The sequence below is a fragment of the Oncorhynchus kisutch genome, linkage group LG23 (assembly GCF_002021735.2).
Source record: "Oncorhynchus kisutch isolate 150728-3 linkage group LG23, Okis_V2, whole genome shotgun sequence".
Lineage (NCBI taxonomy): Eukaryota > Metazoa > Chordata > Actinopteri > Salmoniformes > Salmonidae > Oncorhynchus > Oncorhynchus kisutch.
Genome location: NC_034196.2, coordinates 9,025,456 through 9,094,148, shown reverse-complemented (window position 1 = coordinate 9,094,148; position 68,693 = coordinate 9,025,456). Strand labels below are relative to the sequence as shown.

General features: G+C 43.1%; 8 protein-coding genes across 15 annotated transcripts in view; 3 read left to right on the top strand and 5 right to left on the bottom strand.

Moving 5' to 3' along the window:
• Positions 1-2,392: 2,392 nt before the first annotated feature.
• LOC109877929 (hydroxycarboxylic acid receptor 2-like) lies at positions 2,393-4,917 on the bottom strand. The gene has a single exon (XM_031802340.1). The coding sequence runs from the start codon at positions 4,717-4,719 to the stop codon at positions 3,637-3,639; it is 1,083 nt and encodes a 360-aa protein (XP_031658200.1). The 5' UTR covers positions 4,720-4,917; the 3' UTR covers positions 2,393-3,636.
• A 1,351-nt stretch (positions 4,918-6,268) lies between these two features.
• On the bottom strand, positions 6,269-10,023 carry LOC109877928 (density-regulated protein-like). Its single transcript, XM_020470162.2, has 5 exons — positions 9,906-10,023; positions 9,540-9,644; positions 9,289-9,369; positions 6,511-6,627; positions 6,269-6,444 (listed from the first exon to the last, which is right to left on the bottom strand). Exons 1-5 carry the CDS (start codon positions 10,012-10,014, stop codon positions 6,269-6,271), a joined length of 588 nt encoding a protein of 195 aa, XP_020325751.1. The 5' UTR covers positions 10,015-10,023.
• A 2,949-nt stretch (positions 10,024-12,972) lies between these two features.
• Positions 12,973-15,394, bottom strand: LOC116356647 (hydroxycarboxylic acid receptor 2-like). The gene has a single exon (XM_031803311.1). It carries the CDS (start codon positions 15,334-15,336, stop codon positions 14,254-14,256), a length of 1,083 nt encoding a protein of 360 aa, XP_031659171.1. The 5' UTR covers positions 15,337-15,394; the 3' UTR covers positions 12,973-14,253.
• A 1,458-nt stretch (positions 15,395-16,852) lies between these two features.
• Positions 16,853-22,048, bottom strand: LOC109868193 (density-regulated protein-like). Its single transcript, XM_031802229.1, has 4 exons — positions 21,979-22,048; positions 17,374-17,490; positions 17,126-17,265; positions 16,853-16,989 (listed from the first exon to the last, which is right to left on the bottom strand). Exons 1-4 carry the CDS (start codon positions 22,046-22,048, stop codon positions 16,945-16,947), a joined length of 372 nt encoding a protein of 123 aa, XP_031658089.1. The 3' UTR covers positions 16,853-16,944.
• Positions 22,049-23,376: 1,328 nt separating this feature from the next.
• LOC109868305 (density-regulated protein-like) lies at positions 23,377-34,122 on the bottom strand. Of its 4 annotated transcripts, none has more exons than XM_020457763.2 (7): positions 34,088-34,122; positions 31,166-31,284; positions 30,928-31,032; positions 30,726-30,815; positions 27,554-27,670; positions 27,308-27,447; positions 26,851-27,171 (listed from the first exon to the last, which is right to left on the bottom strand). In XM_020457763.2, the coding sequence occupies exons 2-7, from the start codon at positions 31,272-31,274 to the stop codon at positions 27,127-27,129; spliced, it is 606 nt and encodes a 201-aa protein (XP_020313352.1). In that variant the 5' UTR covers positions 31,275-31,284; positions 34,088-34,122; the 3' UTR covers positions 26,851-27,126. The 4 variants fall into 4 exon arrangements, with proteins under 4 accessions (XP_031658877.1, XP_020313352.1, XP_020313353.1 ...); XM_020457764.2 differs by having other exon boundaries at positions 30,726-30,806; positions 33,983-34,121; XM_020457762.2 differs by having other exon boundaries at positions 33,983-34,120.
• A 181-nt stretch (positions 34,123-34,303) lies between these two features.
• Positions 34,304-43,382, top strand: ccdc62 (coiled-coil domain containing 62). The gene is made up of 13 exons (XM_031803016.1): positions 34,304-34,731; positions 35,032-35,072; positions 35,233-35,403; positions 35,789-35,978; positions 36,261-36,427; positions 36,573-36,674; positions 38,752-38,923; positions 39,028-39,129; positions 39,557-39,645; positions 40,017-40,117; positions 41,735-41,894; positions 42,030-42,308; positions 42,501-43,382. The coding sequence occupies exons 1-13, from the start codon at positions 34,659-34,661 to the stop codon at positions 42,567-42,569; spliced, it is 1,716 nt and encodes a 571-aa protein (XP_031658876.1). The 5' UTR covers positions 34,304-34,658; the 3' UTR covers positions 42,570-43,382.
• Positions 43,383-43,490: 108 nt separating this feature from the next.
• Positions 43,491-60,406, top strand: LOC109868194 (huntingtin-interacting protein 1-related protein). The gene is made up of 32 exons (XM_020457631.2): positions 43,491-43,858; positions 48,956-49,019; positions 49,281-49,423; positions 49,613-49,669; positions 49,965-50,045; positions 50,242-50,318; positions 50,494-50,555; positions 50,643-50,783; positions 50,891-50,948; positions 51,037-51,112; positions 51,230-51,358; positions 51,476-51,531; positions 51,649-51,739; positions 51,853-52,036; positions 52,131-52,219; positions 52,291-52,407; positions 52,583-52,684; positions 52,822-53,016; positions 53,204-53,314; positions 53,421-53,615; positions 53,734-53,968; positions 54,057-54,164; positions 54,241-54,377; positions 54,525-54,635; positions 54,789-54,847; positions 55,177-55,270; positions 55,408-55,508; positions 55,692-55,797; positions 55,894-56,017; positions 58,837-58,898; positions 59,054-59,779; positions 59,963-60,406. The coding sequence occupies exons 1-32, from the start codon at positions 43,772-43,774 to the stop codon at positions 60,029-60,031; spliced, it is 4,047 nt and encodes a 1,348-aa protein (XP_020313220.2). The 5' UTR covers positions 43,491-43,771; the 3' UTR covers positions 60,032-60,406.
• A 7,331-nt stretch (positions 60,407-67,737) lies between these two features.
• The window catches only part of LOC109868031 (RILP-like protein 1), a 22,222-nt gene continuing 21,266 nt past the window's right edge, over positions 67,738-68,693 (top strand). For 4 of the 5 annotated variants that reach the window (XM_031802762.1, XM_031802761.1, XM_031802759.1 and 1 more), the window contains exon 1: positions 68,021-68,332. In XM_031802762.1, the coding sequence (XP_031658622.1) occupies positions 68,045-68,332 (288 nt within the window). In that variant the 5' untranslated portion in view covers positions 68,021-68,044. Of the gene's footprint in view, positions 68,333-68,693 lie in introns of all 5 variants that reach the window. The other variant, XM_031802763.1, reaches the window with a different exon arrangement.

Here is a 68,693-nt window from a genome sequence, read left to right as displayed (position 1 = left end):
ATCTATATCCACAGTAAAATGTGTCCTATATAGACTTAACCTAAAAGGCCGCACAGCAAGGAAGAAGCCACTGCTCCAAAACCGCCATAAAAAGCCAGACTACTGTTTGCAACTGCACATGGGGACAAAGATTGTACTTTTTGGAGATATGTCCTGTGGTCTGATGAAACAAAAATAGAACTGTTTGGCCATAATGTCCATCGTTATGTTTGGAAGAAAAAGGGGGAGGCCTGCAAGCTGAAGAACACCATCCCAACCGTGAAGCACGTGGGTGGCAGCATCATGTTGATGGGGTGCTTTGCTGCAGGAGGGACTGCTGCACTCCACAACATAGATGGTATCATGAGGGAGGAAACTTATGTGGATATATTGAAGTAACATCTCCAGACATCAGTCAGGAAGTTAAAGCTTGGTCACAAATGGGTCTTCCAAATGGACCATGACACCAATTATACTTCCAAAGTTCTGGCAAAATTGCCTAAGGACAACAAAGTCAAGGTATGTGCAAGCAAGGAGGCCTACAAACCTGACTCAGTGACACCAGCTCTGTCAGGAGGAATGGGCCATAATTCACCCAACTTATTGTGGGAAGCTTGTGGAAGGCTACCCAAAACGTTTGACCCAAGTTAAACAATTTAAAGGCAATGTTACCAAAGACTAATTGAGTGTATGTAAACGTCTGACCCACTGGGAATGTGATGAAAGAAATAAAAGCTGAAATAAATAATTCTCTCTACTATTATTCTGACATTTCACATTCTTAAAATAAAGTTGTGATCCTAACTGGCTAAAGACAAGGACTTTTAACTAGGATTAAATGTCAGTAATTGTGAAAAACTGAGTTTAAATGTATTTGGCTAAGGTGTATGTAAACTGCTGACTTTAACTGTGGATTAAAGAGTAGAGTAGGAAACCGCTGTATAGGGCTGTAATGTAGGCCTATATTGAATATGTCAATTTTCATCAGCGGTGACAGTAGATTTCTGCAGAAAAAAGTATCTCATGCGGCCACTCTCTATGGTATGACACTGGAACTTATTAGTAAAGGGTCAGAGGTTTCTGAAATGCCCCCCTTTTATGGTGACAACTTTTTTGGTTTAAATAATACAGTAGAAATTATATGTGTAGAGTTATAATAATAAATCGATAATAAAACAGCATATCCGGGACAAGTTGGCACATCTGTGAGTCAGGTCAGGGGTTCACATCTGCATGTAGAACACGATCATTCCTACTTTGCAGTGCCTTTGGGACCTCATAACTTCAGAAAAAGGACATTTGACTTTCAGAAAAACATATTGGTCAAAGTCAGGCACTTAAATCCATTTTAGGTGCATAATCCCATACAGTTATTAGATAATACTAACAGGTTGGAACCAAACAGGGTGAAAATGTGGAGCCTAAATTAGCCATAGCTTAGTGGGTGATTGAGATTCAAACTAGAATAATTGTACACACCTAAGAAGATTTTAACTTAAATATGAAATGGATTTTATACATAAATATTTTTTCATTATTCTATTTTTACAGGGGGTGCTGCAGTACCCTTACTTACCGAGACTATGACCTCAATACTAGGCGGTGTCAGAGAAAGGTCCCAAGCCAGCTTCTACCCCCAAGCCATAAATAGTTGGTTAACACAAACTTGTTTTACTCATCACACACGCTGCTGCTACTGTCTACTATCTGCCACTTTATTCCTAGCTATATGTACATATCTACCTCAATTACCTCATACCCCCGCACATCCACTCGGTACTGGTACCCCTTTGTATAGCCATCATTCCTCATTACTCATTGTGTTTTTATTATTACGTGTTTTACTTTTCTAATATTGCTCTATTTTCTTTCTCTCTGCATTGTTGGGAAGGGCCCATTAGTAAGCATTTCACTGTTAGTCCACACCTGTTGTTTACAAAGCATGTAACAAATACAATTTGATTTGCTAGCTGCTCAACCAAAATATACTGTGCAGTATTGTGTTCAAGTAAACTGAATACTTTTATTTTGAAACGTTTTTAGACCTGTTAATGCCGCTTAATGCCGCTAAGACGCTGATTTCACAGAGCTACCCTGCCCAGTTAGTTTTCTCGAGCAGCCTGCCCTTCCCAGCGCCAGACTGTGACGTCACCTGCGAAGCATCCTCTCTTTCTCTGGTCTATCTGAACGTTCTCCATCCACCCACCAACTGCGGTATAGGCATAACTAAACAATGTTGTTTCCACTTCTGTTGAGAAGTCTGTTTTTTCTGTCAGTTGCTGGTTTCAAAGAGTACAAAAAATGTCAAAAACCATTGACCTTTTAGCAATTTAACCTCCACAGAAACCATCTTAATATGCATTACCATTTCTACCGATAGTGGAAGAACTGCTCTCTAAAACTTTTATCAAAAATAATTCATTTTTAATTTGCATAAATTTGCATGAACTGCAATGTTTTCAAAGTCAAACAACAACACAGTGGTAGACATTTTAAATGCTACTGCTCTTTTACCATTTCAGCTACAAACATTGAAACAACTAACATTTTTTTACTTTATACATTATACCTATTTAAATCATTTTTCATTATCATAAAATAACCCACTAACAGTAATATTTACTCTTGAACTGTTAAAGCTAGAGACACTAAATTAACTTTCTCATGTTCAGGCTATCCTATCAATCAAATCAATCGTTCCACCTATCTGTACTTTTTGAACTATAACAATAAAAAATATGCATAAATTAACATGGTTTTGAATGAGAAACATAGTAATACAGTGGTAGCTATTCAAAACGGTCCTGCTTCTAAACCAATGAAGCTACAACAGCTTTAAAACATTCAGGCTATAAAACATGCAGGCTATCCTAACATCAAATTTCCTATAACCCTTTGATAACCCTTTGATTTGCATAAATTAGCATAACACTTCATGGATTCAATGCCAACCATAAGAACACAGTAGACAATTTAAAAGCTACTGCTTTTTAACAATTTCAGCTACAAACATTAAAACAACTAACATTAGTATAAAATAACCACCAACACTAATAGTAACTCTTGAACTGTTCAAGCTAGAGACACCGAACCAACTTCACATGTTCAGGCTATCCTATTCTATCTATTCTATTCTATCTATCTATTTTCAACTATAAGCAGTCACTATCATTGCTACTGCAGTCACTAAAACTACGTTAACTCATTTCCCAACCATAAATACTTTAAGACAAGCTAGCAAGCACACATATTTTCTTTAGGAAATGTACTTTTCTAGTTCACAAGGAATTTACTTGAATCACCAGCAAATACATAAAACCCAAAGACAAAGGATTGTAAATATGAAATATTACATTAAAGATTCCACTGTTATACTGCAAACAAAATCTTAATTGAGCGAACCAATTAATGAATTTCTACTTTTAGCTATGGAACATCAACATAACATAAAAATGTTCAAATTCGTATCTAACAGACAACTATCTCCACCTTCCTTGACTTCCTTCACATCTGGTTAATATTCTTTAGAACACACCATATTCCACTAGAGTAGAAGAAGAAAAATCAAAGTCAGATATTTTGTTCTCCTTGTATACCTTTTCATAAAAGCGTCTCAGAGTAAGCCTAGGAGTGCTGATCTAGGATCAGTTTTGTATTTTACATCACAATGAATAAGTCTGAGACGCTTTGCGAGTATAGGCCCTCACCCTGGACCAGTGATTGGAAGTTACTACTCCTCCCTGACACTGTATTTGCACTGCTGATCTCGGTCCCAGTCTCAGGCGAGGCTGGCCGTACCTCCTCCTCTTTCCTCCCCAGCAGTCTGTTGAACAGCTTCTGGAAGTTCCCACTGAAGGCAGAGCTGGAGAAGTAGTACACGATGGGGTTCAGCACGCTGTTGAAGTAGGTGAAACACACAGAGGTGTAGAACGCCAAACTGGCCTCTTTGAAATAATGGCACTCGCTGTACCAGGCCTTGAGGATCCACACAGCGATCCGAGACACTGTACTGGGGAAGAAGCAAATTATGAAGATGAGTGCCACGGCCATGACAAACTGCACCGCACGTTTGATCTTCCCCCCGGTGTCGATCGTCTTGTTCTTCAGCTGCCAGGTGATGCAGACCGTGCAGAAGGTGACAATGGCAGTGGGCAAGAAGAATTGGGTCACGTATAAGGTGTTGTGCCACGTAGACAGCGGGCTGAAGCCCATGCAGATGTTGAAGCTCTCGCACTGTGTCTGGTTGTTGCGGTAGAAGAAGTGTTTGTTGGTCAGCAGGTACCCGGTTGCAGCGATGATCAGCCCCCACAGGCCCAGAGACACCCACAGAGCATAATTCAGGCCCATCCGGTTGATCTTGTTCATGGGGTGAACGATCTTGAGGTAACGGTCGACAGCCACTGCAGTGAGGAAGAAGATGCCAGCGCCGCGGTTGACCGTCAACATGAACAGCATAATCCGGCACATGGCATCACCATGGATCCAGTGCTTGCCGCGTCGGTAGTAGTCGGCTCTGAATGGAAGACAGAACAGGACGATGGAGTCGGCAACGGCCAGCTGTGTGAGGTAGACAGAGTTGGGCTTCCAGGTGTCCATGTGGAAAATAAACATCCACAGAGCTACAACATTCCCGATCAGCCCAAACATGAACTCTAGCACCAGGATGGGAGGCAGGACATGGTCCAGGATGGGAGACTCAAAGGCACAGCAGTCATCTTCTGTAGTAGTGAAGTTTGCCATGGGTCAAACGATACGCTTTTAACAGGAGAGACCGTCTGTGTGCTGCTTTGCTCCTCTCTGAAAATAGTCAATATTGATAGTGTTGTCTAGGCACCTCCTGCATTTAACCAGGGATTTTATTGTGTGTGGTCATGCAAACGATCTTCCGGTGCCAACAATGTGGAGAGAGTGTGTGGGTGTGCAGTGTGTTATCTCTTATGGAGCTCTGTAGGCAGATGGCTCTGAGTGAGTACACCAACAGCCCAGGGATTATGGGGTGTTGGGTCCCAAAGACCCTCCCCCTTAAGATTCATATGCTTGTCTCACTACTGTGCTGTTGCTATGTGTCTGATCTCTGACAATATACTTTACACAAGCTATCTACTTTCATCTTTGCGGTTAAGGCCTAGCAAGTGTGCCTGCATGCTGGGTGTGAGTCAGACCGAAACTAGATAAAGAGAAGTAACAAGTGTCTGGTTTTGACATTTTGATCTTGTGAAAAGTGGTCAATGCTAATGAATTCAGAGAAGCTACTGTCCTAGGTTACCTCAGCTTATTGCAGCACATATACACTGAAGTAGATGATCCCACCATCAGGGAAGTGATCAAAGTATATAATCAGCTGCGCCCTTTGGTTGGTTGCAGAACTTACTGTGAAACATGCATGCTGTGCTTCCATTGTTAACTTCTCTCTGCAATTGCATTAATAAAGGTTTGGTTTATTTAAAGAAGATAGTCTGACTGCAGATTTCACCAATAAGCCAATGATTGACAAGGAACAAGGAACCTACCCCGACAGGGGTCATTATAAAACTATTATGCTGGTGGAAAGATCATACTCGTGGGTATATAAGGGAGCCCAAGGGTTCCAAGAATACAGTTAACTTAAAGGTCACAACACCTGGTCTGGTTCAGTAGGCACAAATTGGAAGAAAATGTGCCTAACGAAGCAGTTTTAAAGGGAGGTCATCTCGGACTCTTATCTATTCTTTATCATTGTGCCAGGAGATTTGCTTGTTTGAGGGAAACACCATCCATATTTTGCATCCTGAGATGCCAGTGAGCCTTATCCAATAGTTAGACATATAGATCCTGTTAGATGTGATTTAAAATCCTTTCAGAAAATGTTAACTACCTGATTATGTGCAGCCCAATTTCCTATAATAATATCACCATAATGCATATTTCCAAGCATGTCACTGGGTTCCATTGGCCCCGTCCCTTTCCCAGAGAATATAAGAACTGAGAACTGAAAATAAAAGCAAAAGGTGGCGCTACAAAGTATTAACTTAAGGGGGCTGAATAATTTAGCACGGCCAATTTTTCAGTTTTTGATTTGTTAAAAAAGTTTGAAATATCCAATAAATGTCGTTCCACTTCATGATTGTGCCCACTTGTTGTTGATTCTTCACAAAAAAATACAGTTTTATATCTTTATGTTTGAAGCCTGAAATGTGGCAAAAGGTCGCAAAGTTCAAGGGGGCCGAATACTTTCGCAAGGCACTGTATATCTCATTCAGGTACACACAGACTACTCATCTATTTCCTGTAACTAACTTTTTTCAGCCAGCTATGTGGCGTTGGAGAGTAAACACAGCCGTCTTACCTCAGGCCACTTTTCCTGAATGACATCGACGATGTCATCTGTAAAATCTCCCTGAATGATGAATTCACCCTCCGCCGTCAACGAGGCGCCGCAGGAGAACTTCTGGGCAAAGAATCTCTGAGCCTCTTTAAGGTCAGGTTAGGTTAGGGTCTGTCCATGTCTTTAACAAGGTGTTTACAGTAACAGTATGTGACAGTCAGTCTTACCAAAGGTGTTCATTCCACAGACTCGGGTGACATATTTCTTCTTGGAGCGGGGGATTTTAGCTATCGGTATTTTCTGAGGGACAGTCTTCTTTTTCTGTTTGATCTGTCCACTGCCACCTAGAGAGAGTCAGCACAGATGGGTTAGAACAGGGTTCTCCTAGTATATAGGTCCTGGATGGCAGGAAGCTTGGCCCCAGTGATGTATTGGACCGTACACACTACCCTCTGTAGCACCATACAGTCAGATGCCGAGCAGTTGCCATACCAGGCAGTGATGCTTTCAATGGTGCAGCTGTAGAACTTTGAGGATCTGGGGACTCATGCCAAATCTATTCAGTCTCCTGAGGGGGAAAAGGTGTTGTCGTACCCTCGTCATGATTGTCTTGGTGTGTTTGGACCATGAGTTTGTTGGTGATGTGGACACCAAAGAACTTGAAGCTCTCAACCTGCTCCTCTACAGTCCCGTTGATGTGAATGTGGCGTGTTCGGCCCTCCTTTTCCTGTAGTCCATGATAAGCTCCTTTGTCTTGCTCATGTTGAGGGAGAGGTTGTTGTCCTGGCACGCCATTGCCAGGTCTCTGACCTCCTCCCTATAGGCTGTATCATCGTTGGCGGTTATCAGGCCTACCACTGTTGTGTCGTCAGCAAACTTAATGATGGTGTTGGAGTCGTGCTTGAACTAGGAGTACAGGATGGGACTAAGCACGCACCCCTGATGGGATCCCGTGTTGAGGATCAGCGTGACATGTGTTGTTGCCTACCCTTACCACCTGGGGGCGGCCCGTCAGGAAGTCCAGGATCCAGTTGCAGAGGGAGGATTTTAGTCCCATGGTCCTTTCTTAGTGATGAGCTTTGTGGGCACTGTGGTGTTGAACATTGAGCTGTAGTCAATGAACAGCATTATCACATAGGTGTACATTTTGTCCAGGTGGGAGTGTGGAGTGCGATTGCGTCATCTGTGGATCTGTTAGGGCGGTATACGAATTGGGTCTAGGGTTTCCGGGATGTTGTTGATGTGAGCCATGACCAGCATTTCAAAGCACTACCGACATGAGTGGTACGGCGGTAGTCATTTAGTTAGGTGACCTTCGCATTCTTGGGCACAAGGACTATGGTGGTCTGCTAGAAACATGTAGGTATTACAGATTCACTCAGGGAGAGCTTGAAAATGTCAGTGAAGACACTTGCCAGATGGTCCGCGCATGCTCTGAGTACATGTCCTGGTAATCTGTCTGGATTACCCCGCGGCCTTGTGAATGTTGACCTGTTTAAAAGGTCTTGCTCACATCGGCTATGGAAAGCGTAATCACACAGTTGTCCGGAACAGCTGGTACTTTCATGCATGATTCAGTGTTACTTGCTGGAAAACGAGAATAAAAAGGCATTTCGCTCATCTGGTAAACTCACGTTGCTGGGAAGCTCATAGCTGGGTTTCCCTTTGTAGACCGTGATAGTTTACAAACCCTGCCACATCTGACAAGCATCAGAGCCAGTGTAGTAAGATTCAATCTTAGTCCTGAATTGACACTCTGCCTGTTTGATGTTTCACCTGAGGGCATAATGGGATTTCTTAATAGGGATACGTACGTACGGTCACTGTGTAGACAACATCGTCACTGCACTTATTGATAAAGCCGGTGACTGAGGTGGTATACCCCTCAATGCCACTGGACTAATCTCGGGAACATATTCCAGTCTGTGTTAGCAAAACAGTTCTGTCGCGTAGCATCCGCATCATCTGACCACTTCCATATTGTGAGTGTCACTGATACTTCCTGATTTAGTTTTTGCTTGTAAGCAGGAATCAGGAGAATATAATTATGATCAGATTTGCCAAATGGAGGGAGAGCTTTGTACGCGTCTCTGTGTCTGCAGTAAAGGTACCTAGTTTTTCCCCCCTCTGGTTCCACATGTAACATGCTGGTAGAAATGAGGTAAAACGGATTTAAGTTTCCCTGCATTAAAGTTCCTGGCCACTAGGAGCACTGGATGAGCATTTTCTTGTTTGCTTATGGCCTTATACAGCTCGTTGAGTGCGGTCTTAGTGCCAGCATCAGTTTGTGGAGGTAAATAGATGGCTACGAAAAATATGAAAACTCTCTGTAGATAGAGTGGTCTACAGCTTATCATGAGGTATTCTACCTCTAGCGAGCAATAGACATCGCGCACCAGCTGTTATTGACAAAATAGACACACCCCACCCCTTGTCTTACCAGATGTAGCTGTTCTGTCCTGCCGATACACAGAAAACCCAGCCAATTGTATATGATCCGTGTTGTCGTTCAGCCACGACTCGGTGAAACATAAGATATTACAGTTTCATGTCCCATTGCTCGGATAGTCTCGAACGAAGATCATCCTGTTTATTCTCCAGTAATTTCACGTTGGATAATAGAACGAATGGTAGAGGTCGGCAAGACCCACTCTCCGACAAATTCTCACAAGGCACCCCAATCTCAGCTCCCTGTATTTCCGTATATTCTACACGCGAATGACGGGGATTTGTGCCTGGTCTCAAAGTAGTAGTAGTAGTCAGACTCATTAAAGAAAACTTATTTGTCCAGTTCAAATTGAGTAATCGGGATTCTGATATCCAGAAGCTCTTTTTGGTCACAAGACACAGTAGCAGCAACATCATGTACAAAATAAGTTAAACAATGCGACAAACACCCAAATTAGCACAAAGGCTGGGGGGTCCCTGAAGGTTGTGCTGGGATACACTGGTTTAGGATTTGAGGAAGGATGCATTCAAGAAATCAAATGAAGAGGAACTCAGACCTCTCTTCTGCTTCTTCTTTTCATCCTCCTCTCCAACAAGGGGCACCTCTACACCGCCAGTGTCCTGCTTGGAAGCATTTCCTACCGGACCAGTAAGGCATAAGGCATAAGGCATAAGTAAGGCATAAGAAAAAAAATGTTTTTAATAAGACATCATTCATTATTGCCCACCTCCAGAGTATTATTGCCCATCTTCCTGATAGGAAACAGAGAGAGAAAGAAAGACCGAGAAACTGTCTGATGAAACTCACCTACACTCATCTTGGCAAACACATCTGGGAAGTTCTTCTCCAGCCACTGCCTGCATTTGGATGGCTCAGGCATGTACTCACAGTACTCTGTGGGCAAGGAGCACACTGGAAAACCAACAACAGAGGTGTTAGACCTTGACAATCATGTGATACCGCAAATCAATGTTTTAGGAATTGGCCATGAGCATGTATAGATCACTAGAATAGGGTGCCATTGGGCCTCCCGGGTGGGGCAGTGGTTAAGGGCGCTGTACTGCGAGAGACTCTGGGTTCGCGCCCAGGCTCTGTCGCAACCGGCCGCGACCGGGAGGTCCGTGAAGAATAGGGAATAGGGTGCCATTTTGGAAAATGCCCAGTAGTTTTTACCGCCACAATACTGGACTTTCTTTGGGCACTGTGTGTCTGGGTCAGCACTCCCATGATGGCCTGCTTTGTTTTCTGGTGAACACGTCTCTGCATTCTCAGAAGTAGCCATTACAGATTATCTGAACACAGAGGGAAAAAAGGTTAATTGGATAAAGTATACCTTCAAATCGAACAAAAAGTGACAATCAGCCTTTCACCAGACAACTTGGATCCTGGACCCTCGACAATGGATTGGTCTGAGGACAGCAAACTCGCATTGTCAAAACACTAAAAACAGATCCTTGTCGTGGCCTGCCATGTCACAGTGAACATGGACTGCCACTTTAATCAATGCATAACACCTAACTCACCATGAAAACTGTTGCAATATATTTGACTGATGATGCTACTCCTGCTGCTATTGTAGTTACTTTGCACTCAATACATTTGTATTTATATTACCTTTATTTAACTAGGCAAGTCAGTTAAGAACAAATTCTTATTTTCAATGACAGCCTAGGAACAGTAGGTTAACAGCCTTGTTCAGGGGCAGAAGGCCAGTAAGTTATTATAATGCTCATAGTAAATACTTGAATTTAGGGGGGTAAATACCCAACCGATGTGCAGTACGAAAAACTAGGCAGCCATTTCCTAAGTTGCGTCACCGGAAGCCCTTTCCAACAGTCTTGAAGAAGTTCCCACATATGTTGAGCACATGTTGGCTGGTTAGTTTGCTTTGGGTCATTGTCCTGTTGAAAAACAAATGATAGTCCCACTAAGCACAACCAGATGGGATTGCGTATCGCTGTAGAATGCTGTGGTATCCATGCTGGTTAAGTGTGCCTTGAATTCTAAATAAATCATAGACAGTGTCACCAGCAAAGCACCCCCACACCATCACAACTCCTCCTCCATGCTTTACTGTGGGAACCACACATGCAGAGATCATCCGTTCACCTACTCTGCGTCTCACAAAGACACGCCGGTTGGAACCAAAAGTCTCCAATTTGGACTAATCAAACTAAACAACAGAATTCCACAGGTCTAATGTCCATTGCTCATATTTCTTGGCCAAGCAAGTCTCTTCTTCTCATTGGTGTCCTTTATAGGTGGTTTTGAAGTTTGCAATTCGACCATGAAGGCCTGATTCACGCAGTCTCCTCTCAACAGTTGATGTTGAGATGTGTCTGTTACTTGAACTCTGTGAAGCATTTATTTGGGCTGCAATCTGAGGTGCAGTTAATTGTCGATTTCTGAGGCTGGTAACACTAATGAACTTATTGTCTGCAAGGTTCTTCCTTTCCTGTAGCGGTCCTCATGAGAGCCAGTGTCATCATGGCGCTTCATGGTTTTTGCGACTTCACTTGAAGAAACATTCAAAGTTCTATAGATTTTCCGTATTGACTGACATTCATGTCTTAAAGAAATGGTGGACTGTCATTATTCTTAGCTTATTTGAGCTGTTCTTGCCGTAATATGGACATGGTCTTTTACCAGATAGGGCTATCTTCTGTGTACTCCTCCCTCCTACCTTGTCACAACTGATTGGCTGAAATGCATTAAGAAGGAAAGAAATTCCACAAATAAATTTTTAACAAGGAACACCTGTTATTTGAAATGCATTCCAGGTGATTACCTCCTGAAGCTGGTTGAGAGAATGCCAAGAGTCTGCGAAGCTGTATCCTCATACCCCCGCACACCTCATACCCCCGCACATCCACTCGGTACTGGTACCCCTTTGTATAGCCATCATTCCTCATTACTCATTGTGTTTTTATTATTACGTGTTTTACTTTTCTAATATTGCTCTATTTTCTTTCTCTCTGCATTGTTGGGAAGGGCCCATTAGTAAGCATTTCACTGTTAGTCCACACCTGTTGTTTACAAAGCATGTAACAAATACAATTTGATTTGCTAGCTGCTCAACCAAAATATACTGTGCGGTATTGTGTTCAAGTAAACTGAATACTTTTATTTTGAAACGTTTTTAGACCTGTTAATGCTGCTTAATGTCGCTAAAAGACGCTGATTTCACAGAGCTACCCTGCCCAGCTAGTTTTCTCGAGCAGCCTGCCCTTCCCAGCGCCAGACTGTGACGTCACCTGCGAAGCATCCTCTCTTTCTCTCATCTGTCTGAACGTTCTCCATCCACCCACCAACTGCGGTATAGGCATAACTAAACACTGGCCAAATATAATAAAACGTTTATATATTATATATATATATATATACAGTGATAATTAAAATCATATTGTACATGTTATAGAACAACATGTATTCACATTTGCTATTATGAAAACACATTGCCAGTGTACTTACTAAACCATAGACAACCTCACAAAACACATTTGTCTCACTTGGAAAGTCAGTGTATTTGACATCTTTCAATGAAAATAATCTCTCTGGAAATAATCTACTTGAATCATTGGTTTGTGGAAATCACAATGAATTAGTGTGCTTGCTGAAGGAAAGACCACTCTAGATTTATTATGCACAGTTCAGACACAGAACTTATGGCAAGTCAAACTGAATAAAATTAAGAGCGGGCTGGCAAGGTTGAGAGTTATTCTTGACATGGGATTGGTTTCAACCAACCGCTCCTCAACACCCAAGGCTTCCTAGTTGGATTTGGGTCGAATTCAGGCATAGCAGTGAAATAACGAAAAAAGCCAATAAAGACGATTCACACACCTGTTCAGTGATGAAGTTAATGTTTTAAACAGTGAATATGATTGCTGTAATGTGTCTTGGCTAATGTAACGTGTCTTCAGATTTCATGACTCCCTTATACTAAGGAATCGTAGTCTCCTCATCCCTTAAATAAACCATGAGATATGTGAGAGAGCAATATTACTGTGCAATGCAGACATTCTATTTTCTCCCGCAAAACTATTTGTTTATTGATGTAGTGCCAATTGGCTATGAATGTTTCCACTTCTTTTGAGAAGTCTGTTTTTACCGTCAGTTGCTGGTTTCAAAGAGCACAAAAAATGTCAAAAACCATGAGCCTTTTAGCAATTCAACCTCCACAGAAACCATCTTAATATGCATTACCATTTCTCCCGACACTGCTCTCGAAAACTTTTATCAAATATAATTTATTTTAATTAGCATACATTTGCATAAACTGTAATGTTTTTAAAGTCAAACAACAACACAGTGGTAGACATTTTAAATGCTACTGCTCTTTCACCATTTCAGCTACAAACATTGAAACAAAAACAAAAACATTACTTTATACATTATAACTATTTAGATCATTATTCATTATCATAAATAACCCACCAACAGTAATATTTACTCTTGAACTGTTAAAGCTAGAGACACTAAATTAACTTTCTGTTAAAGGTAGAGACACTAATTTAACTTTCTCATGTTATCAATCAAAACAATCTTTCCACCTATCTGTAATTTTTGAACTATAACAATAAAAAATATGCATAAATTAACATGGTTTTGAATGAGAAACATAGTAATACAGTGGTAGCTATTCAAAACGGTCCTGCTTCTAAACCAATGAAGCTACAACAGCTTTAAAACATTCAGGCTATAAAACATGCAGGCTATCCTAACATCAAATTTCCTATAACCCTTTATGAACTATTTTGATTTGCATAAATTAGCATAACACTTCATGGATTCAATGCCAACCATAAGAACACAGTGGTAGACAATTTAAAAGCTACTGCTTTTTAACAATTTCAGCTACAAACATTAAAACAACTAACATTAGTATAAAATAACCACCAACACCAATAGTAACTCTTGAACTGTTCAAGCTAGAGACACCGAACCAACTTCACATGTTCAGGCTATCCTATTCTATCAAATAATCAAATCAAATCTGCCTACTTTTTCAACTATAACCAGTCACTATCATTGCTACTGCAGTCACTATCACTACTATAACTTATTTCACAACCAAAAATACTTTAAGACAAGCTAGCAAGCACACACATTTTCTTTAGGAAATGTACTTTTCTAGTTCACAAGGAATTTACTTGAATCACCAGCAAATAGACAAAACTCAAAGACAAAGGATTGTAAAATATGAAATATTACATTAAAGATTCCACTGTTATACTGCAAACAAAATCTTAATTGAGCGAACCAATTAATGAATTTCTACTTTTAGCTACAGAACATCAACATAACATAAAAATGTTAAGATTTGCATCTAACAGACAACTATCTCCACCTTCCTTGACTTCCTTCACATCTGGTTAATATTCTTTAGAACACACCATATTCCACTAGAGTAGAAGAAGAAAAATCACACAAAGTCAGATATTTTGCTCTCCTGGGTACCTTTTCATAAAAGCGTCTCAGAGTAAGCCTAGGACTGCTGATCTAGGATCAGTTTTGTATTTTACATCACAATGAATAAGTCTGAGACGCTTTGCGAGTATAGGCCCTCACCCTGGACCTGTGATTGGAAGTTACTACTCCTCCCTGACACTGTATTTGCACTGCTGATCTCGGTCCCAGTCTCAGGCAAGGCTGGCGGTACCTCCTCCTCTTTCCTCCCCAGCAGTCTGTTGAACAGCTTCTGGAAGTTCCCACTGAAGGCAGAGCTGGAGAAGTAGTACACAATGGGGTTCAGCACGCTGTTGAAGTAGGTGAAACACACAGAAGTGTAGAACGCCAAACTGGCCTCTTTGAAATAATGGCACTCGTTATACCAGGCCTTGAGGATCCACACAGCGATCCGAGACACTGTACTGGGGAAGAAGCAAATTATGAAGATGAGTGCCACGGCCATGACAAACTGCACCGCACGTTTGATCTTCCCCCCGGTGTCGATCGTCTTGTTCTTCAGCTGCCAGGTGATGCAGACCGTGCAGAAGGTGACAATGGCAGTGGGCAAAAAGAACTGGGTCACGTATAAGGTGTTGTGCCACGTAGACAGCGGGCTGAAGCCCATGCAGATGTTGAAGCTCTCGCACTGTGTCTGGTTGTTGCGGTAGAATAAGTGTTCGTTGGTCAGCAGGTACCCGGTTGCAGCGATGATCATCCCCCACAGGCCCAGAGACACCCACAGAGCATAATTCAGGCCCATCCGGTTGATCTTGTTCATGGGGTGAACGATCTTGAGGTAACGGTCGACAGCCACTGCAGTGAGGAAGAAGATGCCAGCGCCGCGGTTGGCCGTCAACATGAACAGCATAATCCGGCACATGGCATCACCATGGATCCAGTGCTCCCCGCGTCGGTAGTAGTCGGCTCTGAATGGAAGCCAGAACAGGACGATGGAGTCGGCAACGGCCAGCTGTGTGAGGTAGACAGAGTTGGGCTTCCAGGTGTCCATGTGGAAAATAAACATCCACAGAGCCATAACATTCCCCATCAGCCCAAACATGAACTCCAGCACCAGGATGGGAGGCAGGACATGGTCCAGGATGGGAGACTCAAAGGCGCAGCAGTCATCTTCTGTAGAAGTGAAGTTTGCCATGGGTCAAACGATACACTTTTAACAGGAGAGACTGTCTGTGTGCTGCTTTGCTCCTCTCTGAAAATAGTCAATATTGATAGTGTTGTCTAGGCATCTCCTACATTTGACCGGGGATTTTGTTTGCAGTCATGCAAACGATCTTCCGGTGCCAACAATGTGGAGAGAGTGTGTGGGTGTGCAGTGTGTTCTCTTATGGAGCTCTGTAGGCAGATGGCTCTGAGTGAGGACACCAACAGCCCAGGGACTATGGGGTTTAGGGTCCCAAAGACCCTCCCCATTATTAAGGGGACCTTAAGATTCATATGCTTGTCTCACTATTGTACTGTTGCTATGTGTCTGACACTATACCTTGCACAAGCTATCTATTTTCATCTTTGCGGTTAAGCCCTTAACCTGCAGGCTGGGTGTGAGTCAGACCGAAACTAGATAGAAGTAACAAGCGTCTCATTTTGACATTTTGATCTTGTGTAAAGTGGTCAATGCTAATGAATTAAGAAAATGTACTGTACTAGGTTACCTCAGCTTATTGCAGCACATATACCCTGAAGTAGATGATCACACCATCAGGGAAGTGATCAAAGTATATAATCAGCTGCGCCCTTTGGTTGGTTGCAGAACTTACTGTGAAACATGCATGCTGTGCTTCCATTGTTAAAGTCTCTCTGCAATTGCATTAATGAAGGTTTGATTTATTTAAAGAAGAGTCTGACTGCTGATTTCACCAATAATCCAATGATTGACAAGGAACAAGGAACCTACCCCGACAGGGGTCATTATAAAACTATTATGCTGGTGGAAAGATCAGACTCGTGGGTATGTAAGGGAGCGCAAGGGTTCCCAGAATACAGTTAACTTAAAGGTCACGACACCTGGTCTGGTTCAGTAGGCACAAATTGGGAGAAAATGTGCCTAAGGAAGCAGTTTTAAAGGGAGGTCATCTCGGACTCTTATCTATTCTTTATCATTGTGCTAGGAGAGTCGCTGGTTTGAGGGAAACACCATCCATCTTTTGCATCCTGAGATGCCAGTGAGCCTTATCCAAAAGTTAGACAAATAGATCCTGTTAGATGTGATTTCAAATCCTTTCAGAAAATATTAACTACCCGATTATGTGCAGCCCAATTTCCTATAACAATATCACCATAATGCATATTTCCAAGCATGTCACTGTGTTCCATTGGCCCCGTCCCTTTCCCACAGAATATAAATACCCTAAAATGGGTCTCATTAAATGAAATAATACAATGGCAGTATGAACATATATTACAGACAGTGAGATGTACTTACAGAGTGGGATGATGAAGAGAGAGGTCTGAAAGAAGGACTAAAGAATGAGCAAGTGAATGAGCGACATTTATTACCCTAACATTTTGCTGAGTGAAAAGCGTTTGTGAAGAAATCACATCAGACCAGACCTTTGGCGACTGAGAGAGACAGGCAACAGCTATCAAGAACTGAAAAATGCCAAAAGGGAGTGGCCAAGTCCACAGTTTCTATACAGTAAATAAAATAGATATAAAACGACTCCTTTTTAATGTTAATGTGTACATTTGGCCAGGTTGTTGTTACATGTTGCATCCATTTTCAGTAAAAGTGCACGTCGGGTCTTCACTTCTTGACTTCTCCAAGATCTTCAATGCTGTCGTCATCAACCTACAATGGAAAGACAGATGGTTAGTGTGTGTAATATATATCTCATTCAGGTACACACAGACTACTCGTCTATTTCCTGTAACTAACTTTTTTCAGCCATCTATGTGGCGTTGGAGAGTAAACACAGCCGTCTTACCTCAGGCCACTTTTCCTGAATGACATCGATGATGTCATCTGTAAAATCTCCCTGAATGATGATTTCATCCTCCGCCGTCACCGAGGCGCCGCAGGAGAACTTCTGGGCAAAGAATCTCTGAGCCTCTTTAAGGTCAATGTTTGCAGGGAGGAAGTCCACAGTCACAAGCAAGAAAAACAACAAGGTTAGGGTCTGTCCATGTCTTTAACAAGGTGTTTACAGTAACAGGATGTGACAGTCAGTCTTACCAAAGGTGTTCATTCCACAGACTCGGGTGACATATTTCTTCTTGGCGCGGGGGATTTTAGCTATCGTTATTTTCTGAGGGACAGTCTTCTTTTTCTGTTTGATTTGTCCTCTGCCACCTAGAGAGAGTCAGCACAGATGGGTTAGAACAGGGTTCTCCAGTGCCAGTCTTCAGACACCACCTAGCAGTTGCAAGTGCTTGTTCTACTTCAGCACTAAGACCTGATTCAACCAATGAACCCCAGTGATTTAGTCTGGAATAGAGCAAATCATATAACAAATGTTATTTGTCACAGGTGCCGAATACAAGAGGTGTAGACCTTAACGTGAAATACTAAGCAACAATGCAGTTCAAGAAATGGAGTTATGAAAATATTTGGTAAATAAACTGAAGTAAAAAACACAAAGAGTAACAATAAAATAACGAGGCTATATAAAGGGGGTACCGGTATCAAGTCAATGTGCCGGGGTACAGGTTAGTTGAGGTCATTTGTATATGTAGGTAGGGATTGTGACTATGCATAGATAATACATGCGAGTAGCAGTAGTGTAATAACACTGGGTAAAAAAAAAACACTGTAAATAGCCCGGGTGGCCATTTGATTAATTGTTCAGCAGTCTTACGGCATGGGGGTAGAAGCTGTTGAGAAGCCTTTTGGACCTAGACTTGGCGCTCCGGTACCGCATACCGTGCGGTATAGCAGAGAGAACAGTCTATGACCTGGGTGACTGGTTCTTCCTCTGACTGCCTAGTATATAGGTCCTGGATGGCAGGAGGCATGGCCCCAGTGATGTATTGGACATTACACACTACCCTCTGTAGCATTTTACAGTCAGATGCCTAGCAGTTGCCATACCTATGAACGTCATTTCCGGTCACAACTTGCAGACTTGTTTTCGAGTTGCTGTGCGTTTTGTTGCCAACCTATTTTGCTACCTGACAACTTTACGGTTTTTACTTTTAATTACCGTTTATATATATATATATATATATTTTTTTTTTTCCCTCAACTTTTTCACTCCGGACGCTTTATCTGGACACGATTCGTCAGGACCTCCAACAGCCGAAGCTAAGTAGTAACATTAACATGATGCCTTCTAATTGCAGTCGCTGTACTCGCCTTACGGCGAGGATAGCTGTGCTGCAAGCCCAGCTTCAGACGCAATCGTTAGGCAAGGGTAATTTCAGTGTAGGAAAGGATGAAACAGCGTCTGTGCCACCAGTAAGTACAGATAGTAGTATAAATCCCCTGGCACAGTCCCCGCAGCCGGACAACTTTCTCACGGTTTCTGGAAGGAAATGCTGTAGGAACGCTCAACCGGTGTCGCTCATTCAGCCGACAGAAACTTTCAACCGGTTTTCCCCATTAAGCAGCGAGTCGGAGTCAGAGGCCGAGTCTTCTCTGGTCTCTACTCCTCTCGTTACGGGGTCTGAGACGCCGAAGCTTCCCACCATTAGCTCTGACAAATTGAAAACTCTAGTCATTGGCGACTCCATTACCCGCAGTATTAGACTTAAAACGAATCATCCAGCGATCATACACTGTGAGCCCGGGGGGCAGGGCTACCGACGTTAAGGCTAATCTGAAGATGGTGCTGGCTAAAGCTAAAACTGGCGAGTGTAGAGAGTATAGAGATATTGTTATCCACGTCGGCACCAACGATGTTAGGATGAAACAGTCAGAGATCACCAAGCGCAACATAGCTTCTGCGTGTAAATCAGCTAGAAAGATGTGTCGGCATCGAGTAATTGTCTCTGGCCCCCTCCCAGTTAGGGGGAGTGATGAGCTCTACAGCAGAGTCTCACAACTCAATCGCTGGTTGAAAACTGTTTTCTGCCCCTCCCAAAAGATAGAATTTGTAGATAATTGGCCCTCTTTCTGGGACTCACCCACAAACAGGACCAAGCCTGACCTGCTGAGGAGTGACGGACTCCATCCTAGTTGGAGGGGTGCTCTCATCTTATCTACCAACATAGACAGGGCTCTAACTCCTCTAGCTCCACAATGAAATAGGGTGCAGGCCAGGCAGCAGGCTGTTAGCCAGCCTGCCAGCATAGCGGAGTCTGCCACTAGCATAGTCAGTGTAGTCAGCTCAGCTATCACCATTGAGACCGTGTCTGTGCCTCGACCTGGGTTGGGCAAAACTAAACATGGCAGTGTTCGCCTTAGCAATCTCACTAGGATAATGATGATACCTCACATCTCAAAATAGGGCTACTTAATGTTAGATCCCTTACTTCAAAGGCAATTATAGTCAATGAACTAATCACTGATCATAATCTTGATGTGATTGGCCTGACTGAAACATGGCTTAAACCTGATGAATTTACTGTGTTAAATGAGGCCTCACCTCCTGGCTACACTAGTGACCATATCCCCCGTGCATCCCGCAAAGGCGGAGGTGTTGCTAACATTTACGATAGCAAATTTAAATTTACAAAAAAAAAATGGCGTTTTCGTCTTTTGAGCTTCTAGTCATGAAATCTATGCAGCCTACTCAATCACTTTTTATAGCTACTGTTTACAGGCCTCCTGGGCCATATACAGCGTTCCTCACTGAATTCCCTGAATTCCTATCGGACCTTGTAGTCATAGCAGATAATATTCTAATCTTTGGTGACTTTAATATTCACATGGAAAAGTCCACAGACCCACTCCAAAAGGCTTTCGGAGCCATCATCGACTCGGTTTTGTCCAACAACAGAGGTGTTAGACCTTGACAATCATGTGATACCGCAAATCAATGTTTTAGGAATTGGCCATGAGCATGTATAGATCACTAGAATAGGGTGCCATTGGGCCTCCCGGGTGGGGCAGTGGTTAAGGGCGCTGTACTGCGAGAGACTCTGGGTTCGCGCCCAGGCTCTGTCGCGACCGGGAGGTCCGTGAAGAATAGGGAATAGGGTGCCATTTTGGAAAATGCCCAGTAGTTTTTACCGCCACAATACTGGACTTTCTTTGGGCACTGTGTGTCTGGGTCAGCACTCCCATGATGGCCTGCTTTGTTTTCTGGTGAACACGTCTCTGCATTCTCAGAAGTAGCCATTACAGATTATCTGAACACAGAGGGAAAAAAGGTTAATTGGATAAAGTATACCTTCAAATCGAACAAAAAGTGAGAATCAGCCTTTCACCAGACAACTTGGATCCTGGACCCTCGACAATGGATTGGTCTGAGGACAGCAAACCCGCATTGTCAAAGCACTAAAAACAGATCCTTGTCGTGGCCTGCCATGTCACAGTGAACATGGACTGCCACTTTAATCAATGCATAACACCTAACTCACCATGAAAACTGTTGCAATATATTTGACTGATGATGCTACTCCTGCTGCTATTGTAGTTACTTTGCACTCAATACATTTGTATTTATATTACCTTTATTTAACTAGGCAAGTCAGTTAAGAACAAATTCTTATTTTCAATGACAGCCTAGGAACAGTAGGTTAACAGCCTTGTTCAGGGGCAGAAGGCCAGTAAGTTATTATAATGCTCATAGTAAATACTTGAATTTAGGGGGGTAAATACCCAACCGATGTGCAGTACGAAAAACTAGGCAGCCATTTCCTAAGTTGCGTCACCGGAAGCCCTTTCCAACAGTCTTGAAGAAGTTCCCACATATGTTGAGCACATGTTGGCTGGTTAGTTTGCTTTGGGTCATTGTCCTGTTGAAAAACAAATGATAGTCCCACTAAGCACAACCAGATGGGATTGCGTATCGCTGTAGAATGCTGTGGTATCCATGCTGGTTAAGTGTGCCTTGAATTCTAAATAAATCATAGACAGTGTCACCAGCAAAGCACCCCCACACCATCACAACTCCTCCTCCATGCTTTACTGTGGGAACCACACATGCAGAGATCATCCGTTCACCTACTCTGCGTCTCACAAAGACACGCCGGTTGGAACCAAAAGTCTCCAATTTGGACTAATCAAACTAAACAACAGAATTCCACAGGTCTAATGTCCATTGCTCATATTTCTTGGCCAAGCAAGTCTCTTCTTCTCATTGGTGTCCTTTAGAGGTGGTTTTGAAGTTTGCAATTCGACCATGAAGGCCTGATTCACGCAGTCTCCTCTCAACAGTTGATGTTGAGATGTGTCTGTTACTTGAACTCTGTGAAGCATTTATTTGGGCTGCAATCTGAGGTGCAGTTAATTGTCGATTTCTGAGGCTGGTAACACTAATGAACTTATTGTCTGCAAGGTTCTTCCTTTCCTGTAGCGGTCCTCATGAGAGCCAGTGTCATCATGGCGCTTCATGGTTTTTGCGACTTCACTTGAAGAAACATTCAAAGTTCTATAGATTTTCCGTATTGACTGACATTCATGTCTTAAAGTAATGGTGGACTGTCATTATTCTTAGCTTATTTGAGCTGTTCTTGCCGTAATATGGACATGGTCTTTTACCAGATAGGGCTATCTTCTGTGTACTCCTCCCTCCTACCTTGTCACAACTGATTGGCTGAAATGCATTAAGAAGGAAAGAAATTCCCCAAAAAATTTTTAACAAGGAACACCTGTTATTTGAAATGCATTCCAGGTGATTACCTCCTGAAGCTGGTTGAGAGAATGCCAAGAGTCTGCGAAGCTGTATCCTCATACCCCCGCACACCTCATACCCCCGCACATCCACTCGGTACTGGTACCCCTTTGTATAGCCATCATTCCTCATTACTCATTGTGTTTTTATTATTACGTGTTTTACTTTTCTAATATTGCTCTATTTTCTTTCTCTCTGCATTGTTGGGAAGGGCCCATTAGTAAGCATTTCACTGTTAGTCCACACCTGTTGTTTACAAAGCATGTAACAAATACAATTTGATTTGCTAGCTGCTCAACCAAAATATACTGTGCAGTATTGTGTTCAAGTAAACGGAATACTTTTATTTTGAAACGTTTTTAGACCTGTTAATGCTGCTTAATGTCGCTAAAAGACGCTGATTTCACAGAGCTACCCTGCCCAGTTAGTTTTCTCGAGCAGCCTGCCCTTCCCAGCGCCAGACTGTGACGTCACCTGCGAAGCATCCTCTCTTTCTCTCATCTGTCTGAACGTTCTCCATCCACCCACCAACTGCGGTATAGGCATAACTAAACACTGGCCAAATATAATAAAACGTTTATATATTATATATATATATATATACAGTGATAATTAAAATCATATTGTACATGTTATAGAACAACATGTATTCACATTTGCTATTATGAAAACACATTGCCAGTGTACTTACTAAACCATAGACAACCTCACAAAACACATTTGTCTCACTTGGAAAGTCAGTGTATTTGACATCTTTCAATGAAAATAATCTCTCTGGAAATAATCTACTTGAATCATTGGTTTGTGGAAATCACAATGAATTAGTGTGCTTGCTGAAGGAAAGACCACTCTAGATTTATTATGCACAGTTCAGACACAGAACTTATGGCAAGTCAAACTGAATAAAATTAAGAGCGGGCTGGCAAGGTTGAGAGTTATTCTTGACATGGGATTGGTTTCAACCAACCGCTCCTCAACACCCAAGGCTTCCTAGTTGGATTTGGGTCGAATTCAGGCATAGCAGTGAAATAACGAAAAAAGCCAATAAAGACGATTCACACACCTGTTCAGTGATGAAGTTAATGTTTTAAACAGTGAATATGATTGCTGTAATGTGTCTTGGCTAATGTAACGTGTCTTCAGATTTCATGACTCCCTTATACTAAGGAATCGTAGTCTCCTCATCCCTTAAATAAACCATGAGATATGTGAGAGAGCAATATTACTGTGCAATGCAGACATTCTATTTTCTCCCGCAAAACTATTTGTTTATTGATGTAGTGCCAATTGGCTATGAATGTTTCCACTTCTTTTGAGAAGTCTGTTTTTACCGTCAGTTGCTGGTTTCAAAGAGCACAAAAAATGTCAAAAACCATGAGCCTTTTAGCAATTCAACCTCCACAGAAACCATCTTAATATGCATTACCATTTCTCCCGACACTGCTCTCGAAAACTTTTATCAAATATAATTTATTTTAATTAGCATACATTTGCATAAACTGTAATGTTTTTAAAGTCAAACAACAACACAGTGGTAGACATTTTAAATGCTACTGCTCTTTCACCATTTCAGCTACAAACATTGAAACAAAAACAAAAACATTACTTTATACATTATAACTATTTAGATCATTATTCATTATCATAAATAACCCACCAACAGTAATATTTACTCTTGAACTGTTAAAGCTAGAGACACTAAATTAACTTTCTGTTAAAGGTAGAGACACTAATTTAACTTTCTCATGTTATCAATCAAAACAATCTTTCCACCTATCTGTAATTTTTGAACTATAACAATAAAAAATATGCATAAATTAACATGGTTTTGAATGAGAAACATAGTAATACAGTGGTAGCTATTCAAAACGGTCCTGCTTCTAAACCAATGAAGCTACAACAGCTTTAAAACATTCAGGCTATAAAACATGCAGGCTATCCTAACATCAAATTTCCTATAACCCTTTATGAACTATTTTGATTTGCATAAATTAGCATAACACTTCATGGATTCAATGCCAACCATAAGAACACAGTGGTAGACAATTTAAAAGCTACTGCTTTTTAACAATTTCAGCTACAAACATTAAAACAACTAACATTAGTATAAAATAACCACCAACACCAATAGTAACTCTTGAACTGTTCAAGCTAGAGACACCGAACCAACTTCACATGTTCAGGCTATCCTATTCTATCAAATAATCAAATCAAATCTGCCTACTTTTTCAACTATAACCAGTCACTATCATTGCTACTGCAGTCACTATCACTACTATAACTTATTTCACAACCAAAAATACTTTAAGACAAGCTAGCAAGCACACACATTTTCTTTAGGAAATGTACTTTTCTAGTTCACAAGGAATTTACTTGAATCACCAGCAAATAGACAAAACTCAAAGACAAAGGATTGTAAAATATGAAATATTACATTAAAGATTCCACTGTTATACTGCAAACAAAATCTTAATTGAGCGAACCAATTAATGAATTTCTACTTTTAGCTACAGAACATCAACATAACATAAAAATGTTAAGATTTGCATCTAACAGACAACTATCTCCACCTTCCTTGACTTCCTTCACATCTGGTTAATATTCTTTAGAACACACCATATTCCACTAGAGTAGAAGAAGAAAAATCACACAAAGTCAGATATTTTGCTCTCCTGGGTACCTTTTCATAAAAGCGTCTCAGAGTAAGCCTAGGACTGCTGATCTAGGATCAGTTTTGTATTTTACATCACAATGAATAAGTCTGAGACGCTTTGCGAGTATAGGCCCTCACCCTGGACCTGTGATTGGAAGTTACTACTCCTCCCTGACACTGTATTTGCACTGCTGATCTCGGTCCCAGTCTCAGGCAAGGCTGGCGGTACCTCCTCCTCTTTCCTCCCCAGCAGTCTGTTGAACAGCTTCTGGAAGTTCCCACTGAAGGCAGAGCTGGAGAAGTAGTACACAATGGGGTTCAGCACGCTGTTGAAGTAGGTGAAACACACAGAAGTGTAGAACGCCAAACTGGCCTCTTTGAAATAATGGCACTCGTTATACCAGGCCTTGAGGATCCACACAGCGATCCGAGACACTGTACTGGGGAAGAAGCAAATTATGAAGATGAGTGCCACGGCCATGACAAACTGCACCGCACGTTTGATCTTCCCCCCGGTGTCGATCGTCTTGTTCTTCAGCTGCCAGGTGATGCAGACCGTGCAGAAGGTGACAATGGCAGTGGGCAAAAAGAACTGGGTCACGTATAAGGTGTTGTGCCACGTAGACAGCGGGCTGAAGCCCATGCAGATGTTGAAGCTCTCGCACTGTGTCTGGTTGTTGCGGTAGAATAAGTGTTCGTTGGTCAGCAGGTACCCGGTTGCAGCGATGATCATCCCCCACAGGCCCAGAGACACCCACAGAGCATAATTCAGGCCCATCCGGTTGATCTTGTTCATGGGGTGAACGATCTTGAGGTAACGGTCGACAGCCACTGCAGTGAGGAAGAAGATGCCAGCGCCGCGGTTGGCCGTCAACATGAACAGCATAATCCGGCACATGGCATCACCATGGATCCAGTGCTCCCCGCGTCGGTAGTAGTCGGCTCTGAATGGAAGCCAGAACAGGACGATGGAGTCGGCAACGGCCAGCTGTGTGAGGTAGACAGAGTTGGGCTTCCAGGTGTCCATGTGGAAAATAAACATCCACAGAGCCATAACATTCCCCATCAGCCCAAACATGAACTCCAGCACCAGGATGGGAGGCAGGACATGGTCCAGGATGGGAGACTCAAAGGCGCAGCAGTCATCTTCTGTAGAAGTGAAGTTTGCCATGGGTCAAACGATACACTTTTAACAGGAGAGACTGTCTGTGTGCTGCTTTGCTCCTCTCTGAAAATAGTAAATATTGATAGTGTTGTCTAGGCATCTCCTACATTTGACCGGGGATTTTGTTTGCAGTCATGCAAACGATCTTCCGGTGCCAACCATGTGGAAAGTGTGTGTGGGTGTGCAGTGTGTTCTCTTATGGAGCTCTGTAGGCAGATGGCTCTGAGTGAGGACACCAACAGCCCAGGGATTATGGGGTGTAGAGTCCCAAAGACCCTCCCCATTATTGATTAAGGGGACCTTAAGATGAATATGCTTGTCTCACTATTGTACTGTTGCTATGTGTCTGACACTATACCTTCCACAAACTATTTTCATCTTTGTGGTTAAGCCCTTAACCTGCAGGCTGGGTGTGAGTCAGACCGAAACTAGATAGAAGTAACAAGTGTCTCATTTTGACATTTTGATCTTGTGTAAAGTGGTCAATGCTAATGAATTAAGAAAATGTACTGTACTAGGTTACCTCAGCTTATTGCAGCACATATACCCTGAAGTAGATGATCACACCATCAGGGAAGTGATCAAAGTATATAATCAGCTGCGCCCTTTGGTTGGTTGCAGAACTTACTGTGAAACATGCATGCTGTGCTTCCATTGTTAACTTCTCTCTGCAATTGCATTAATGAAGGTTTGATTTATTTAAAGAAGAGTCTGACTGCTGATTTCACCAATAAGCCAATGATTGACAAGGAACCTACCCCGACAGGGGTCATTATAAAACTATTATGCTGTTGGAAAGATCATACTCGTGGGTACATAAGGGAGCGCAAGGGTTCCCAGAATACAGTTAACTTAAAGGTCACGACATCTGGTCTGGTTCAGTAGGCACAAATTGGAAGAAAATGTGCCTAAGGAAGCAGTTTTAAAGGGAGGTCGTCTCGGACTCTTATCTATTCTTTATCATTGTGCTAGGAGAGTCGCTGGTTTGAGGGAAACACCATCCATCTTTTGCATCCTGAAATAATACAATGGCAGTATGAACATATATTACAGACAGTGAGATGTACTTACAGAGTGGGATGATGAAGAGAGAGGTCTGAAAGAAGGACTAAAGAATGAGCAAGTGAATGAGCGACATTTATTACCCTAACATTTTGCTGAGTGAAAAGCGTTTGGGAAGGAATCACATCAGACCAGACCTTTGGCGACTGAGAGAGACAGGCAGCAGCTATCAAGAACTGAAAAATGCCAAAAGGGAGTGGCCAAGTCCACAGTTTCTATACAGTAAATAAAATAGATATAAAACGACTCCTTTTTAATGTTAATGTGTACATTTGGCCAGGTTGTTGTTACATGTTGCATCCATTTTCAGTAAAAGTGCACGTCGGGTCTTCACTTCTTGACTTCTCCAAGATCTTCAATGCTGTCGTCATCCACCTACAATGGAAAGACAGATGGTTAGTGTGTGTAATATATATCTCATTCAGGTACACACAGACTACTCGTCTATTTCCTGTAACTAACTTTTTTCAGCCATCTATGTGGCGTTGGAGAGTAAATACAGCCGTCTTACCTCAGGCCACTTTTCCTGAATGACATCGATGATGTCATCTGTAAAATCTCCCTGAATGATGATTTCATCCTCCGCCGTCACCGAGGCGCCGCAGGAGAACTTCTGGGCAAAGAATCTCTGAGCCTCTTTAAGGTCAATGTCTGCAGGGAGGAAGTCCAGTCACAAGCAAGAAAAACAACAAGGTTAGGGTCTGTCCATGTCTTTAACAAGGTGTTTACAGTAACAGGATGTGACAGTCAGTCTTACCAAAGGTGTTCATTCCACAGACTCGGGTGACATATTTCTTCTTGGCGCGGGGGATTTTAGCTATCGTTATTTTCTGAGGGACAGTCTTCTTTTTCTGTTTGATCTGTCCTCTGCCACCTAGAGAGAGTCAGCACAGATGGGTTAGAACAGGGTTCTCCAATGCCAGTCTTCAGACACCCCTTAGCAGTTGCAAGTGCTTGTTCTACTTCAGCACTAAGACCTGATTCAACCAATGAACCCCAGTGATTTAGTCTGGAATAGAGCAAATCATATAACAAATGTTATTTGTCACAGGTGCCGAATACAAGAGGTGTAGACCTTAACGTGAAATACTAACCAACAATGCAGTTCAAGAAATGGAGTTATGAAAATATTTGGTAAATAAACTGAAGTAAAAAACACAAAGAGTAACAATAAAATAACGAGGCTATATAAAGGGGGTACCGGTATCAAGTCAATGTGCCGGGGTACAGGTTAGTTGAGGTCATTTGTATATGTAGGTAGGGGTTGTGACTATGCATAGATAATACATGCGAGTAGCAGTAGTGTAAAAACACTGGGTAAAAAAAAAAACACTATGTAAATAGCCCGGGTGGCCATTTGATTAATTGTTCAGCAGTCTTACGGCATGGGGGTAGAAGCTGTTGAAAGCAACCAGCTTTCAATGGTGCAGCTGTAGAACTTTGAGGATCTGGGGACTCATGCCAAATCTTTTCAGGCTCCTGAGGAGGAAAAGATGTTGTCGTGCCCTCTTCATGATTGTCTTGGTGTGTTTGGACCATGAGTTTGTTGGTGATGTGGACACCAAAGAATTTGAAGCTCTCAACCTGCTCCTCTACAACCCTGTTGATGTGAATGTGGCGTGTTCGGCCCTCCTTTTCCTGTAGTCCATGATCAGCTCCTTTGTCTTGCTCATGTTGAGGGAGAGGTTGTTGTCCTGGCACGCCACTGCCAGGTACTGACCTCTGACCTCTCCCTATAGGCTGTATCATCGTTGGCGGTTATCAGGCCTACCACTGTTGTGTCGTCAGCAAACTTAATGATGGTGTTGGAGTCGTGCTTGAACTGGGAGTACAGGATGGGACTAAGCACGCACCCCTGATGGCTCCCCGTGTTGAGGATCAGCGTGACATGTGTTCTTGCCTACCCTTACCACCTGGGGGCGGCCCGTCAGGAAGTCCAGGATCCAGTTGCAGAGGGAGGATTTTAGTCCCATGGTCCTTTCTTAGTGATGAGCTTTGTGGGCACTGTGGTGTTGAACATTGAGCTGTAGTCAATGAAAAGCATTATCACCTGGGTGTTCATTTTGTCCAGTTGGGAAAGGGCATTGTGGAGTGCGATTGCGTCATCTGTGGATCTGTTAGGGAGGTATACGAATTGGGTCTAGGTTTTCCGGGATGGTGTTGATGTGAGCCATGACCAGCATTTCAAAGCACTACCGACATGAGTGGTACGGCCGTAGTCATTTAGTTAGGTGACCTTCGCATTCTTGGGCACAAGGACTATGGTGGTCTGCTTGAAACATGTAGGTATTACAGATTCGGTCATGGAGAGCTTGAAAATGTCAGTGAAGACACTTGCCAGTTGGTCCGCGCATGCTGGTCCGAGCATGCTCTGAGTACATGTCCTGGTAATCTGTCTGGATTACCCCGCGGCCTTGTGAATGTTGACCTGTTTAAAAGGTCTTGCTCACATCGGCTATGGAAAGCGTAATCACACAGTTGTCCGGAACAGCTGGTACTTCCATGCATGATTCAGTGTTACTTGCCGGAAAACGAATAAAAAGGCATTTAGCTCATCTGGTAAACTCACGTTGCTGGGAAGCTCATAGCTGGGTTTCCCTTTGTAGACCGTAATAGTTTACAAACCCTGCCACATCTGACAAGCATCAGAGCCAGTGTAGTAAGATTCAATCTTAGTCCTGAATTGACACTCTGCCTGTTTGATGTTTCACCTGAGGGCATAATGGGATTTCTTAATCGGGATACGTACGTACGGTCACTGTGTGCAACATCGTCACTGCACTTATTGATAAAGCCGGTGACTGAGGTGGTATACACCTCAATGCCACTGGATGAATCCCGGGAACATATTCCAGTCTGTGTTAGCAAAACAGTTCTGTCGCGTAGCATCCGCATCATCTGACCACTTCCATATTGTGAGTGTCACTGGTACTTCCTGCTTTAGTTTTTGCTTGTAAGCAGGAGAATATAATTATGATCAGATTTGCCAAATGGAGAGAGAGCTTTGTACGCGTCTCTGTGTCTGCAGTAAAGGTACCTAGTTTTTCCCCCCTCTGGTTCCACATGTAACATGCTGGTAGAAATGAGGTAAAACGGATTTAAGTTTCCCTGCATTAAAGTTCCTGGCCACTAGGAGCACTGGATGAGCATTTTCTTGTTTGCTTATGGCCGTATACAGCTCGTTGATTGCGGTCTTAGTGCCAGCATCAGTTTGTGGTGGTAAAGAGATGGCTACGAAAAATATGAAAACTCTCGGTAGATAGAGTGGTCTACAGCTTATCATGAGGTATTCTACCTCTAGCGAGCAATAGACATCGCGCACCAGCTGTTATTGACAAAATAGACACACCCCACCCCTTGTCTTACCAGATGTAGCTGTTCTGTCCTGCCGATGCACAGAAAACCCAGCCAATTGTATATTATCCGTGTTGTCGTTCAGCCACGACTCGGTGAAACATAAGATATTACAGTTTCATGTCCCGTTGCTCGGATAGTCTCGAACGAAGAGCATCCTGTTTATTCTCCAGTAATTTCACGTTGGATAATAGAACGAATGGTAGAGGTGGGTTACCCACTAGCCGACAAATTCTCACAAGGCACCCCAATCTCAGCTCCCTGTATTTCCGTATATTCTTCACGCGAATGACGGGGATTTGTGCCTGGTCTCAAAGTAGTAGTAGTAGTCAGACTCATTAAAGAAAAATTATTTGTCCAGTTCGAATTGAGTAATCGGGATTCTGATATCCAGAAGCTCTTTTTGGTCACAAGACACAGTAGCAGCAACATCATGTACAAAATAAGTTAAACAATGCGACAAACACCCAAATTAGCACAAAGGCTGGGGGGTCCCTGAAGTTTGTGCTGGGATACACTGGTTTAGGATTTGAGGAAGGATGCATTCAAGAAATCAAATGAAGAGGAACTCAGACCTCTCTTCTGCTTCTTCTTTTCATCCTCCTCTCCAACAAGGGGCACCTCTACACCGCCAGTGTCCTGCTTGGAAGCATTTCCTACCGGACCAGTAAGGCATAAGAAAAAAAAGTGTTTTTAATAAGACATCATTCATTATTGCCCATCTTCCTGATAGGAAACAGAGAGAGAGAGAGAAAGAGAAACTGTGATGAAACTCACCTACACTCATCCTGGCAAACACATCTGGGAAGTTCTTCTCCAGCCACTGCCTGCATTTGGATGGCTCAGGCATGTACTCACAGTACTCTGTTGGCAAGGAGCACACTGGAAAACCAACAGAGGTGTTAGACGTTCACAATCATGTGATACCGCAAATCAATGTTTGAGGAATTGGCCATGAGCATGTATAGATCACTAGAATAGGGTGCCATTTCGGAAAATGCCCAGTAGTTCTTACCGCCACAATACTGGACTTTCTTTGGGCACTTTGTGTCTGGGTCAGCACTCCCATGATGGCCTCCTTTGTTTTCTGGTGAACACGTCTCTGCATTCTCAGTAGTAGCCATTACAGATTATCTGAACACAGAGGGGGAAAAAGGTTAATTGGATAAAGTATACCTTCAAATCGAACAAAAAGTGAGAATCAGCCTTTCACCAGACAACTTGGATCCTGGACCCTCGACAATGGATTGGTCTGAGGACAGCAAACTCGCATTGTCAAAACACTAAAAACAGATCCTTGTCGTGGCCTGCCATGTCACAGTGAACATGGACTGCCACGTCACAGTGAACATGGACTGCCACTTTAATCAATGCATAACACGTAAATCACCATGAAAACTGTTGCAATATATTTGACTGATGATGCTACTCCTGCTGCTATTGTAGTTACTTTGCACTCAATACATTTTTATTTATATTACCTTTAACTAGGCAAGTCAGTTATGAACAAATTCTTATTTTCAATGACAGCCTAGGAACAGTAGGTTAACGGCCTTGTTCAGGGGCAGAACGACAGCTATTTACCTTGTCAGCTCAGGGATTCGATCTTGCAACCATTCGGTCAACACTCTAACCACTAAGCTACCCTTGCACCCCAAATGAGTCAACAACCCCATCTTCAGCTAAGATACGTGAGGTCTAACCCATTCATAGACGCTAACTACCTGTAGCGCAGTGTTTCCCCTATATTAATTTATCAGCTGCTACGCCAAACAATAGGATGACAATTTTCCCAATATTTTGGGGGAAATCATATTTTCGGGATGGTAAAACATTCAGTGTGAACTTAAATAACAAAAACCAGATATAAAGTACATAGAAAAGATCATGGAGATATGTTTTTTCATAAGATCATCTTTGATAACTAACAATCACCATAATAAACTAGACAGTCAATCTAAAATTCCATAAATGTCATGGCAGCCCCCATTGATTTTGTCATGTTTGAGTCACTCAGCATAAGAACATGGCAAGAAGCCATGGCAAAATGTGTAGAATTGCAGGAAATTGGCTTTAAAACAGCAAATTCTCCCTCAGCCCAATGGCAACATTTCTGGAAATTAGCGTCAAAACTAAAATCTTCTTAGCTGGTTTTAGAAACATAGGGAACATATCTGCAAGAACTGTTCTCGCAAAAAAAAAAAAAGAGATTACATTTCTACAAACCATTTCAGAGTTCCCACACGGCCAGATTTCCATTTTAGAGCGCTTATTTACAGAAAACAGATGTTAGATGTAAAGTGAAATGTGACCCTCAATATCAAATAAACATCTGAATCCAACTTCTGTCAGAACCGCACCACCTGCTGTGTAGACAGTGGTAGATTTTGTGGTAGGAAGTATCGACTGAAATGCGGTGTCTAATGTCAGTCCAGGTGCATCAAATCTGGGACCAAGGCCATCAGACAGCAATCACTAGCCAGCCTCCACCCAGTACCCTGCCCTTAAAATCACTGTCACTAGCCGACTACCACCCGGTTACTCAACCCTACACCTTAGAGGCTGCTGGCCTATGTACATAGACACTGGTGAATTTAATAATGTCTGCATACTGTTTTATTAATTTCATATGTATATAGTGTATTCTAGTCAATGCCATCCTAGCCATCTACACACACACCATTCTGTCCTACGTATTCTACAGACACTAAATAGTCTATCCACATACTGTCCATGACTATGTTTACACATCCCATCACACACACACTCCGGACTCCGACATTGCTTGTCCTAATATTTAAAGGACTGTTCTTAATTCCATTAGTTTACTTTAGATCTGTGTGCATTGTTAGATATTACTGCACTGCTAGAGCTAGGAACACAAGCATTTCGCTACACCAGCAATAATATCTGCTAAATATGTGTATGCGACCAATAACATTTGATTTGATGCTGTTCGGACAAAGGTTGGATTCAGACATTTATTTGATAGCGAGGAACACATTTCACATTTGGTAAATAGAGATTATACATATGCCCTTGTTGACTGGAAACGTTATGGTGATGCTAGCTTTATTGTGGTAAGTTTTATTTTTCTCCGACGCCAGCCTCCAAAAAGATGCACCACTCAGCGAGTCCAACCAATACACAGACTCCCGATGTTGTGTTCCAAAGCTAGAGGGCTATATGTTTCTACAACCGTACTGCAATTGAGAATCGAGTCACGTTTTAGAGTATTTGGCTGTTTTGGCTGCCAGAGCCAATTCACCTCTAAACAGAACATGTAAGGTCCTTGGACTATAAGGAGCAACGTTAGTTTCCTTTAGTAAATTATTGGGCAACGTGAGGTCCTAAGCAGGGATATTTGGCACGTCATACCTTGGCCTTACCTAGTTAACATGCGGGGGAGCAATATATAGCTTGACAACAAAGAAGATGATTGTTATTCATTCACAAATAGGTAGAATTGTATGACAGCTTTCCTTACAGCTGCTGTTAAAACTCAAAATCAGGCTGTCAGACATAATTAGCCAGCTACCATTAGCTTGCTAACTTGCATGCTGCCTATGTTGGTGCCTTTACCAGATACAATTAGGATATATCCAAGTTAGATAAGCAAAAGTCGTGATAATATGGCAATGGGCGAGCTAGCTAAATTCAACAGCTGGCCAGCCAGCTAGCTAGATAATATTTTTGACAACTGGTTCCTTGGCTGAGACTTCATTCACAGCTAGTTAGCTATATATGCTAACTAACGGCGCAACTAACGTTAGATGGCACATTAGCATCACCTCCAAATCAATCAATGGAAAGACAACAACATGATACATACCCCTCGAAAACAACCTTAATATTGTTGACTGATCAACAAAACAAGCATTATTAAGTAAAGTTGAAACAGATTAATGCTCAGTTATAACAGCTTGAGCACACCTACTGCCTGATTTAGCTAGGGGTCCTGTCAATGCCTATTGGAACGCACGCTCGGCAAATAAATAACAGGTGTTCACTTAGTTGCCTGTATTATTATTTGTATAAAAATTAACCATTTGTCAACGATATATCGATAAATTGCATTTTATAACAACATTCCGATCTATTGGAAAATCAAGTAAAATATATCTTATATAAACTCCTAATATGATTTTATTTTGACGTTATACGATAGGCATTCACGTGTGTGCCTTGACATCCACTCCTCCGCGGCCATCACAACAAGTGATTTGAAAATGTGCAAACGTTCAACAGGAATTTAATGCTAGGCTAGCTGGATATTTCCATTTCCAAATTAACATAATGTGAGATAATTGTGCAGTAATCCATTTTATTTGATTATGCTCTGTATTTTGTTGTCAAAGTATTTATGTAAATGCTTCCATGATTTAATAGCAGACAATGATCATGAGATGCCCATCTAAATCTGTTGAACGTTAGCGTAGCTAGCTAGCGTTAAAGTTAATCAGAACTGTAACAGTACAAGTTACAAAAACCGCCATGACTGAGTGGAGATGGACCAAGGCAGTAGAAGAACATTCAATCCAAATGGAGGATCTGGACACTCATCATCACACAGCTATTTTGGTGTGTGTGTGTGTCTCATCACACAGTTATTCTGGTGTTGAGATAGCCGATTCAACTCCACGATTTACTAGTGTGGGCGGACTGGAGTTACGACATCACATACAATTACGTTTTTATTAAGAACTACTGATTTCAGCACCCACAGAATAGCATGCAGTTACATAGGACAATGTCTCCCGTCTGCCCACACTAGTCGCCGCTCAACTCCATTGTAAATCGTGGAGTTGGATTGAGTCGGCTATGTCTGAGAAAGCTGGCAGTAACTGTATTTTAAACAAAAACGTGTATTTGTGTTTTCAGTCACTCCATGTGATCCCTGGCACAGCACACCGGTGAAAAAGGTAATAGTGAGCAAATCACTGTTATTGGACCTGCTATATTTCATCCCTAAAAAGTTTGGAAAACTAATTTTATACGTTTTTATTTTGTCTTGTTGCCTAGGCTAGTAGTCTAGTCAAATGAGAAATTCTAACATGAATGGCAATGGCTCCATTTTTGCAGAAGAATGTGGGAGCTTCTATCGAGGAGCCTTCCCTAGTGTCCACCTCAGCTCAGAGTGAGGGACAGAAGATGGCCAGCCAGTCAGCCAGAAGTCCCCCAAGCCTCAGTCCCACAGGAAGCCTCTACACCCAACCCCCCTCCCTGTCTCTACCCCTCCTACAGGACAGAATGGTGGGAGGTGCTGCTTTTTACACAACACATAAAGCCAAATGGCTAATTTTTCAAACATTATGGAACACGCTGCTTATGTTCTCCTTTGTTACATCATTGTATCCTCGATAGAATCACAGAATGCAGAATAGAATGTTAATGATATTATGGTGTAATTGCCCATGGTTGCTAACGACCGGTTGATAAAATATGAAACTATTACTATGAGCTAGCAAGGCTACCATTATAGGTAGCAGGTCAGTACTGGTACTCTCTACATGTTTGTGGAGGTGTGTGTGTGCATACCTACTCACTCCTGTATTTACATTTGGGTATCTGTCTGTCTGTCTGTCTGTCTGTCTGTCTGTCTGTCTGTCTGTCTGTCTGTGTGTGTGTTTTATAATAGCCTCTTGGTGAGATGGAGAGTGCCACCATCCAAAGGCAGAGGCGGGAGCTGCAGCTGCTGATTTGTGAACTGAAAGACCGGGACCAGGAGCTCAACACCATGGCTGCTGCCCACCACAAGCAGCTCACTGCCTGGGAACAAGACCGCCAGAGAGTCCTGACCCTGGAGCAGAGGTGTGCTCGCCTGGAGGGTGAGAGAGGGGACACAGGCCTCAAATGAACACAAAATATTCCATTCATCATCTATGTGTGTACATTTCCAAAATAACCTCAATGATGGGTAGTTACATTCATACTTAAATGGTGAATTGCATCCTCTGTAATATTTTATGATGTTTGCTTTGAATACGACAGGTCTGGGAATAGCATTGATAAGGTCTCTGGTGTTTATGCTTATGCATGCATGCTGTGTGTGTGTTTTTGCTTGTATGTGTATCAATCTGTGTGTCATAATGTGTGTTTGCTTGTCTTAGATGAGCTTCAGAAGCGTAATGAGGTGATCAGAGCTGTAACTAAGAGGGTTCATGTCGTGGAGGCCCGGGAGAAGGAAGGCCACAGGGAGCTCAACTCTACCCAACAACAGCTGCTCGAGCTAGGGAAGAAACAGCAGTACACCAGCCAACACTGTCACGACCTGAAGGTACAAGCACACACACACACAGCCAATTTGGTGTTGTACTGATGTGGTTATTTACAGTCCATGTTTCCGGTGTTGTGTTCTTAAACAGGACTGTAAAATAAAGGGTTTCTGGTGTTGTGTTGTTTTGTCTCCCCCCCGCCACCAGGAGAAGAACCAAAGTCTGAACTCCACAGTGATGTCTTTGTCAGCCCAGCTGGGCTCTCTGCAAGTCAGAGGGGAGGAGCTCAGCACCATGCTCAGACTCAAGGTAGGCTTGCTTTCTTAAACCTTTGTCTCTAACTCTGATTACCCTGTAATAGAGTAGTAAGGCCATGCAGTTACAGACATGCTAGTCTCTCACGACAGCCTATCTGATTTGGTTCTGGGTACCGAGATTCAGGGGCGTAACTTTGGTTTTAGAAGGGAGGGACCTACATTATTATTTTTTTAATCCTGTAAGATAAACACTCCAAACAGCCTACCTGACTGCTCGGAGGTGTCCACATTGGTCCTAAAGCACACCGTTCCCTCGGTTGGTATCACATTCCAATGATAAAACTGGGGGGCACAAAAATGCAATTTCAGAATTAACTCTGCCGAGATTACAGACATGCAGACTGTAAATTGTACAGTGGTTATCATAAGTGTTCACCCCCCTTGGATTTTGTTTTCACATTTTGATGCGTGACAAAGTGAGATTGAAGTGGATTTAGGGTATGATTTTTTGTCATCGATCTACACAAAATACTCCATAATGTCAAATTGAAAAGAAAACTCTAGAAAGGTTAACAAATTAATACAAATTGAATAACTAAAATATCATGTTTGCCAAATGATTTACTCATTTTGTTTAGGCAAGACTAAATTAGTTCAGGAGGAAAATTTGGCTTAACAAATTGCATAATAAGTTACATAGACTCAATTTGTGTGAAATAATAGGGGATGAAATTATTTATGAATGAATACCCATTCGTCTGTCCCGCATACACACATCTGTAAGGTCCCTTAGTCAAGTATTGAATTTCAAGCACTGATTCAACTACAAAGACCAGAAAGCTTTTCAAAAGCCTCATGAAGAAGGGCAGTGATTGGTAGTTAGGTAACAAGTTAATAATTATGCTGTGGATGATGTACTAAACCACCCAGACACAACGGACAGAAAGGAAACTGCTCAGGGAGGAATTGGTGACTTTAAAACAGCTACAGAGTTCAATGGCTGTGAAGGGAGAAAATTGATGATGGATCAACAACATTGTAGTTACTCCACAATAATGACCCAAATGACAGAGTGAAAAGAAAATTACAAATATACAGTGCCTTCAGAAGGTATTCACACCCCTAGACTTTTTCCACATTTTGTTGTGTTACAAAGTGGGATTAAAATGGATTTAATTGTCATTTTTGTATCAATGATCTACACAAAAACCTCTGGCAAAGTATAAGAAAAATTCGAACATTTGTAAAAAATTAAAATAAAATGTAACATAAATATTCAATCTTAATATTCAACCCCCTTAGTCAATACATGTTAGAATCACCTTTGGCAGCGATTACAGCTGTGAGTCTTTCTGGGTAAGCCTCGAAGAGCTTTTCACATCTGGATTGTGCAACATTTGCCCCTTATTCTCTTCAAAATTCTTCAAGCTCTGTCAAATTGGATGTTGATCATTTGCTTGACAACCATTTTCAGTTCTTGCCGTATATTTTCAAGCAGATTTAAGTCAAAACTGTATTTGGACCACTCAGGAACACTCACTGTCTTCTTGGTAATAACTCCAGTGTAGATTTCACCTTGTGTTTTAGGTTATTGTCCTGCTGAAAGATTAATTAATTTCCCAGTGTCTGGTGGAAAGCAAACTGAACCAGGTTTTCCTCTAGGATTTTACCTGTGCCTAGTGCCATTCTGTTTTTTTTTATCCTGAAAACTCCCCAGTTCTTAACGATTACAAGCATAACTTACAAATCTATGGCAAGACCTGAAAATGGTTGTCTAGTGATGATCAACAACCAATTTGACAGAGAATGAAGAATTTTGCAAAGAATAATGGGCAAATGTTTCACTTAAACAGAAAGGTTCACAGCTGTAATCACTACCAAAGGTGATTCTAACATGTATTGACTTATGTAATCAAGATATATTAGTGTTTATTTTTCATAAATTCTAACATTTGTAAAGAAATTCTCTTCTACTTTGACATTACAGAGTATGTTGTGTAGATTGTTGACAAAAAATGAAAATTAAATCAATTTCAATCCCACTTTGTAACACAACAAAATGTGAAAAAATCCAAGAGGGGTGAATACTTATGATACCCACTGTATATAACCTCTTCTTCCCCCACCAGGACAAGGATGTGACGGAGGCAACCAATCACATCGTAGATCTGTCTGGGCGCCTGCGGGAGATGGAGGGGTCGCTGAAGGAGAGTCACTCACGGGAGGCCAGGGTGCTCAGGGAGGTCGAGGAGCACAAACGGCGATACAGAGAGGTCCGGCACGAGAACACACGGCTCAAAGGTACAGGTTCCAGAGTACATGGCTCAGAGATACAGTACACTACACTGCCCCCTCTCACTACACTGCCCCCTCTCTTTTTCCCTCTCCCTGTGTTGTGGTTGTAGAGGAGTTACAGCAGCAGGTAACAGAGGGCAGTGCCCAGAGAGAGGACATCATCCGTCTGAAGCAGGAAGGACAGCTGCTGCGAAGGGAGCTGGCTCTCTCGGGTACCTTACATTCAACCAAGTTTATTTATATAGGACTTTTGAGTGAACATTTTTCACAAATATGTTTGTCACGGTGTGATTTACAGCAACTTAAACCCCAGCCGCCCAAACCCGTCTTTTCTGGTACCAACCTCTAGAAGCAATGTTTCCCAGTGTAATGACAGGGCCACCTCTGGAACAGTAGGGAGTAGTAGTAGTTCCAGGTCATTGTTTCCCTAAACAGGAACATCTAGTTCCTCTTCCTAATCATTGTTATTCTTATTGACTGTATTAAGATAGATAGACTGGCTGATTGAACCACCCCAGCTTCTCTCGTCTCATCGCGCATTATTTTAGATCGCTTACCAAGAAAATATATCACACATTTCTCCCGAACTATTGATAAGAAGCTGTTGTGACTGCTTTTGACATGGTTCCTGTCTCCCAGGTGAGGGGGAGAGCTGGAAGGATGAGCTGCTGGGATTGGCTCGTTCCAAGCAGGAGCGCACAGAGTCGGAGCTGCACTGTCTACGCCAGGTGTGTCACCTCTTACCTTATCTCTACCTCCACACTTTTTACCCACAGCGCATTGGGCTGGGCTGTCGGTCAGGTTCTACAGCATACCTGTGGAACTTCAGGAATGTTCTCCACCTCGGCTGTTAGGCGCTGTCTGTATTGGTGGTGTGTCACATACCTGGGCCCTGACTCAGCCCTGACACAGTTAACCTGAAGAGGCTAAGGAGCTGTATTTGGCCCAAAGTTACCCAGACTAAATATTAAATATTGATGTAAATATAAGATATTGGTGTAAATGAATAGTAATTTACACTGGGTCAATCGATGAAAGTATAATTTACCCTGACCTGATATGCATGAAGTGTCCACAATCCTAATTGTGTGTGTTCCAGGTGTGTGAGAACCAGCAGAATGACCTGCAGCTGCTTCAGTTGAACCTGGAGAGCACCCGGGAGACCCTGAAACAGGCTGAGGGACAGGGGCCACATGGGAGGTGAGCTAGGTGTTTGTGCATGTGTATATTTATTCTACTCAGTTGATGTTGTGCACAGTCTCAGATATTATGCAGATTTTTATTTGGCTTTAGAGGAGGTGCTGAAATTGTGTCTCTTACCAGTCAGGGAACAGAGAGAGTAGGAGGGACAGAGAGACGAGCAACAGGGTCAGTCTACAGACAGACTTTAAGCAGAAGTATAGACCACCACCCAAACTGTCCAGAACCCCCCTTCCCCCTCCTTGTCACAGGAGAGAGACAGGCACCCCAACAGGAGGATGAAAGTAGTGTTTCAGATTTGACCTCTGACCTCACTGACGGTGCAGTAGCAACCCGGGACCTCATTGCTGCTGTCCCCAGAGAGTTGCTGAGTCATGCAATGGTCCAAGCTAGCAGCGTTAGTGACTGTTTTTCATTGACGAAGAGAGAGAACCAGAACATATCAAACCCCCGTACTCCCAGTTCCTACACCAACCGAGAGTCAAGTCACCAGGAAACAATGACAGGTAGAGAGAGTAGAGAAACCATGGAGACACCAAGCATAGCCGTCGCCACAGGAACGCTTAGTCGAACTCGATCGCCAGGCCAAGCTAGCGTCAACTTCAGCGACTACCTGTCCACTGTTTCAGGAAACCAAGGCACGTATCTTAGGCAACAAGAGCAACAACAACTCACCGAACTCCGCGAACATGAATCAAACTACAGCAGCCAGGAAACACGAAGGAGAGCTAGCAAGGAAACCATGGCAACCCATAGTAGCCTAGCCCCGGGAACCACCACACTGTCGCTGAGCGACCGCATCGCTAGCTACCGCAGCCAAAATAAATCAGCAAGGAGAGAAGGCAGAGGGATACAGAGTCAGAGTGGAGTTAGTGGGAATGAGGGTTCGTTAAACCGCACTGTCGATCAAGTTAGCATTAGCGACAGAGTCCCCAGCTACAGCCGCCAAGGAGCTTCAAGAAAAGAAGGCAGGGGGACCAGGAGTCAGAGTGGAGTAAGTGGGAATTTCAGCGAGAATAACAACGGGAATGTGGGTCACACTTCTGGTAAAGCTAGCGACGGAGTCTCGAACTACAGCCACCAGGGAACATCAGGAAAAGAATGCAGGGAGTCATTGTGTGAGGATGGAATCGGTACGAATGCCGGCTCCCTGGTGGAGAGGACTGAGTCCCCTGAATGTGGGTGTAGCAGTATGGTTGAGGGACAGACAGGACCTAGCTCCTATAAGACAGCTAGTTGTGGCTGTGGTAGTTTGCCTGAAGTACAGGCAGGGCAGAGCTATGGCTTTGGTAGTATGGTTGACGGACAGACAGGACCCAGCTGTGGGTGTAGATGTATAGCTGAAGGCCAGGAACAGAGTGAACCTAGCCTGTCTGAAGCAGGCAGCTCTGAGACAGGGACAGATGCAGGGCCAGGTGCAGGGATGGAGCTCCTAGCTGTGTTTAATGGAGGACCGGAGGCAGAGGACTCCTCCATATTGCTGGTGGACATCAGCCCTCGTAACACCTGGTAGGGACAGAATATACAGAGAAAGAATGGTACACTCTTTTATATTGACCCCAAATTTGTCTCAGGAATAGTAGGATTGATTGATTGATTGATTGACTGCTTTCCCAGCCAAGGTGATCTCACCTGTGTGTACCTGGATAGCCCCTCCCCTTCCTCACGGAGTAGGAGGAGCCTCGGTCTTGCGAATGACTCCGCCTCTCCAACAACCGCCAATGAACGAGGTGTTGTCAACGGCAACCTGGGAGGCCTTTTTGCAGCTTTAGACGATGTGAGTGGACCACATAGCCTGAGAGGAAAAACTCCTGATCTTCATAATTAATTCCTAATGTAGAGATAAAGAAAAGTAATTGGCCAGGATTCAGTCTTAAAGTTTAAACATTTTATATTTTGTCCATTCCCCCAGGAGGACCAGCGTTCCTCCACCAATAATCTACAAAGGCTGCTAGATGAGTCTCGTCAGATGGTGGCTAGCCTGGAACGCACAACCCTACAACCTTTATGCCCCTCCCACAGCCCGTCCTCTAACTGTGACGCTATCATCAGCCTCAGCATCGGCCAAAACAGTGGCAACAGTAGCCATGGGAACCACAGTCGTAACTGTGACAGACACAATCACAGCAATCCCGATCACCACCCCAACCAGAGCTCCACCTACACCACAAGACCCAGTCAAACCAGCCGGGTACGTGCTTTCATGTGTTTTATACTATAGATACAATAATTATTCTGACCAAAATACCACAGATAATTTCATACTGTTGGGCCGATTACCATTAAGACATCACATAATACTATGGAAGTGTGGGGTGCAACGTAAGGGTGTGAACTGGTAGTGATTTACAGTGCTCCTCCCATCTCTCATGTTTTCACCCAGCTGGATGGTGATACTCCACCCAGGAACACTCAGCCCTTCCAGAGGAACGAGGAACCTGGGGGGCTATAGAGGGAAGGGACATCTACCTAAACACACCTTCACACACCTGGCCTGGAAAGTCTAGGAGGGGTGATGATGGAGGCTGCAGACTACTCTGTTTTCTACTGTAGCCATTGAGACCATAGTCACATTGGTATGGCTTTGCCCCCAGTCCCAAACCTATATCAGTCACAATCCAGGAAGTGACAATTTGGGTCAAAGGTGAAATCTCCTCCAATCAGAACCAGGGACACAGCAATAGCAAGCCAATGAATGAATTAAACTGCTTTTTTAGGAAACCAAAGAAGGACTTACATTTCTTTATGTGAAAAGTTATGTTATGTTATACGATACATGAGACTTTTTAAACTATTGTTTTAACAACATTTAAAGCGTGTTTAGTGTTAAATGTCCAAAGTCCTGCCCTTCGCAGTCCTGGTCATAAGCTATTTAGGAACCATTTAGTAATATGATTGTGAGATGTGAAACCAGTCATTCAGACCTGTTGAATGGTGCTTCTGGGTTATTGTCATTCCGGTTTCACTGCCTGCAAACCTGCTGGATGGCTCCAATAGGATGACTGATGAGGTAAGAGAGACTGCTGCATTGAAAAGAAACCTGAACCTCACTTTCTTCATTAGCATATTGTTTTTGTATTTTTGATGTGAACATTTTGTAATTAATGTTTTTGTACTCATTACTTTTTATGTAAAATAATTTATATTCAGTGCAAATGCAAATACTAAGAAAAATGTACCACTGCAGTAAACATTTTAATAACCACTTCAAATGCCAGGTCTTATGTGATTTTGATAACATGATGAATGAAAAATACGATTAATACTTGCTTCTTGTTTTTTTACATATACAATTTTGTTACGTAAAATATCGGAGAAAAACGTGTAATGGAATGAAGATTGCGCAAAAGATTACGCGCAGGAATGCACAGTGCGTTGCGCAAAAATAAACGACCTCAGCATATAATTTAGAGAATAAATAATGTCCATTCATTAATACAGTATTTCCACCTGTAATTTGCTACTACTATCATTCACTCTGTCACTGATCGGAGAAGGTATTGATACACCGGTTTGCGCGTCGCGTGATTCTGACGTGCCATCCCCATTGTAGATTGACAACCCAGAGCAGACAGGTATCGGCAAACTGCAAGTGTGGGTGGCTGGGACAGCAAGTAGTCGGGTCATTTCATCCCAGTGGATTACACCGGCAAAATGAGCTCGAGTAAACCGAAAAACAAAAGCGAGAATAAAACAGAGAAGCAATTGGCTGCGGAGAAAGAACAGTTTGGAAAACTACAGGTAAACTTATATCCAACCTTTTTTGTTTTAGAAAAAAAAAGTTCCCTCATTTACAGATTTATTTTAAATCAATGATTATTTAGGATTGTGTTTGTGTCAAGGTTGTATGGTGATTAGTGTGTGAACATATCTTTGGATAATGTATTTCTGTGACAACATACACATATCTCTGTTTTTATTTCAGTATTAATTGTGTTATAATGAGTACATTTTAGTCAGATAAAGATATATAATTTACTCCAGAAACATCTGTATCATGAATATCATTTCAACAACAGATATATTTTTTACAATCCAACTTCTTCAAAAGGAACTGGGAAAAACTTTGGAGTTATAACAATGTAGTACACTTATTTCCTCATGCCATGCCTCACTTTGAACACAACTATTCTTCGAGTTCTGCTTATCAATAGTATGTGCTGTGTCTCTCATTGTCCCATTGTTCTCAAAGGTGTACAGTACCGATCAAACGTTTGGACACACCTACTCATTCCAGGGTTTTTCTTTATTTTTACTATTTACTACATTATAGAATAATAATGAAGACATCAAAACTATGAAATAACACATGGAATTGGGTAGTAACCCAAAAAGTGTTTCAAAGTAGCCACCCTTTGTCTCGATGACACTTTTGGCATTCTCTCAACCAGCTTCACCTGGAATGCTGTTCCAACAGTCTTCAAATCTAATTTTATTTGTCACATACACATGGTTAGCAGATGTTAATGCGAGTGTAGCGAAATGCTTGTGCTTCTAGTTCTGACAATGCAGTAATAACCAACGAGTAATCTAACCTAACAATTTCACAATAACTATATTATACATAAAAATGTAAAGGGATGAATATGTACATAAAGATATATGAATGAGTGATGGTACAGAACGGCATAGGCAAGATGCAGTAGATGGTATCGAGTACAGTATATACATATGAGATGAGTAATGTAGGGTTTGTAAACATGTGGCTAGTGATACATCTTTTACATCCATTTTTCCATTATTTAAGTGGCTGGAGTTGAGTCAGTATGTTGGCAGCAGCCACTCAATGTTACTGGTGGCTATTTAACAGTCTGATGGCCTTGAGATAGAAGCTGTTTTTCAGTCTCTCGGTCCCTGCTTTGATGCACCTGTACTGACCTCGCCTTCTGGATGATAGGCAGTGGCTCGGGTGGTTGTTGGGTGGTGTAGGTGTCCTGGAGGGCAGGTAGTTTGCCCCCGATGATGCGTTGTGCAGACGTCACTGCCCTCTGGAGAGCCTTATGTGCATCTGTAGAAGTTTGAGAGCTTTTGGTGACAAGCCGAATTTCTGCTGCTCCGCCTTCACCACTGTCTGTGTGGGTGGACCAATTCAGTTTGTCCATGATGTGTACGTTGAGGAACTTAAAACTTACTACCCTCTCCACTACTGTCCCGTCGATGTGGACAGGGTGGTCCTCCCTCTGCTGTTTCCTGAAGTCCACGATCATCTCCTTTGTTTTGTTGACGTTGAGTGTGAGGTTATTTTCCTGACACCACACTCCGAGGGCCCTCACCTCCTCCCGGTAGGCCATCTCGTCGTTGTTGGTAATCAAGCCTACCACTGTAGTGTCATCTGCAAACTTGATGATTGAGTTGGAGGCGTGCAAGGCCACGCAGTCCTGGGTTAACAGGGAGTACAGGAGAGGGCTCAGAACGCACCCTTGTAGGGCCCCAGTGTTGAGGATCAGCGGGGTGGAGATGTTGTTACCTACCCTCACCACCTGGGGGCGGCCCACCAGGAAGTCCAGTACCCAGTTGCACAGGGCGGGGTTGAGACCCAGGGTCTCGAGCTTGATGACGAATTTGGAGGGTACTATGGTGTTAAATGCTGAGCTGTAGTCGATGAACAGCATTTTCACATAGGTATTCCTCTTGTCCAGATAGGTTAGGGCAGTGTGCAGTGTGGTTGCGATTGAATCGTCTGTGGACCTACTGGGGCGGTAAGTAAATTGGTGTGGGTCTTGGGTGTCAGGTACGGTGGAGGTGATATGGTCCTTGACTAGTCTCTCAAAGCACTTCATGATGACGGAAGTGAGTGCTACAGGGCGGTAGTCATTTAGCTCAGGACCAATGGTGGCACTCTTGAAGCATGTGGGAACAGCAGACTGGGATATGGATTGATTGAATATGTCAGTAAAACACACCAGCCAGCTGGTCTGCGCATGCTCTGAGGACGCGGCTGGGGATGCCGTCTGGGCCTGCAGCCCTGCGAGGGTTAACACGTTTAGATGTTTTACTCACGTCGGCTGCAGTGAAGGAGAGTCCGCAGGTTTTGGTAGCGGACCGTGTCAGTGGCACTGTATTGTCCTCAAAGCGAGCAAAGAAGTTGTTTAGTCTGTCTGGGAGCAAGACATCCTGGTCCGTGACGGGGCTGGTTTTCTTTCCCAAGCAAGTCTCTTCTTATTATTGGTGTCCTTTAGTAGTGGTTTCTTTGTAGCAATTTGACCTTGAAGGCTATCCTCTGAACAGTTGATGTTGAGATGTGTCTGTTACTTGAACTCTGTGAACATTTATTTGGGCTGCAATCTGAGGTGCAGTTAACTCTAATGAATTTATCCTCTGCAGCAGAGGTAACTCTGGGTCAACTTTGATGTGGTGGTCCTCATGAGAGGCAGTTTCATCATAGTGCTTGATGGTTTTTGCGACTGCACTTGAAGAAACGTTCAAAGTTTCGTATTGACTGACCTTCATGTCTTAAAGAAATGGTGGACTGTCGTTTCTCTTAGCTTATTTGAGCTGTTCTTGCCATATTATGGACTTGGTCTTTTACCAAATAGGGCTATCTTCTGAGCCCTCTCCTGTACTCCCTGATCCACCTCTACGCAGACGACACCATTCTATATACTTCCGGCCCGTCCTTGGACACTGTGCTATCTAACCTCCAAACGAGCTTCAATGCCATACAACACTCCTTCCGTGGCCTCCAACTGCTCTTAAACGCTAGTAAAACCAAATGCATGCTTTTCAACCGTTCGCTGCCTGCACCCGCACGCCTGACGAGCATCACCACCCTGGATGGTTCCGACCTTGAATATGTGGACATCTATAAGTACCTAGGTGTCTGGCTAGACTGTAAACTCTCCTTCCAGACTCATATCAAACATCTCCAATCAAAAATCAAATCAAGAGTTCCGCAACAAAGCCTCCTTCACTCACGCCGCCAAACTTACCCTAGTAAAACTGACTATCTTACCGATCCTCGACTTCGGCGATATCATCTACAAAATTGCTTCCAACACTCTACTCAGCAAACTGGATGCAGTCTATCACAGTGCCATCCGTTTTGTCACTAAAGCACCGTATACCACCCACCACTGCGACTTGTATGCTCTAGTCGGCTGGCCCTCGCTACATATTCGTCGCCAGACCCACTGGCTCCAGGTCATCTACAAGTCCATGCTAGGTAAAGCTCCGCCTTATCTTCACTGGTCACGATGGCAACACCCATCCGTAGCACGCGCTCCAGCAGGTGTATCTCACTGATCATCCCTAAAGCCAACACCTCATTTGGCCGCCTTTCGTTCCAGTTCTCTGCTGCCTGTGACTGGAACGAATTGCAAAAATCGCTGAAGTTGGAGACTTTTATCTCCCTCACCAACTTCAAACATCTGCTATCTGAGCAGCTAACCGATCGCTGCAGCTGTACATAGTCTATCGGTAAATAGCCCACCCATTTTTACTTACCTCATCCCCATACTTTTGCACACCAATATCTCTACCTGTACATGACCATCTGATCATTTATCATTCCAGTGTTAATCTGCAAAATTGTAATCATTCGCCTACCTCCTCATGCCTTTTGCACACAATGTATATAGAATCTATTTTCTTTTTTTTGTACTGTGTTATTGACTTGTTAATTGTTTACTCCATGTGTAACTCTGTGTTGTCTGTTCACACTGCTATGCTTTATCTTGGCCAGGTCGCAGTTGCAAATGAGAACTTGTTCTCAACTAGCCTACCTGGTTAAATAAAGGTGAAATAAAAAAAATAAAAAAAATCTTCTGTGTACCCCTCCTACCTTGTCACAACTGATTGGCTCAAATGCATTAAGAAGGAAAGAAATTCCACTAATTTAACTTTTAACAAGGCACACCTGTTAATTGAAGTACATTCCATCTGACTACCTCATGAAGCTGGTTGAGGGAATTCCAAGAGTGCAAAGCTGTCATTTTATTTGTACATTTTTATTTCACCAGGTCGGCCAAGTTCTCATTTACAACTGTGACCTGGCCAAGATAAAGCAAAGCAGTGCGACAAAAAACAACAACACAGAGTTACACATGGGATAAACAAAAGTACAGTCAAAAACAATAGAAACATCGATATACAGTGTGTGCAAATGGAGTAAGGAGGTAAGGCAATAAATAGGCCATAGTAGCAAAGTAATTACAATTTAACAAATGAACACTGGAGTGATAGATGTGCAGATAATGATGTGCAAGTAGAAATACTAGTGTGCAAAAAAAAAAAAAAAAAAACAATATGGGGATGAGGTAGGTAGTTGGATGGGCTATTTACAGATGGGCTGCGTACAGCTGCAGTGATCGGTGAGCTGCTCTGATAGCTGATGCTTAAAGTTAGTGAGGGAGATATGAGCGATTTTTGCAAATCGTTCCAGTCATTGGCAGCAGAGAACTGGAAGGAAAGGCGGCCAGAGTAGGTGTTGGCTTTGGGGATGACCAGGGAGATATACCTGCTGGAGCGCGTGCTACAGGTGGGTGTTGTTATGGTGACCAGAGAGCTGAGATAAGGCGGAGCTTTACCTAGCAAAGACTTATAGATGACCTGGAGCCAGTGGGTCTGGCGACGAGAGCATACAGGTCGCAGTGGTGGGTGTTATATGAGGCTTTGGTGACAAAACAGATGGCACTGTGATAGACTGCATCCAGTTTGCTGAGTAGAGTGTTGGAGGCTATTTTGTAAATTATATCGTCGAGGATCGGTAGGATAGTCAGTTTTATGAGGGTATGTTTGGCAGTGTGAGTGAAGGAGGCTTTGTTTGTGAAATAGGAAGCCGAATCTAGATTTAATTTTGGATTTGAGATGCTTAATGTGAGTCTCCTTTCTTCCACTCAGCTCCACAGCATCAGTAAAAGCATCACCTCCAGTGAGACACCGCTGAAGGAGAAATATGCACGCAGTATCCTTTCCAAACATGTCCTAGACACGCCCTTTAAACACACTCCAACCATCTGGAGAAATGTGTGTGTGAGGCTACCTCTAAGTATATCCACCATGTTTTGATAACATGTATCATTTACCATTCCTCCCAGGCCTATTCATATTCACACCCATGATTTGAGATGTAATAAATATTTGTTCGTTTCTTGGTCTTGCGGGGGTGTCTGTCTGTCTGGTGTGTTTTATATACATCATTGGTTCCTCCTTGACGACGGTGCCGACATCATCATGGGGACCCATAAGGAGGGCGGAGCCACAACGTTCTGGTCGTTCATCATCAACCTGCCGCTCTCCTCCAACGCCATCGTCAGCTGGAAGTTCTGCTACATGCTGCACAAAGTCCTCCGGGACGGGCACCATAACGTTAGTCATCCCATTCATGTCCCCCATACTGCGTTTCTTGTATCTCTTCCTTCATGAGATCTCTTCTCCTCTTCTATCTCTTCCTTCTCTTCTTCCTGCCAAACTTCCCTGTATATCCAGTGTCACATCTTTGGAGTCTCCTTGCTGTAAGGTCCTGTGAGTGACTCCTCTCCCCTGTGTGTTCCTCAGGCTGTGAGAGACTCTCATAGATACAGCAGGAACGTCAAAGACATGGGTGTACTCTGGGTGAGTACTCGGTTGACGCTACCTTTACAGGAGTTGATGACATTGAAACTTAGGACGTATTTTGGGGCGGTGGTTAGAGCGTTGGGCCAGTAACCGAAAGGTTGCTCAATCGAATCCCCGAGCTGACAAGGTAAAAATCTGTCGTTCTGCCCCTGAACAAGACAGTTAACCCACTGTTCCAAGGCCGCCATTGCAAATAGGAATTTGTTCTTAACTGTCTTGCCTAGTTAAATAAAGGTAAAACAAAATAAAACAATTATGATGACAGTGGATTTATGACCATATGTATTTCCAGGGGAACTTGCATGATAGGTACGGCCATATTGTGTCCCTTTCGGCCAAGTTCCTGTCCCTCAAAATGGAGTTCCATGTGAAGGTGAGACCCTGTGCATTGCATATATATACCACCTAGAACCTACTGTATCCTTGTGATGACATTGCCTTCTCTGTACTGGGGGAGGTGCTATTATGTTAACTAATAGTAGATTAGTAACATCAAAGTTGTCGTGGGGCCAACACTTTCTCCTGCAGACAAACCTTTCTGGTATGTACATGGATTCTTTCTTCCCCAGCACAAGGTTATTCCAGGTAACCTGGAGGCCACAGACGAGACGGTGGAGAGAGAGGCAGGAACTGACGTCAACAAAATGTGAGTCAATAGCACCATACTGTACCCCAAAACCTCCTATGATGCTATGGGTGCAAATGTCTTTCTCAACACCAAATCAGGGTTTGCTGAGCTGTTTCTGAGGTGAGCTACATTTGCAGGTGGTAACAGTGATCTCTGTTAAGCTGTTCACTGTAAGGGGTTCTCTTCTCTACAGATTTGATATGACTCATGAGCTGTTAGATTACCTGGACGCTGCTCTGAAAATGTCAGAGACAGGTGGGTCTTTCAGCTAAGGCTTTCATTCTCCTTTATGCATTGATTCTCAGTTGAATGAAGCCATAACCATCTGTGTCTTCCTAACAGTTTGGCGGCAGCTGGATGCCAACGCTGGCAAGTCCACCACCCCGGCCGGACAGTGTCGCCTGGGACCTCTAATTCCTGTTATACTGGACTGCAGCTGGGTCTACCACTTCTCTGTCAAACTACTGTTCAAACTGCACAGCTGTCAGTCACACGCGCATACACAAAACCCCAGGCCTGTAGCCCTCTGGATTTCTAAATCTGACCTGTACTCGTCTATTAGACATGTGTGGTCCTGCTCTGTGTTCCAGGTGTTTCAGCTGACTCTCTTCTCGGACACCGGGAGAGATTCCGTGATCTGTTCAACAGGTTTGCCTACACAACTATCGACTGTCTTGTGTGTGTGCACCGGTATGCACGGCGTATGGTTTGAATGATCTGCCCTGTTGTCTTCCAGCCTCACTAAGTTATTTGATCGAGCCAGAGAGACGGAGTTCTTCAAAAAGGTTATTCAGATCCCTGACCTGCCAGATGTAAGCCACGTATTTTGTGTTTGTGGGGAATTGGTCATTCCCACCAATACCTGTTTTCCTTTTCTATCTCTGTGTTCCGTATGTTCACTTGTGTGTGTGTGTGTGCAACACCTGTAGTCTCCTCCGAACTTCCTGCGTGCCTCTGCGCTGGCGGAGTACGTGCGGCCGGTGGTGGTGATGCCCAGTGAGGAGCCTTATGAAGAAGTCGATGCGGCGCCGCAGCCAGACTACAGCCAAACACCACAGGTACGACTGGACACTCTCCCATTACTTTATTTTACACTTTGCTATTGAACCTAGTGTTGTTATTTACATGATAATTACCAATTGCCTCATAACTGTCTGCATCCATTTGTTCGACAGCAACCGTACAACATGTTAAGCCAGCTGGGAGCTCCTGATGCTGGATTTGATCAAAGGTAAATGAAAGATCTTCTCTTTTCACTGAGCTAATGAAACACTTGTCTAACCACATTTTTGAGGAGAAATGATTGTGAAATAATAACCGTTTCTGGTTTGCCTCTGGTATCCCTCAGAAGATCTCCGTCTCCAGCTCTGACGGAGGCAGAGGCTCTGAGGAAGGAGCTGGAGGTCATTAAACCAGAGCTGCAGCTCCTCAAAACGGAGGTGTGTGTGTTTGCTTGCCTGCGTGTCTCTGTCTGTCTGTGTGCAGGTGTAGGAGTGACTCAGAATGCATGCATGTGTGTGTTTGACCCCTCCTCCCACCCCTCTCTCCCTAGGCTCAGAGGTGTGTGACCCAGCTGAAGTCTCAGGTGAACAGGCTGGAAGCAGAGCTGGAGGACCAGAGGACCCATAAGCAGATGGCTCTGGTGGACAATGAACACCTGCGCATGGAAGTAGGGGCCTTACGACAGGCCACCGCCGCCCTACCAGGGGTACAGGCTGGATACCAGGAGGCTGATGGTGAGTATACACACGGACGGACACAAACACACACACACACACATACACACACACACACACACACACACCTATTAACCCCATCCTCCCCCTACAGGTCGAGCCCAGGCAGCTGAGCTGCGTTTTTCTCAGCTCAAAGAGCGACACGCTGAACTGGTCACCAGCCACGCTGATCTACTGAAGAAGGTACAGACACTGCACACTGGGAATTTCTATGCCTTTTGGGAGCTGACACAATATTGTGTGCGTGTGTTCAGAATGCAGAGACAGTCCGGTTCTTGTCCAGCACCCAGCAGAACCAGGAGGAATTGGCCACGGCCAAACAGCAGCTGGCCAGCGAGGTGGACCACCTTCGACAGGAGAATAGACTCAAGGTACTATAACCATTAACCCCTGACCTCTAACCCCTAGAGTTTGTAGCAAATATGGAGCAGGTTCAGGTTTTATTTCACCAGGATGATTCTTACTCTTGTAAGGTTTAACAATTGTTGATGTTTGTCCTTGTGTTTCCTGACTTCTCTGCATGTTTTCTCTGTCCTGTCTTTGTAGCTGGAGCAGCAGAAGCAGGAGATGGATCGGCTGAAAAGAGAGCTGTTGGACCAGAGAGCAGCGTTGGGTGAAGTCCACAGTGTCCTGGACAACAAAGAGATGGTAGGCAACAACGACATGGTAGGCTTATTTAGGTAGAAGCACGGGACAGTGTTTTTCCGTCTCTCAAACTCGACTCTACCCTTTTGTTATTTTGTGTGTCCTTCTTGAACCAATCAGAACTCTTCCCGCTTCCCCAGGCTGGTTCCCAAATGACTGGTGCTCTGCAGGGTCTCCAGCGAGAGAGAGAGGAACTGCTGCGCTGTTTGAGGGAGAAAGAGGGTGAAGTGTCCTCCCTACAGCAGCAGGCTCAGCTCCATCACGGCTCCATGGAGCAGGACAGGGACAGATCAGCCAGAGAGATGGCCAGCCTGAGGCAACAGCTACAGCAACAGGTATGGGCTGTCGACACACTAGACTTGAACTTGAAGTCGAACTTGTGCTGCGTAGTAAGACATTGGAGGACATTCTGATGAATTGACGTGTGTGTGTGTGTGTGTGTGTGTGTGTGTGTGTGTGTGTGTGTGTGTGTGTGTGTGTGTGTGTGTGTGTGTGTGTGTGTGTGTGTGTGTGAGATTACAGCTGGCTATAAACGCGGAGCAGAGAGTGGAGATTGACAGACTGAAGCGAGAGCTGGAGCAGAGTCGAGCAGAGGTGTCACGTGCTAACAATGCCCTGCAGAACAAGGAGATGGTAGGAACCTGTCTGCTGGTCCCTAGCAAATGGAGACCCTATACTTGTCAGTCCTTGATACAAATAAGGTTGAGAGACATGTTTATGTATCTGTCTCCCCTTTCAGACTGGTTCTCAGATGAACAGTGCCCTGATGGGTCTCCAGACCGAGAGAGAGGGGCTGCTGCGCTCTGTGAAGGAGAAAGATGCTGAGCTGTCCTCTTTAAGGCAGCAGGCGCAGCTCCAACGCAGCTCTCTGGAGCAGGACAACGACAGGACATCCAGAGAGATGGCCAGTCTGAGGCAACAACTACAGCAACGGGTATGGGCTGTGTGTGTGAAGCAGTTGTGCGTGCATACCTGTCTCTGTGCACACATACGAGCATGCGCGTATAGGTGTGTTAACCTGTAATCTTTCCGGTGTGTGTGTGTTACTCCAGGCATCTCGTGAGGGTGAGCTGACCAGGAAGCTGCAAGAGGAACAGTTCTGTCTGCTCCAGTGTGCCGTGGTGGAGGCTGAAGGCATCATACTGGACGCTGTGTCCAAACTGGACGACCCCATACACGTACGCTGCACCTGCTCTCCAGATTACCTGGTGAACCGAGCTGAGATCACCCTGGGTTCTTTGGACAAGATGCAGCAGAGTCACATGGTCTACCTTGGAAATATGGATGGTGTGTAACCACCTTGTGTGTGCGCACGGCATGCATGTTTGTGTGTGTGTGTGGGTATAATCTCATGTCTCTGTCCTGTCTGTCTCAGATGCCAGTGGTCTTCTGAGGGCTGTGACACAGTTCTCCCATCTAGCTTCTGACACCATCGTCAACGGAGGAGCTACAGCACACAGTGCTCCTACTGACCAGGCCGACCGTAAGAGACGCACACTGCACGCACGCAAGCATGCTCACAAACACACACACTCATCCCTTTCTCTCTCTCCCTCTAGGTCTGACTGACAGTTGTAGAGAAGCTTCCACTCACTGTCTGCAGTTCCTACACGAGCTGAAGTCCAGAGCCACGTTACAGAGAGCCGACCCTACTACGATACGCTATGTAATGCGACGTATACTCACTATGGGACAGGTACGGACGGGGTCATCACACACGGAGAACTGCAGCTAGTGGAATAAGCATTCCTGCTGAGAGCAACATTCTGTGGTCAGTGCACTGGCAGCCATTCTGTGTCAATGCAGGATAGGACAGGATGTAATGGAAGTGTATTTCCTGTAGGATCTGTGTCTTCAAGGGCAGGATGTTCTAAAAGAGGAGCTGGGGGAAATGGTTGATAAAGAGATGACTGCTACCTCTACTGCAATAGAGGAGGCTGTACTCCGCATGGACGTAAGAACACACACACACTCTCACACACTCTCACACACACACACTCTCACACACACACACACTCTCTCTCACACACACACACACACACACACACACAGAGCATGTCATTGTTGAGGACATTCCTCATGTCTTTTCTACCCACGCTGTGAACAGGAGATCCTGAACCAGGCCAGGAGAGACACATCTGGGGTCAAACTGGAGGTCAACCAGAGGTCAGCGAAACACAGTAGAACATAGAACACAATACTACACAATATGTCACAGAACACAGAAGAAAATAGTACACAGTAGAACACAGAGCAGAATAGTACACAATAGAACACAATAGTACACAGAACACAAAACACAATAGTACATAGTAGATCACAGAACACAGTGGAACACATAACACAACAGTACACAGTGGATTAACTCAACAATAACTCTGTATTTACTAACTAACGTTATGTGCTGGAGGAGCTATCACTGTAGCTTACAGAGTCAATATGCTTTTTCTCTGTCTTCCTCTCAATTTCTCTCCTCTTCTCTCTCTCCCTCTCAGCATCCTTGGCTCCTGTTCAGACCTAATGAAGGCCATCCACATGCTGGTGACCGCTGCCACTGACCTGCAGAAAGATATTGTGGAAAGCGGCAGAGTGAGTTCTAAATATTACATTTGTGTTTAGAATAGGCTGTACTTCCATACTTATCGACATAGTCAAAATAGTGGACCTCCAAAAGGTTGAGCACATCTGTATTTGGCTCTGGGCTCAGTGACGTGTTTTCTCCACAGGGGGCAGCATCAGTGAAGGAGTTCTATGCTAAGAACTCCTGTTGGACTGAAGGCCTCATCTCTGCCTCCAAGTCAGTGGGCTGGGGCGCCACTCAGATGCTGTAAGTACTGACTTGATATACACATTACACATGTATACTATATACAGCGGACTGTTGTTACAGCAGTGATACTAGTCACGTTGTCGTAGGGCTGAATCCTAAAATTGAGATATTTGTGTGTAAAACCCACTTTCTGTCCACACAAATTGATATATCTTGTTTCCTCTCTCTCCCGGCTGGCAGAGACTCGGCTGACAAGGTGGTAACTAGCGGGGGTAAATACGAGGAGCTCATCGTCTGTTCTCATGAGATCGCTGCTAGTACCGCCCAGCTGGTCGCTGCCTCCAAGGTACAACACATATACACACACACAGCTGATTCCGTCTTCATATTCGCTGACTTGACAATAGACCCCTCGTCTCCCCCTGTGTTGCCGTGGCTACAGGTGAAAGCGGACCGGAACAGCAAGAAGCTGTCGACGCTGCAGCAGGCCTCGCGACACGTCAACGACATGGCTGCCATAGTGGTGACCTCCACCAATCACGGACAGAGGCAGATCACTGAGAGAGGTGAAAAGAGGGAGAGGAGGAAGGTAGTCTCAAACCCGACCCTAGGCAACCGTGACTAGGGTCTGGTTTCAACGACGGACTCTCTTGGCAAACGTCCAATGCCTACGTTGCTACCTTAGCCACTTAAAATACAAACTAGTAGCTAGCAAGCTGGAGATCACGCCGGTTAGTTTTATTGAAGGCATTTCACACGTGTCTAGTTTGTATCAACTACCTTTCCTAAAGCCACTGCAAAGGTTTTCCTTGCAAACTTTGGTTTCGAATTGTGACATTCTGTTGTCTGTCTGAAGAGTACCCACACGGGAACAATTATTTTCTCTTATTGAAGTTGCCAAAAGAGTCATTGAAACCAGACCATAGTCACTGTTGCCTAGGATTGAGTTTCTGAGACTATATTAATAAGAAATTCACACAAGTAGTACACTGGGCCTTTACTAGTATTAGCAGACCAATATAGACGTCTGCAGCACTGGCAAAACATTTTCAGCATCTCCATTTTGGCAAAAAAAAGGTAATTGTATAATTTAAGAAGAGTATCTTGCAGGATTCAATAGTTGGAATATTAAGAGTTGTTGCCCTGATCCTTTCTCTGTGATGTCATTCTAATGGAATCCACAAAGTACAAAAGCCTGTCCTCAAACATTTATATCCAAAAGTGCAAAGTTATGGGCAAAGACACAAAACACCCACATTCTTGATCAAATAACATGGAAAACAACCACTTTTTTGTGCAGTAGTAATTTACCATCCTTACAAACCACTTAATGTAAATGTACATTACTGTATTGTTCATAGGCTGGTCATCTAGGGTTGTACCTGTAGACTTTCTATCACCATGAAGAAAAAAATGACCAATACAGTAATTGAGTACATTGAGACATCAAGTGGTTTGTGATGATATGATGTGAGGATATGATGTGATGATGTGGCTCAGTTGGTAGAGCATGCAATGCCTGGATTGTGGGTTCGATTCCCACAGGGGACCAGTATGAAAATATATGCACTCTCTACTGTAAGTACAGAAAAAATCGGAAGTTTACATACACCTTAGCAAAAAATCAATTTTTCACAATTCCTAACATTTAATCCAAGTAAAAATGCCCTGTCTTAGGTCAGTTAGGATCACCACTTTATTTTAAGAATGTGAAATGTCAGAATAATAGTAGAGAGAACCATTTTTTCAGCTTTTATTTCTTTCATCACATTCCCAGTGGGTCAGAAGTTTACATACACTCAATTAGTATTTGGTAACATTGCCTTTAAATTGTTTAACTTGAGTCAAACGTTTTGGGTAGCTTTCCACAAGCTTCCCACAATAAGTTGGGTGAATTTTGATCCATTCCTCCTGACAGAGCTGGTGTAACTGAGTCAGGTTTGTAGGCCTCCTTGCTCGCACACGCTTTTTCAGTTCTGCCCACAAATGTTCTATAGGATTGAGGTCAGGGCTTTGTGATGGCCACTCCAATACCTTGACTTTGTTGTCCTTAAGCAATTTTGCCACAACTTTGGAAGTATGCTTGGGGTCATTGTCCATTTGGAAGACCTATTTGCGACCAAGCTTTAACTTCCTGACTGATGTCTGGAGATGTTGCTTCAACATATCCACATAATTTTCCTACCTCATGATGCCATCTATTTTGTGAAGTGCACCAGTCCCTCCTGCAGAAAAGCACCCTCATAACATGATGCTGCCACCCCCGTGCTTCACGGTTGGGATGGTGTTCTTCGGCTTGCAAGCGCCCCCCTTTTTCTTCCAAACATAACGATGGTCATTATGGCCAAACAGTTCTATATTTGTTTCATCAGACCAGGGGACATTTCTCCAAAAAATACGATCTTTGTCCCCATGTGCAGTTGCAAACCGTAGTCTGGCTTTTTTATGGCGGTTTTGGAGCAGTGGCTTCTTCCTTGCTGAGCGGCCTTTCAGGTTATGTCGATATAGGACTTGTTTTACTGTGGATATAGATACTTTTGTACCTGTTTCCTCCAGCATCTTCACAAGGTCCTTTGCTGTTGTTCTGGGATTGATTTGCCCTTTTCGCATCTCTAGGAGACAGAACGTGTCTCCGTCCTGAGCGGTATGACGGTGCGTGATGCCATGGTGTTTATACTTGTGTACTATTGTTTGTACAGATGCATGTGGTACCTTCAGGTGTTTGGAAATTGCTCCCAAGGATGAACCAGACTTGTAGAGGTCTTTGCTGATTTCTTTTGATTTTCCCATGATGTCAAGCAAAGAGGCACTGAGTTTGAAGGTAGGCCTTGAAATACCTCCACAGGTACACCTCCAATTGACTCAAATGATGTCAATTTGCCTATCAGAAGCTTCTAAAGCCGTGACATCAATTTCTGGAATTTTCCAAGCTGTTTAAAGGCACAGTCAACTTAGTGTATGTAAACTTCTGACCTACTGGAATTGTGATACAGTGAATTATAAGTGAAATAATCTGTCTGTAAACAATTGTTGGAAAAATTACTTGTGTCATGCACAAAGTAGATGTCCTAACCGACTAGACAAAACTATAGTTTGTTAACAAGAAATTTGTGGAGTGGTTGAAAAACGAGTTTTAATGACTCCAACCTAAGTGTATGTAAACTTCCGACTTCAACTGTAGCTGTGGATAAGAACGTCTACTAGTTCTGTATTAGTGGACAGATATAGACATCTTCAGTGAGGGCATAGTTTTTTCTTCAGCACCCCCACCGCCAAACTACTTCCTGCAGCTATGGGGTGGAGGATTGTATAAAATAAATGTTGTATAATGGTTTGGGTGTATTGTACCCCTGAGTTCTGAGTCCTTGTCCTCGCTTCTCTCCAGAACCCATGGACTTCTCAGGCATCTCCCTGATCAAAGTGAAGACTCAAGAGATTGAGTCTCAGGTATGTCATTGCAGCAGCTTGTACTGCTCTGCCTACAGCCACTTATAGCTGTTTGTGTATGTTTTGTGTGTGTGGGGCCAGGGACATATTATTCCATGTGACCAACTGGATGTGTGTGTAGGTGAACGTCCTCTTCTCCATTCTCGGTGCTGTAGGTGAAGGTGTTGGAGCTAGAGAATCAGCTGGAACAGGAGAGAGTTCGTCTGGGAGAGCTGAGGAAGAGACACTACCAGCTGTCTGGGACTGGTACAACCCACGGGGGGGAGGTGGAGGTGGAGGGGGGAGACGGGGATGACGGGGGAGACAGCTTCCCACCCCCTCCCCCTCCAACCCTCTTACCAGCCTCCACCCTGCTGCCCCAGCCCTACCTAAACACACAGCCCTTCTCACAGACACAACCCGACTCACAACTATCAGCTCAGTCCTACTCACCACCCAAGTCCTACTCACACACTCAACCCTATTCACAAACAAAGCCTTACTCTGAACCTGAATCCTACTCACAGCCTGCAACGCAATCCTACTCACCACCCCAATCCTACTCATCATCTCAAACCCAATCTTACTTACCACCTCAATCCTACTCATCATCCCAAACCCAATCTTACTTACCACCTCAATCCTACTCATCATCCCAAACCCAATCTTACTTACCACCTCAATCGTATTCTCAAACCCAATCCTACTCACCTCCCCAAACATACTCTCAAAGCCAGCCGTATGTAAACACCAATCCCTTCTCCCAACCCTCGCCTCTGTCCCCACCTCTGTCCCAGCCCGAGTCCCTTCCCCTTCCAAATAACTCAGTAGAACTCGCCAAGCCAACCCACACTTCAAAGAAACCTTCCATCTTCCAGAAAACAGGAACCCTGTTTAGTAAGGTATGAATCATTATTACCGGCTGTCGTATTGATCATCCTCGTCACAGGCATTAAGGTTATAGGTATACGAACAGAACAAGGGCCTAGGGCCTAAGGATAGAAGGGATTGTATTGGAGCCAGGTTGACTTCCCATAAGGATGGAATTGTGATGTCATTGGTGGTCTGTTTTTCCTCTGTTGCAGTTCCGAAGAGGTGAGGCTGGAACAGAGGAATCCAGAATCCGGAATGTTAGAATCCCAAATCCAGAATGAGAAGATTCTACCTGTCTGCATACCTTGTCATGTGAACTACTGTATATGCAGTTTACTCAGTTTACTCCGGTGCATTGATTGAAGAACAACCCTTTTCAAGATAGCAACTTTATTGTAGTATTTAATATTTCTTAATGTCTTGATACACTATTTGATTACAAAAAAAAATCTGGGTAAAATAACGGTTAATAATATTATTATTATTACTAACATTATTACTTCTTTTAAGAATGTGTATTATCTTTCTATTTGAAAAAGCAGTCATTTCTTACTGACCACTGCAGTGCTTGTAGGAAGAATTGTGTCTAAACCAACATCCCAACGCTTTGTCCAAATGCCTTAAAAATACAACATGGTTAACAACCAATCAACGTACAGCCGCCTATTAGTCTTTACATAATATCTCTTATGTGAGTATACTTACTTTACATAGATTTGGATATCTGTAACATGTATTGAGATAAACTGACGTTTTAAATGAATATATACCTTTCCATTTGTCCTGCAGTGTAGATTTAGTCTTTGTGATTGACAGGAGAGATGACCAATGGGGCTTTCTTGCGACTGGGATTGACCCCTGGGCTGAAGTATGGATAGAGCGTGTCAGCAAAGTTGCAGCCCATGTAACAGTAGATATGGTGTCGAGCTACCAGGTCACAAAACCACACCCGGCCTTGTTCGTAGTCTATGTATACCCCGACCTTCGAGGGTCTATGGGTCAAGAGAGAGGAACAGGAAAGTCACCAAGAGCTTCGTATTTCCTCCAGTCTCTCAGCCATGTTTCCCAGTATCCATTCTCAGGATTTAGTAGCACACTGCCCTTCCTGTTGATGGACTCTGTGGCCACTCCTAACATCCAGTCAGTCTTCACCATCACCTCCCTGAGGAGAATCCCTGCTTTTTCCAGAAACACTGATGGACAGGTCAGATCTTCCTGAGTAGTCTGGAAGATTCTATCTTTGCGCTCCTCCTCTTCTCGTGTTTCTCCGTGTCACTTGTTTCCCGCCCGAGTTACCCTCTGAGCAGTGTGTACTTGTACTGAATACAGTGTTTACGTAGTGTTACGTACAGTGAGGTGATGAATGTAACGTACTGGTTATTCATTACAGTATGTTAGGTATAGAATGGATAGGTACAGTATGCACGGTGGGAATGTACCTGCACTTTGAAAAATACAACAACATACAGTGGGGTCCGGAATGATTTGAATTATTTCGTCTCGTGATACAGATGAGCAAAAAATACTGAGCTACTGTACTGTATATTGTATGCTCAAAGAAATAGAAAATGATATTATGTTACATGAATACAGTTGCTCAGAGAAATAACACATATTAAAAACAGAAATCTAATAAAGATGGGGGTCATACTTATTGGATCCCGTTTTCAATACTCTGGCACCCTTCCCTTGCGAGGACAATGACACTGAGCCTTTTTACTAAAACTATTTTATGCACATTGGCGAACACATTGGGAGAGATCGCAGACCATTACCCGTACAGAATCTTTCCAGATCCTTGATGTCCTTCATCTGCACTTATGGACTGGCCTCTTCAAATCAAACCACAAGTTTTCAATGGGGTTCAAGTCCGGAGACTGAGATGGCCATTGCAAAATGTTGATTTTGTGCTCAATTAACCATGTCTTTGTGGATTTTGATGTGGGCCTGGGGTTATTGTCTTGCTGGAAGCAATATACAATATACGTATGTATGTGTATATATATATATATATATATATATATATATACTGACTAAAGTATTTAGTCAGCCACCAATTGTGCAAGGTCTCCCACTTAAAAAGATGAGAGAGGCCTGTAATTTTCATCATAGGTACACTTCAACTATGACAGACAAAATTAGAAGAAAAATTCCAGAAAATCACATTGTAGGATTTTTAATGAATTTATTAGCAAAATATGGTGGAAAATAAGTATTTGGTCAATAACAAAAGTTTATCTCAATACTTCAAAAGTTTTCTGTAAGCCTTCACAAGGTTTTCACACACTGTTGCTGGTATTTTGGCCCATTCCTCCATGCAGATCTCCTCTAGAGCAGTGATGTTTTGGGGCTGTTGCTGGGCAACACGGACTTTCAACTACCTCCAAAGATTTTCTATGGGGTTGAGATCTGGAGACTGGCTAGGCCACTCCAGGACCTTGAAATGCTTCTTACGAAGCCACTCCTTCGTTGCCCGGGCGGTGTGTTTGGGATCATTGTCATGCTGAAAGACCCAGCCACGTTTCATCTTCAATGCCCTTGCTGATGGAAGGAGGTTTTCACTCAAAATCTCATGATACATGGCCCCATTCATTCTTTCCTTTACACGGACCAGTCGTCCTGGTCCCTTTGCAGAAAAACAGCCCCAAAGCATGATGTTTCCACCCCCATGCTTCACAATAGGTATGGTGTTCTTTGGATGCAACTCAGCATTCTTTGTCCTCCAAACACAACAAGTTGAGTTTTTACCAAAAAGTTATATTTTGGTTTCATCTGCCCATATGACATTCTCCCAATCTTCTTCTGGATCATACAAATGCTCTCTAGCAAACTTCAGACGGGCCTGGACATGTACTTGTTTAAGCAGGGGGACACGTCTGGCACTGCAGGATTTCCCTGGCGGCGTAGTGTGTTACTGATGGTAGGCTTTGTTACTTTGGTCCCAGCTCTCTGCAGGTCATTCACTAGGTCCCCCCATGTGGTTCTGGGATTTTTGCTCCCGTTCTTGTGATCATTTTGACCCCACAGGGTGGGATCTTGCGTGGAGCCCCAGATCAAGGGTGATTATCTGTGGTCTTGTATGTCTTCCATTTCCTAATAATTGCTCCCACAGTTGATTTCTTCAAACCAAGCTGCTTACCTATTGCAGATTCAGTCTTCCCAGCCTGGTGCAGGTCTACAATTTTGTTTCTGGTGTCCTTTGACAGCTCTTTGGTCTTGGCCATAGGGGACTTTGGAGTGTGACTGTTTTAGGTTGTGGACAGGTGTCTTTTATACTGATAACAAGTTCAAACAGGTGCCATTAATACAGGTAACGAGTGGAGGACAGAGGAGCCTCTTAAAGAAGTAGTTACAGGTCTGTGAGAGCCAGAAATCTTGCTTGTTTGTAGGTGATCAAATACTTATTTCCACCATAATTTGCAAATAAATTCATTAACAATCCTACAATGTGATTTTCTGGATTTTTTTTTCTTCCATTTTGTCTGTCATGTACCTATGTGTACCTATGATGAAAATTACAGGCCTCTCTCATCTTTTTAAGTGGGAGAACTTGCACAATTGGTGGCTGACTAAATACTTTTTTGCCCTACTGTATAGTCTTAATTCATTCCTATTTAGGTTTGTGTGTATTTGGTATATGTTGTGTAATTTGTTAGATATTACTTGTTAGATTTACTGCACTGTCGGAGCTAGAAAAACAAGCATTACGCTACACCCACAATAACAGTTGCTAATAACGTGTATGTGACCAATAGAATTTGATTTGATTTGATTTCCCCATTGAAGTTGGTGGCGAAGCCGAACTGCAGTCAGGTCAAGACCCCGGTGAGGACGACGAGCTTTCCTGAGATGTTTCTGACAGTTTGTGCAAAAAATCTTTGGTTGTACAAACCCACAGTCTCATCAGCTGTCCGGATGGCTGGTCTCTGATGATCCCGCAGGTGAAGAAGCCGGATGTGGAGGTCCTGGGCTGTGGTCTGTGGTTGTGATGCCGGTTGGACGTACTGTGAAATTCTCTAAAACGATATTGGAGGCGGCATATGGTAGAGAAATTAACATTACATTTTCTGGCAACAACTCTGGTGGACATTCCTGCAGTCAGCATGCCAATTGCACACTCCCTCAAAACTTGTGGCATTGTGTTGTGTGACAAAAATAGACATTTTAAAGTGGCCTTTTATTGTCCCTTCCCATGACCTTCCAGACGCCCTCATTGATTTTATTAGTAATTCTCACTCGTATATCATATTAACATGGCATAGGTCATGGCAAAATGTGTAGAATTGCAGGAATTTAGCTGTAAAACGGCACCCCCCCCCCAACCAAATCTCGCTTAGGGTCCCCAAAAGGCTAAGGCCGGGCTCTGGCTGGAAGATCCATTTGTGGCCAAGTTCAGCTTCCTGGCTGAGGTCACCAGGTTTTTAGCTAAAATATCCAGTAAACTTCATGATGCCGTTGACCTTAACAAGGGCCCCAGGACCAGTGGAAGCAAAATAGCCCCGTAACCTCAAAGATCCTTCACCATATTTTACAGTTGGGATTAGGTATTTTCTGCATTGTTCTTTCAAGGTCAAAGACCGCTGGTGTGCGTGACCAAATACCTTTATTTCCGTGCCATATGACCATAGCACTGGTTCCAATCCAAGTGCCAATGACGTTTAACAAACTCCAGGCAGTGCTATGATTAGATTACATGAAAATAGAGCTCTTTGGCCACACACTAATGATGGGTTTGGCCTTCAAAAGAACAATGCATATGCAGGAAATACCTACTTCCTACTGTAAAATATGGTGATGGATCTTTGATGTTATGGGGCTATTTTGCTTCCACTGGTCCTGGGGCCCTTGTTAAGGTCAACAGTATCATGAACTTTACCAAGTATCAGGACTAAATTGGCCAAAAACATGTTTGCCAGGAGGCTGAACCTTGGCCGAAAGTGAATCTTCCAGCAAGACAATAACCCCAAGCAAAGAACAAGAAGTCCCGCACACTCCTTAAACTCCCAATTCACCGCTTTATTGACTACGTTTCGATCCATATAAACATATATATTCGATTCTGTAACTACTACATGTGCCCATCTCATTGATATCAAATTATTAGAGATACACAAGTTGTTTTTTAAATAGGTCCCTGGTATTATATCTATAGTATCTCAGCAGTATCCAACATAATCTTTTTTACTGTTGCCTAGGTTTTAACTTGGACCCATTTGTATGTATATATTCCTTTATGAGACACATGTCCCCCTGAGATTAATTATGATTGATTACACACAAAGGTGAATTGAATTGTTTCCACACCCACCATGCGTCATCTGCGTAATGCTCATGCTAGGTGAAATGGGTATATTTTGGGGAAGTGAGCACTCCGTTTGTTTGTTGGACCTGACGAAGATCCGTTTCGGATCAAAACGTAGTCATTCAATGAAGCAGTGAATTGGGAGCTTAAAGAGTGTGCAGGCCTTCTTGTTCTTCACTCGTATTATTTATTAGCTCAGCACCTATGTTTTTTAAGGATGTGCGGATGACCACAAGCTTTTCTAATAGCCCCAAGCACACATCAAATCCACAAAGAAATGGTGAATTGAGCACAAAATCTATATTTTCAATGGCCATCTCAGTCTCCGGACTTGAACCCCATTGAAAAACTGTGGTTTGAATTTAAGAGGCCAGTCCATAAGTGCAGATGAAGGATATCAATGATCTGGAAAGATTATGTATGGAGGAATGGTCTAAGATCCCTCCCACTGTGTTCTCAAATGTCCATAAAACATTTGAGAAAAAGCTTCAGTGTTGTTATCATCACAAGGCGAGCAGGGGCATCAATTGGGTACGACAGGGTAATATCCTTTGATTATGTAGTGCTTACTTTAGAATGTTGTAGTATACTGTAGAATACTATAGTAAATACTACAGTATTATGCGCAAATAAACACTGTAGTAAATACTACAGTAATGTATGCAAAAACACTACAGTTTTTTAAACTATAGTAATGCTGAAGTATTTAATTTGCATATACTACATCCATTCTCATCCCCCATATCTTAATTTGTGCCACCCAGGAGTGAGAAACCTACATACCAAGTATAGACCATATTGTGCTCCCCACAGGTCATAGAAAAAGCAGAAGAACTGAACTACTCATTCACACTCCAGTCCTACCTGCCTACAGGTTATGGGAAATTTGCTCTTTTACTATTTGTCCAGTAGATTGTCAAATATAATTCAACAAAAACACTATAGTAAATAATACAGTAATATCTGCAAAAATCAACTACAGTAATTGCTATAGTATATACAGGTTATGGGAAATTTGCTCTTTTAGTATTTGTCCAGTAGATTGTCAAATATAATTCAACAAAAACACTATAGTAAATAATACAGTATTATCTGCAAAAATTAACTACAGTAATTGCTATAGTAAATACTACACTTTGTGTAGTATACTATAGTCTTTTTTCATATGGGCTGCAGGAAGAGAGGGGCATGCCACCAGTACTTTAGTGCCTCAAACTTCTCCTCCAATGCAACAGTAACAGTGCCCATGTGCATATCTTATAGACTATGATGAGTTTTAGAAATTATATCTAATCTGAATTTTTACAGTAAAAACCTACAGTATGTGGACACTTGGTATTCCAGTTTACAGAGCAAATAATATCTACACACTAAGTACATGAAGTACTGTACTTCAACAAATGATATTGCCTCAAGTCACACATTATCATGCAGTGTTCAAGTATGCACTAATATCAAATGTAGTGGTGAGCTATATCTTCACAAACTGATTTATGACCAAATCAACTAAACTATCCCTCAGTGGAAACATTAAAACTGGAAAAGCTCATTGCATTTATTCTATTTATTTTAAAAGAGTTTCACCAACCCAGGTCATTCTGTCTTTCCACTTACCTGAGTATGTTGTTTTTAGGTGTAAGGAAACTCAACTAGACCAGAGACTTTGTGCAACTGAGCTGACTGCTTTGAGCTTTATGAGGAAAGTAACACTTTGTTCCAGCGTGCAGCCATGTCATAACCCCTCCCATTGCACCTTGGTGTTTGTTTCCCTCTCTCCTCTTTTTTCTCATTCCCCTCCTCTCTAATTCCTCCCCCTCCTCTTTCTCCTCCTTCTCCGAACTAACTCACTCAATTAAAGAAAACAAGCGTTGTTAACCTAATTTTCTGTATGTTTGTCTGTCTGTATTTTATAGTTTTATCTGTGAGTTAGGCCTTATAGCCTAATTGAATTGTATGTTTACATATAAAACCAATGTATGGATTTGATTGACTATTACAGATGTAGGATCTTAATTTGATCCAGTTTGCTACAGCAGGAAAATAATGTTGCAGCAACAGGAAATATAAATTGTTATGTGGATTTTAATGAATGGACATTTTTGTAGGGGTTGGTACATTTTTCGTATGGGAAAATCAAGTCTGACATTTTTAAGTGGAAATTACAAACGTCAGAAGCCTTTTTAAACCTCAAATATAATAAATGTTTTACATGTCGTGTATTGCAGGAAATGTGTCCTGCAACAGGATGATCAAATTAAAATCCTACATCTGTATGGCTTTGGTTTAAAGATCATGTTTATATTATATTGTGCCTTTTTATTTGACAGTATACTGCAGTTCAGTGTGGCTTCACACAGTCAATGTTATCCTTTGTATAATTAACACAATCCAGGCATTACACTGATCTGATTTCTAATATTGTGGTATTAATTAGGATGCCTATGTGATGTCTAGTCTTTTTCCCCTCATTACTTCGGATCATAGACTGTTTAACTGTAGACTCTTCAATTACCATAGACGTGCACTAAATCTGTCAGAACAATTAATATCACAACTATATCTTCTTCTCACACAACTGAGACTGAGATGTCATGTTTTTATTTATTTTTCAAATTCACCCTAGCGGCGACCTCAACCGATTGATATTCCTGACATGCGCATTACAAACTGCAATCTGACCACATAATCGGGAGAGAACGACAGCGCAGCAGAACCGCAATGGGAAGGCGGGTGATTTTATCAAATTGATCAAAAATCGCTGACAAGATGTCCGACGCGAGTAGAAAACACCAATCGATACGTATATGTACTTATTGACGTGGACACGATACACACAGAACCTGCAGAACAACCAAAAGTAAATACTTTTTCCAAGGGGAGGAAGTTTGTTGTGTCGAAGGAAATATAATAGCCCGGTAAAGCAGGGAGAGACTGCGGAAAACTGCCAGAGCTGGGGGACAGTCAAAATACAAACCCACCCACCCAGTCAGCCATGGAAGAGTTTGGGTCAGCGTTGGAGAAGAATGTGGCCGATTTAACGGTTATGGACGTGTATGACATAGCCGCGGTGGTGGGCCAGGAGTTTGAGCGGATCATTGATCAGTATGGATGCGAGGCTCTGTCCAGGCTCATGCCAAAAGTGGTGCGGGTGCTGGAGATCCTGGAGGTGATGGTCAGTAGGAACAGCATCAGCCCGGAGACAGAGGAGTTGAGGCTGGAACTGGACAAACTACGGCTGGACCGGATGGACCGGCTGGAGAAAGAGAAGAAACATAAGAAGGTCATAATTAGTTTATACATGATAAGATGAATAATATGCCAAGTTGTAACCAAACATAATTGATAACAGTAGGCCAAATAATGTTTGGTGAAGATATGACAATAATGGTAACAAACATAGAAAGGTTTAAGAGAAGACAACTCATTTGTCATGCCATCATGAAAAGAATGCAATGAGATTATTTTAACAATAACTTTGGAAAGTGTACTAAGCATTTAGAAAATCTAACTGATATGCCCAAATAAAATTGGTCTCTGACGTGAATGACACTTCATTGACTGAGGATATTGTTACAATTAGGCCTACCTCTTTGTATCGCTGCTATGTCGCAGAAAATCACTTAGGATGTTTTGGGGATAGA

Excerpts from the sequence above, each read along its gene's own strand:
- LOC109877929 (XM_031802340.1), bottom strand. The coding sequence starts at position 4,719 with ATGGCAAACTTCACTACTACAGAAGATGACTGCTGTGCCTTTGAGTCT.
- LOC109877928 (XM_020470162.2), bottom strand. The coding sequence starts at position 10,014 with ATGGCTACTTCTGAGAATGCAGAGACGTGTTCACCAGAAAACAAAGCA. Across the intron at positions 6,628-9,288 it reads AAAGAAGAAGCAGAAGAGAG|GTGGCAGTGGACAGATCAAA; the intron begins GTCTGAGTTCCT and ends GACTCTCTCTAG. Across the intron at positions 6,445-6,510 it reads CTGTGGAATGAACACCTTTG|AACCTGACCTTAAAGAGGCT; the intron begins GTAAGACTGACT and ends AGACCCTAACCT.
- LOC116356647 (XM_031803311.1), bottom strand. The coding sequence starts at position 15,336 with ATGGCAAACTTCACTTCTACAGAAGATGACTGCTGCGCCTTTGAGTCT.
- LOC109868193 (XM_031802229.1), bottom strand. The coding sequence starts at position 22,048 with ATGAGGAATGATGGCTATACAAAGGGGTACCAGTACCGAGTGGATGTG. Across the intron at positions 17,491-21,978 it reads GGGGTATGAGGTGTGCGGGG|GTGGCAGAGGACAAATCAAA; the intron begins GTATGAGGATAC and ends GACTCTCTCTAG. Across the intron at positions 17,266-17,373 it reads CTGTGGAATGAACACCTTTG|ACATTGACCTTAAAGAGGCT; the intron begins GTAAGACTGACT and ends TCCTCCCTGCAA.
- LOC109868305 (XM_031803017.1), bottom strand. The coding sequence starts at position 25,740 with ATGGCAAACTTCACTTCTACAGAAGATGACTGCTGCGCCTTTGAGTCT.
- ccdc62 (XM_031803016.1), top strand. The coding sequence starts at position 34,659 with ATGGACCAAGGCAGTAGAAGAACATTCAATCCAAATGGAGGATCTGGA. Across the intron at positions 36,675-38,751 it reads GCACCATGCTCAGACTCAAG|GACAAGGATGTGACGGAGGC; the intron begins GTAGGCTTGCTT and ends TTCCCCCACCAG. Across the intron at positions 41,895-42,029 it reads TTTTTGCAGCTTTAGACGAT|GAGGACCAGCGTTCCTCCAC; the intron begins GTGAGTGGACCA and ends CCATTCCCCCAG.
- LOC109868194 (XM_020457631.2), top strand. The coding sequence starts at position 43,772 with ATGAGCTCGAGTAAACCGAAAAACAAAAGCGAGAATAAAACAGAGAAG. Across the intron at positions 52,220-52,290 it reads ACGCTGATCTACTGAAGAAG|AATGCAGAGACAGTCCGGTT; the intron begins GTACAGACACTG and ends GCGTGTGTTCAG. Across the intron at positions 53,017-53,203 it reads GGCAACAGCTACAGCAACAG|CTGGCTATAAACGCGGAGCA; the intron begins GTATGGGCTGTC and ends GTGAGATTACAG.